Raw genomic sequence first — 62045 nt, 5'->3', positions numbered from 1 at the left:
CCAAAAACAAAAGTGATCCATCAAATCCAGGATTTAGAGTTTTGGTGGCACCCCTAGCTGTAAGGCAACCACTAACGTCTACTAAACATGTGAACATGCAAGGCATTTATGCAGTCTTGCCTACCGGGTATTACTATATACTACCAGTTAAATCTCATTAAAACTATGGCCCTGTTCCCTTTTTGCCTAACTTAAAATGTTACTTCACCTTTAGATTAACTTTTAGGATGATGGAGACTGAAATTCTGAGACCATTTGTAATTGGTCTTCATTTTTGTGATTATTTTTTATTGTTTAGCCTTTTGTTCAGCAGCTTTCCTTTTTGTAATGTTGCCAGCTATCTGGTTGCTAGGGCCCAATTTACCCTAGTAACCAGGTAGTGGTTTGAATGAGAGACTGGAAGATGAACAGGAGAGGAGTTGGATAAAATATAAGTAATAAAAAGTAACAATGAAGTCATAGCTGGGGGCAAGCAGGACACTGGGAAAAACACCATATAGAGAAATTGGTTTTTCGCTACTAGGGAATTGAAAGATGGAAAAAGGCAAAAGAAGAAGGCAAATCATTCAAAAACTAAAAAAAATAAAACGGAAGATCAATTGAAAAGTTAATAAACATAATACCTTTTTTTTCTATTGTAACTCCTTTGGGTCAGGGGAGCAGGCAGGGGTGTCACATGGGGGTGGAGAAATGGGTGTAGGGGTGGGGAAGTAGCCAAGAGTTTAGGCGGGGCTGTCCTTATAAGGCAGGGGTCCCCAACCTTTTTTACCCGTGAGCCACATTCAAATGTAAAACGAGTTGCAGAGCAACACAAGTATAAAACATGTTCCTGGGGTGCCAAATAAGGACTGTTATTGGCTATTTGGTAGATCCTATATGGACTGGAAGCCTACAGGATGTTCTGTGAGGCAGTATATCTGGTTTTTATACAACCAAAAATTGCCTACAAGTCAAGAATGAAAAAATATGCACCTACTTTGAGGCCACTGGGAGCAACATCCAAGGGGTTGGAGAGCAACATGTTGCCCCTGAGCCACTGGTTGGGGATCACTGTTATAAGGGGTAATCCGTCAGTGAGGAGGGGGAGGGAAGGGAGGGATTTGTAGGGTATTATTATTGTATTACAAATTGACTGCCAATTACATTGCCTGCAAATGTGTAATTCCGCCCAGCCATAGCTAGTGATTTACTGACTGCGCCAGTCAAATACCCGGGTCAGACTGGGAGAGCAGGGCCCACTAGGGCTTCTGCCTCAGGGGCCCCTGCACCCCGAAAGGCCCCTGCAGCCTTCACCCCCCCCGCAGGGGCCCCCAACACCCTCTGACCCCCGAGTACACCTAAATGAAACTTACCTGTGGCGCATCGGGGGAGGAAGAACAAGAGATTGCGGGAGCACCCCGGGGGGTTCGGGTCTGGGCCACCGGGGGTTTTCCCGGAACCCCAGTCCGACGCTGCAAAAACCGACTGGGTGGTAACCCTAGCTTGGGCACACAGGGCAATGATTTTACACCCCTGCCCCAGGGTATGCACATTACCTTGCTCTAGAAAAGCTAACAGGGGCCATTTACTTACTGCACCACAGTTTCAGACCCACATATTTCCCCGCAGTCAGTTATGTGGTTCTTTTTAAATGTTCCGATACACAGAAAGCATTCAGTCAACATTCCCTATACTTTCTTGTTCGTACTGCTTGCTCTCAGTGATTTATTGTTAATAGCTGAACCACAGTAGTGAATTGTAATAGTCATGTATATTTGCCTTGTCACAGATATGGGTGTGAGGCAAGTGATTACCCAGTCTCTCGTTAGGCTGTGGCCCAGCAGTAAAGCTGACGTTGTGCCGCTGATGGTGCCTGCGTAGGTGTGGAAGTTGCCATGCAGGGCTCCTGGGCTGGCTGTGCATAGGAAATAACTGATAAGCCATTCAGAAAAACAATCGCTTTTGCAACTGAATGGTGAGGTGTGGGGGTCAAATGTCAGTCCATGGCTGTCTACACGCCCATAGGATGAAAAATATTATTGTACAAAACAGGAAACCAGACTCTTCAGCTACAAAGAAAGGGTTCTTGTTTTAAACAAATATTGGATTGAAAGGGGATGCTGACCATTTTGTAGTAGTAGTACTTTACATATGTATATGTGTATATATATATATTATAATTTCAAATTATTCTAAAATACAGGTATGGGATCCCTTATCCGGAAACCCGATATCCAGAAAATTCCGAATTACGGAAAGACCATCTCCCATAGACTCCATTATAAGCAAATAACTCTAAAAATTATTCCCTTTTTCCCTGTAATAATAAAACAGTACCTGTACTTGATCCCAACTAAGATATAATTACCCCTTATTGGGGGCAGAACAGCCCTATTGGGTTTATTTAATGGTTAAATGATTCCCTTTTCCCTGTAATAATAAAACAGTACCTGTACTTGATCCCAACTAAGATATAATTACCCCTTATTGGGGGCAGAACAGCCCTATTGGGTTTATTTAATGGTTAAATGATTCCCTTTTCCCTGTAATAATAAAACAGTACCTGTACTTGATCCCAACTAAGATATAATTACCCCTTATTGGGGGCAGAACAGCCCTATTGGGTTTATTTAATGGTTAAATGATTCCCTTTTCCCTGTAATAATAAAACAGTACCTGTACTTGATCCCAACTAAGATATAATTACCCCTTATTGGGGGCAGAACAGCCCTATTGGGTTTATTTCATGGTTAAATGATTCCCTTTTCTCTGTAATAATAAAACAGTACCTGTACTTGATCCCAACTAAGATATAATTACCCCTTATTGGGGGCAGAACAGTCCTATTGGGTTTATTCCCACACCTTGTGTCTCAAACCTTTCTCCTTGTAGATTGTAAGCTCTTTTGGGCAGGGCCCTCTTCACCTCTTGTATCGGTTATTGATTGCTTTATATGTTACTCTGTATGTCCAATGTATGAAACCCACCTATTGTACAGCGCTGCAGAATATGTTGGCGCTTTATAAATAAATGTTAATAATAATAATAATAATATTTACTGGTTAAATGATTCCCTTTTCTCTGTAATAATAAAACAGTACCTGTACTTGATCCCAACTAAGATATAATTACCCCTTATTGGGGGCAGAACAGCCCTATTGGGTTTATAGATATACTGAGATATAATAAATCCTTATTGAAGGCAAAATAAGCATATTGGCTTAAATTACAGTTTAAATAATGTTTTTAACAGCCTTTAGTTTTGGAGATCCAAAGTACAGAAAGATCCCCCAGGTCCCGAGCATTCTGGATAACAGATCACATAGCTGTACTCCACTTTAATACGTAATTCTAGTTTATTGCGTTAGTGACTGCAAAATTCAGACAGTTGTTTAAATGCCTAGAAAATAAAGCTAAGCAATAAAAATGTGGATTGTTTACAGATCATTATAATTATATGTATTTATGAGGCACGAACATTCTCGGCAGTGCTGTACATACACATGGATCCCTATACATTGTAAGCCTAATATAATCTCTTCAAATGAGCTTTCTCATTTCTCTGATGATTTTATACTTTTCTAAAAAAAAAAGTCTGGGCATTCCCTTACCCTGCAAAGTTTCACATGTTCTTTTAAAGTACCCCTCTACCGCCCAGCTTCAAAAAAGCTTAAGTTGTGTTTGGGTGGAGTTACCCTTTAATGTAAATATGATACCATCAACCCCACTCAAATGGTTTATACTTTGGTAAGAAAAGCAAATTCCCTACCCAAAATATCTGAGCAATAAATGAAATTCTGAGGGAATCATGTTAAAGCTTTAGACTGCAGAAGAGTGACCGTAAAGGAAATCAGCAATTAGATTTGAAAGGCCACCTAAAAGTTAGGAAACAAAAGCAAAGATCTGATTGGTTGCCATGGGCAACATCACTGGTGATCTTTGTCTCCAATGTTAATAAATACACCCCTTTTTTGTATAGGGCTGCAACAAACAAACATATAGCCCAAGCTCAAGGGCCCTCAAGGAGAGTGTTATTGGTGCTATGTTGCTTTCACTCTCCACTATCTCCACCCATACTTTGACCCAAATGAGAAGGGTAATAGATTAGAAGTGGAAAACTAAATACTAAAGCCTGGGTGGCACAATCCTTGTCAGTAGCGTAACTTGAGCATCACATGTCTTGGGGCAAAATTTGCACCCTGTCCCCCACTTGTACTGCACCACCCCTCCTCCTTACTGACTGAGCCGCTACAGCCGAACTGATGGTGTCCCAGGGGGGTGGGCCCAGGTGGAGTCACACCCCATGGAGCTACATTTATCTTGAAAGCACTTCTAGAAGGTATTTTACATAAAATTACAACTTCCATGGAATATTATATGTGCCATTGGCCCTAGGATACAAGGAATTACCCTCCCTAAACACAAAATTCACCCTTCGTCACTAGAACATTTTGGGGTCACACACAGATAGGCATTCTAAAATAGTTTTTCTGTTCTATAAGAACGGGAACAAGGTAGACTAAATGACAGCAATGGTGACTGGGCTGGAAGTGAGAGAAGGTCAGGGTGACAAGTCCCCCTGCAATGACTGCCAGTAGGCGCAGCAGGAAACAGAGGCAGTCAATGAGAGCTGATAAAGGGCTATAATATCATTAACTGCTGCCTGATCTCCTGACTCGTGTACTCACAGAACATATTAGCAGCCAGCGCTGGTCATTATTTATCTGTAAATGGCCACTAAAATGTTCACGTATATATTCCGTACAAAATAGCATAGTATATATCGTAGCCAAGTATTCAATATTTTCAGCAGAGAGACCAACCATCAGTGCCCAAATCAAACTCTGCTGCCTGTTACTGGCTATAATATTAACTGCCTAGTACTGCTTGTGATTGGCCCAAACACTCCATTTCTGGATGTGGGTTTATATGCAGGTTGTGGGCGGTGGGTCTGGTTGCAGGCCTTATCTATATTTTATATTATCTATATTTTACTTCTTTAAAGGAGAAGGAAAGGTAAAAACTAAGTAAGCTTTATCAGAAAGGACTATGTAAATACAGCCATAAGCACTCACAGAGTCCTCTGTCAAAAGAAACAGGATTTTTTGTCTCTTTGTTTTCCTGTGCCAGAGACACACAGCTCTCTGCTCTCTCCTGCTCCCCCCTCCCTCAAGAATGCTAAGAACTCCCTCCTCCCCTTAGGAATGTGGATCTGAGCCAATCAGCAGGAAGCTTCTTCATAGTCTTACTAACTCAGCATGTACACCGGTCTTGGTGCAGAAGTGAGGCATTATGGGAACTTTCTTTACAGAGCTAAGCGTTTTATTTTCTCTGAACAGGAGAAATATGGGGAGACTTATTGAGATAACTGAAGCTATGCCTGCAGCTTGAGATTAACTCTTTATTAGCCTTTCCTTCTCCTTTAAACTTTTTCTACCTCGCCCTTCTGATGTCACTTCTGGTTTGCAGCAACAGCACTTCCTGTTAATGGTGGCTAGCAGGTTGCGGATAAGGCAGTTGCATGTTGGGAAGTGGGTCCAAGCAAGCAAAAATGCAGGTTGTGGGCTGGGGTCTGGGTCGGGTTATAAAAACTGGTTCCGTGCAGGACTCTAGCTTTCTCTGCCACTTTGCTGCTGGTTGAGAATACACCATATGCCACTGCCCTAAGCAGCCCATACACAATCTGATACAAATTGCCAACTTGACCATTGAATTGGCAGCTTATTGGCTCATTTATAGAGCAAAAATGACTGCTTGCCCAACCAATATCACTGTATCAGGCCAATGATGAGCTCTTCTGATGGATCTGCATAAACCCCTATTATGATCTGATCTCTGACCCTGGTCAAATTAACCAAAATTCTTTCATGGTTTGGCAAGCTTATAAAGCAAATAAAGCACACAAGCAATTTTTAAATTTTAAATATTGGCTTTTATTTGCCCTCAAGTCCTTCCCAAGTTTAAATTGCATTGATAATGGCTTGAACAACGACAACAAAACAAATACAATTCCTTAACAAAAGAAATGCAAATGACACCAAAAGCAAATGGAATATTGTATAGTAACAAAAGTGATTGTACTTGGAAAGAAGAAAGAAACAACAGTATATAGTAACATTGTGCCACTGTTGGCACCAGCGTGCCTGTCAGTATTCTGCTGGCAATTCCATAACCTTTACCATTCTGCCTGCCCCACTATGGAGGAGCAGGTACCACTACAGAAATGAATTGGTCTGAATTACACAAGAGGCTTTGGTCAGATTCAGTCAATGTGAGAACACCCAGCCCTAAGTGGCCCAATTTTGCTTTTTAAAGGTCTATCTATAAATGCCTGCTGCTTGGTAACATTCCGCTCTTAGAGACCCTGACACCCACAAACCCTATGGGCTATCATACAGCTCTTTGCAAGGTGCCTAAATGTTTTATATATTTCTTATATAACCCTTTTTGGTGGCACATTTCTCCTTGGTTTCAACCATGGCCCAGTCAAGGAAATTCTAGGGAATGTAGGCTTTCAATGGTAAATGGTGAAAACTTTGAAGAAATAAATATCAATCTAAGTATGTGCTGGTAGGTCCTACAGGCCCTCTCCCACCCTTAGTGAATTTATATGCATAGCACATATAAATGCACTAAAGATTGATTGATATTTATTTCTTCAAAGCTTTCATCCCTCTCTTTTCTACCAGTCCAAACGAACTGCCATAAAAAGCACAGATTAGATTGACTACTTGTTATTCAAACTACATACGGGTGGCACCCCCCTCCAATATTCACTTTTAAACAGTACAGCATGAAGGGATATAGAACACAATGGGTAACCAACTCATATCTTACATTTCTTAGGCTTGGAGTCTGCCTGTGCAGCCCTGTATTAAGTATATTTCGTAACTATCTGTTATTTAAGGGGGTGAGTGTTCTTTCAAGTTGATACAAACTGCATTGGCACCATTGAAATCTATATCTCACATGTTAAAAAGAAAAGAAAATGTTGAAATCACCGGGGTGTTACCAGAATTTTGACCCCCCCAAGTGATTGTATTTACTTACCTGATACTCTAGGCTGGTGCTAGTGTTAGCAGAAAACTGCCCCAGACTGGGGCAGGAGCACCGGCCCAGGGTATCAGGTAAGTAAATACAATCACTGGGGGAGGGGGGGTGCCTAACTTTTGTTCCATACAGAAACCAGCAAGCACCTTGCAGCTGAAAAACCAATGTACTAAGAGCTGTATGTGCTAAATTTTCCCATGTGTCCCAGGGTCTCTAACATCAAGTCAAGTCATGTTCTTTTCTTCCGTCACAGATACTCCTCCTGCATATATTACCAGTAAATATAAAATGGAAATATACTACAGATGGTTTAAAGCATATACTGTTACAGAAAATGCCAAGGTTAAGGCTTCCCTAACGACCTATATACAGACTGCATGGAAATATAAAAACTAGAATGATTTGTTTTGTGTTTGTTTCAGACATAGTAAAAATAATGGACTCTAAGAAACTATACACATAAGGGTATATATACCTACCTTCAAAGTGTGGCTTGTTAGACAGGGTGCATGTACAGCAGGTATTGTGGAGAACAGATTGTTGCTGGATTGTAGCCATGTTTAAAAAATTAGCTTTGATCATCTCCCATTCAATGAGCATGGTTTGGGCTGTAGCCACACACACCCAGCCTCTCCAGTGGATACAGCTCAGAGCTTGGACCAGAGGTTCGGCCACCAACCAAATAAACTGTCACAAGATAACAAAAGACCAGCAGAGCAATTTCATGACAGGGTGCGAACCCCTTGCGTGGTTTATGTAATGAAAAGCAATGTTTTTGGGGGGCATTCCCCATCGTTAGGCATTTAGGCCAGTGAGTGAAACACTATTTTAAACAATTAATGTAGTGCAATACACAATAAAACCAGTGAACAGAGCATTTCTCTGAAATTCCACCGTGATGAAAATGGGGTTAAACCACATTTTAAACAAAAGTCCCAGAAATCCAAAATCTATTTGAATACACACGAATCTTTATTTAAGCACAAAAGCTGTAAAGCAAAGGCAAAACCTCTGGGGATATAAAGCGACAATGAAATGAAACATTTTGCAGCCATTAATGGACCATTAGTATTGGAATACTCTGTTTACTGGTTTCGTGGTATATTGCACTCTATTATTTATGCAACATGAAAACCTGACAAAAGGTGTGTCTCTGACACGTTTCATTTTTACTAGATAAACCACACAAGGGTATAGGCTAATGTCCGAAGGAGCAATTTAGTTGCCTGTGATAGATCTCTGCTACCAAGGGCGACTAACCACTCCAAATTGCCTTTCCATCAGCAACAATAGGAATCGCCAGTGGAAAGGCCTACTCATCACTTTGGTTTTCTGAAGTCGCGCTAAATAGCAGAGATCGGACATTAGCCTTATGCTGGCCATAAACAAGAAGATCTGCTCATTTGGCAAGATCGCCAAATGAGTGAAGCTTGCTCTGAAATGTCTATCTTGAGGTGCAATATGGGGCCAATTTGATCATTTGGTCCTCAGGCCAAATGATCAGATCACAGCACTGTAACTACATGCTGTTGGGGCGAGAACTGCAACAACGAGCTGATGCAGTCCTCACCCTGATTGGTTTTTTAAACCTGCTTGAATGATATATGGCTGATTTTGGTCCATGTAGGCCACCTTTACCCTGCATGCAATTGCTCTGCTGTGACAGCCTTTTGCTTAATTTGTGACTGAGCATAGTCTGGAAACATGCACCCTCATCCACACAGACACTGCACTTTGAATGTAGGTGCAAACCCCATTTAAGGGGTAGTTCACCTCACGGCTACTGCCAAACGGAGCTTATTTTCGGCCTGCGTATCAACCCCATCTCACAGTAGCCTTAGGCTAATGTCAGAAGAGATAGCACCTTGGCTTCTCCTCACTTGCATATTTGTTGCAGGCGGAGACAAGCCAATGTGCTCCCCTCTGCACTGCCATGTCTCTGCACTGAAAGTACAATGTGGAACGGATATGGGTGCGCAAAAGCAAAAGTATGCATATTCTCACAGATATCCGTCTATGCATCTACACACAGTCCTCTGCTGTGGATTTGGCATAGCTATGTGTACAATTAATGCACAAATAATATGTAGCAAAGTCTAATTAGCGTGCTAGCAGATATGCCATGAGCAGAAATGGTAAGCCACAGAGGAAGAAAAAATTGCTGTATACTGGAATAGGTATATTTGTGTGAACCCAAAACCATTGCTGAAAGAGGAAAATAATAATAGGAAAATAAAACGCTATCTTAGGATACAAATTAAAACCAGAGCAGAAATACAATAAAAGTAGCTTACACTGTACTGGATACTGCCAATGGGGGGAAAAAACAGCAGTGCAACACTAGCAAAAACCTGGCACTTTCCAACTAATATCACCCAACTAAATGAAAACAATATTAAACAAGTTTAGCTATCAGCTAGGCTCTGGTAACTATGCAATACAGAAGCCAACAAAAGAAACTGCAGCAGAAAAATAAAACAGTTTTACAAATAAATTCTCAATGGCAAAAACATGAATGTGCGTAAGGGATCATTCACATTTGGCAAGTATCAAATGCTTGGAAAAATTGCATTGCTTTACTAAACACGTCAATATATTAAGCTCTTAAAAAACTGCACAGAACTATGTAAGGCACCAACACACAAGAGGAACACATTCGTTCTCTCACCACTAAAAGGACCACCAAATATGCAGCCCCACCCTGTTAGGATCTGTACATGACACAGGACAGGACTGAAAATTTGTCATCCAATCTGTGACCCGTCAGCAGCTGAACTGCAACTCCCAGAATCCAGCCGGCATTTAGCTGTTAAGGACGTTGGGAGGTGTAGGGATATAGGGTCGCAGGTTGGACATCAAGGTGTTCAGATGTATTAGAGCAGTTGCCTTAGAGGCAATGGTTCCTTTTAGACTTTTTGTAAAACACTTTTCCCCGCACGAGACTAGGTATTTGACTGCTCTCTTATGATTGTACGTCTACATTCATGAAAGTAGTGTATGTGCGTGTTTACTCGTGTGAGGCAGTGCTGTTCATGCAGTATATACATATTTTTTGTGTGTGTGTGTGTGCCTTTCAGGCTAAAGAAAACAACAAGATGGTCCCTGTATTTGCTTTGGGTTTACGTGTTGTATTGCTTCCAGTTCCAGGAGTACTTCACGGATGCTTTACTCTAGGTGAACTGGAGAGGTGACAGCATATTCGAGAATCAGTGCAGCTTAAACAAGGCTAAAATGTCACGCAGTGCTCCTTGAATGTGCTTTCCAAACCGGTGAGAATCCTGCAAAAAGTTTATTTAAGATAAAATAAAAGTTAGTGTTAAAGAAAAAAAGGACTGCATATTTGTTAATCGTCAGTTGTCCCCAAAATTCCCACCTCCTACAAAAAAAAGGTAGGGAGACTCACTGTTTCATGGCTGGAGAATTTGCTGGATATATGGAAATTAATAAGATTTTCACCAACGATAATGTAGGAGACTCCATAACCATCATCAGCCACCTAAATAAGGGGAAGCAGTATAATCAAAAAATTTACAAAAAAAAAATAGCAAATACAAAGCGGCACACTGGTTATTATTCATACAGCACATGGGGCAGAAATCCAATGGTATAAATACTGAGATTAACTGGCCCCCTGCATGGTTCGCACCTCAGATTCAGGCTGTATTGTTTAAACATGTAATCCCCAGTACTGTTCACACCATTTAGTCCCTGTATTGTTCACAGCTCAAGCTCAGACTGTAAGCACCTACATTGTTCACCTGTTCACACCTCCAACAGACTTTAGGAGCAGTGCCAGCATTGTGTCACTGTATGTATTGCCTGCCCTATGTGTGCCATACTCTGCCTACCCTATGCTGCCTGTGTGCCATACGCTGCCTGCCCTATGCTACCTGTGTGTACCATACTCTGCCTGCCCTATGATGCCTGTGTGTGCCATACTCTGCCTGCCCTATGCTGCCTGTTTGAGCCTTACTCTGCCTGCCCTATGCTGCCTGTGTGTGCCATACTCTGCCTGCCCTATGCTGCCTGTTTATGCTATACTCTGCCTGCCCTATGCTGCCTGTGTGCGACATACTCTGCCTGCCCTATGCTGCCTGTGTGTGCCATACTCTGCCTGCACTATGCTGCCTGTCTGTTTCATACTCTGCCTGCCCTATGCTGCCTGTGGGAGGTAATCCTGGCAGGGGTTTGTTCTGCGAATTTGTTAGCATTTGGAAATAGTTATTATGTGGTCCCTAAGGTGTGTAATTATGTGCTGGAGGTTGTGGTGTTATCCACAGGGGAGGCATATGGATTTAAGGGTGTGTCTTAATAAGACATAAAAACTTCTTTCACATATAAATGAAGGGTGATATCCATGGATTGAGCACCAACCATTTGGGGTTTTGCTGCGCTACCACCATTAGTATGGGTATGGTCTTAAAAGCTCTTGTGATAACATGGGTGCGGGTTAAAGTGGGTGTGGTTTAAAAAAAGGGGAGGGGTCAGAACTGGCTTCCATTATCAGCCCTCCACCATGTAGGCGAATTTGTTAGCATTTGGAAATAGTTATTATGTGGTCCCTAAGGTGTGTAATTATGTGCTGGAGGTTGTGGTGTTATCCACAGGGGAGGCATATGGATTTAAGGGTGTGTCTTAATAAGACATAAAAACTTCTTTCACATATAAATGAAGGGTGATATCCATGGATTGAGCACCAACCATTTGGGGTTTTGCTGCGCTACCACCATTAGTATGGGTATGGTCTTAAAAGCTCTTGTGATAACATGGGTGCGGGTTAAAGTGGGTGTGGTTTAAAAAAAGGGGAGGGGTCAGAACTGGCTTCCATTATCAGCCCTCCACCATGTAGGCCAGAAAAATTCCAGCCCTCTGTACCACTGAAGTTGGACAGCACTTATCTACAATATAACAGCACAGGCTATATTTTGAGTTGGAGATAAAAGGATTGTTTGAAATGGGAACAAATCATTATAGGCAAATGGCAGACTTAACTAGCTCTATCTTTCATTAGCTGCCTACTCTAGACCAGTCCAAATCCCCAATGAAAAGGTGTAATATCACATGCATATTATACAGAACTATAGTAGAAAGCACTTTAAATAACACTTACAGGTCCAAAGCCGCCGCCACATGACACATACTCTGGGTGGTTTACCAAGTCAAACAGTTCCACTTGCTGAATAGGGGTCTGACTAGTAGAGAGGCGCCAGGGTTCAGAAAGCACCTATATTCAAGAGAGGCCATTTTTATTTAAAATTGTTTTATAATTATCAAAACGATTTAACGCTGAAAGGGTATAAACATAAAATATGGGAGATAAGTCACTTTACTTATAGTAAGATATAGCCACTATAGCTCATTACAAACATATCTACCTCTTTCAGGAAAGGTGAATCCACCCCAAGGTACTTGGATACAACATACAGACAGAAAAGATGCCGATCAATTCCACCTCCAGTCATGGCATGACGGTAAAGCATCTGGTGTTTCTCAGCTGCGAGTCGAAAAAGCTTCAATCTTTCCTCATTCTGCAGACAAAAACACTAGAGTTTGTTTTTTTAATCTCCTTGATGGTGTAAAATCAACTAGTTGTGTTACACTGAGTGGCCAATAGCACACGTAGGATTTAAAGGAAAAAAGATGGTGAGCTAACAGTGTCAATGGACAGTGCATTGTGTAGCTCATGTTAAGTTACTACTACTACTCAGTGATCCAACAGCTCTGGGTTCCGTTAATCCTTTTTAGGCTAATGTCCCGCAGTAGCAGAGATTTATCGTGGGCAACTAAAGGCTGCCATACAAGCTAAGATCCACTTGGCGATCTTCTCCCGATATCCCCACCTACGGGTGGGGGATATCAGGCTAATTCGGTTGTTTGGCCCTTTGGCCAAACGACAGAATTATAAAACAACAAGAATAGGCGCAGTCGGTTCGGGGACCGCACCAATGTGCCAATGCGGTCCTCGATCCAACTCATTTTGAAACTTGCCTGATCGAGATCTGCCCAATTTCAGGCCAGATGTCGGTCAGACAGGCCCTTAGTGCCCATACACGGGCAGATAAGCTGCTGAATCAGTCTAAGGGATCAATATCGGCAGCTAGAATCGGCCCGTGTATGGCCGTGTACTGGACCTTTAAAAATCAAAATCAATTGCATGTGCATTTGTAAGCATATTCACTTTAAGTTGATGCATAAAATATCCGCTGCTTTGCTTCAGGAACATTAAAACAAACCATGTGAAGCACTTCATGCAGCAAGTACAGGGTCAATAAGATATTTAAAATCCACAATTAAAAAGTACACAGATGAACTTGGAGGTGGGGCAAAGCAATATGATCCTGGTTACACAGATTGTTGAATAAGGGCTGAAATGATAATAAATATGGCCACTCACGGTCTGAGATGGATTCATCATTGCCTTTACAAACTGAGAGGATTCCACTGTACACGAGCGCACAGTTTCTGTCCTTCCCTCTCGGAAAAGTCGGGTCATGGATGCTTCGTAGGTTAGACAGAACTTTCCCTTGTCCTTAAAAGGAAGGAAACCATAAAAAACTAGTCCAAAACACTATATTGCTATAGTTTGCCCCTTTTTTTCAGCTGCAAGCCTGAGTCACATATTAGATGATACAGGTATGGGATCCATTTTCCGGAAACCGTTATCTAGAAAGCTCTGAATTTCAGGAAGGCCATCTCCCTTTTACACCACTTTAAGGACAAAATTCAGTTTCATAAAAATTATTCTTTTTCTCTGTAATAATAAAACAGTACAGGTATCAAACCCCTTATTCGGAAACCCATTATCCAGAAAGTTCTGAACTAAGGAAAGGCCATCTCCCATAGACTCCATTTTAAGAAAATAATTCACATTTTTAAAAAAAGGGTTTCCTGGTTCTCTGTAATAATAAAACAGTACCTTGTACTTGATCCCAACTAAGATATAATTACCCCTTATTGGGGCAGAACAGCCCTATTGGGTTTATTTCATGGTTAAATGATTCCCTTTTCTCTGTAATAATAAAACAGTACCTTGTACTTGATCCCAACTAAGATATAATGAATCCTTATTGGGGGCAGAACAGTCCTATTGGGTTTATTTAATGGTTAAATTATTCCCTTTTCTCTGTAATAATAAAACAGTACCTGTACTTGATCCCAACTAAGATATAATGAATCCTTATTGGGGCAGAACAGCCCTATTGGGTTTATTTCATGGTTAAATTATTCCCTTTTCTCTGTAATAATAAAACAGTACCTGTACTTGATCCCAACTAAGATATAATTACCCCTTATTGGGGGCAGAACAGCCCTATTGGGTTTATTTAATGGTTAAATGATTCCCTTTTCTCTGTAATAATAAAACAGTACCTGTACTTGATCCCAACTAAGATATAATTACCCCTTATTGGGGGCAGAACAGCCCTATTGGGTTTATTTCATGGTTAAATGATTCCCTTTTCTCTGTAATAATAAAACAGTACCTTGTACTTCACCCCAACTAAGACAATATTACCCCTTTATTGGAGCCAAAACAACTCTAGTAGGTTTAATTACTGTTTAAATTAATTTTTTTTTAGCAAACTTAAGGTAGGAGAATTACGGAAAGACCCCTTATCCGGAAAACCCCAGGTCCCAAGCATTCTGGATAACAGGTCACATACCTGTACCATGTATTTAATCCCTACTAAGATAAACTTAAACCTTTTCGGAGGCAAAACAATACTACCAGGTTTATTAAATGTTTAATTTGATTTTTCCAAATAATGGAAAGACCCCTTATCCGGAAAACCCCAGATCCCATACCTGTAATACAAAGCATAAGAATTGTCAACTCAAAATAAAAGCCCTCAGTATGTAGTCTTTGTCCCTGTTTGATACCATGCAATGGGCCAGTAATGCTACAGCCTCAGATTTTCCCAGCTATATAATGCAATTTTTAACTGGTGGCTAGTTCTTAATATTTCATTGAAAAACTATGAAAATTAACTAATAAAGGGGCAGAGTGGTGTAGTGGAAACACATGTTACTCACCCTGTAGTGTGCAAGTTGTAGCGCTATTTGGATGAAGGCATCAGGGCTGGTCCTGCACTTTTTTATTAAGCCTTTGCCAAACTCTTTAAAGGGAAATGTGTGGAAATCAACATCATCTGCTAAGGCCTGGGCAACAGCCAGGGAGCTCTGAATGACTTCTTGGCACTAAAAAAAACAAGAAACAGAAATCCCTGTTAATATTTTTGACACATTTTATGAATAATTTAACATCCCCAAACATTCACCTAATTTTCTAAATTCAATATTGTAAACAAGAAGGCATTTGCTCCAACACAGCACCTCATAGTGATTCATTGTAGTGCTGTACTATCTTTGGCTCTCTGGCTTTTGTTAAACTAAAATTCCAACCTTCCTCTGATCCAGCAAAGCAGAGACATGTGGTTCATTAGCAAAAGGTAAGCAAATGTTTATTTCTTTAGCTGTAATGCTGGTAAGTGGGCAACCAGTTTCTTTGAGATGGAGCCAGCAATACACAATGGAACTACTTTCAGATAAACTATTGTTTCTCCTATTCAATTTTATTGATGTTGCAAAAAACAAAACAGAATTGGGTTTCTCCTGCTTGGGTGCTATTCTCATGCCTGTCACTAGGTGGGGGACGTTTAGCAATGAAAACTATTTCTCAATTAGTTTTGATCTATACCATGCTGAAATTTACTCTGGCCCTCAGGAAATCTGCTTTCTGGAAGGGAAAGGAAGGGGTCAGTGGTGTCAGAAATAATTGCCTCTTATTGTATTTAATATAGTTTTAACTTCCTCTTACTGTATTTAATGTATTAGAGGCTAAAGTTCCCACTGCCTCTCACTGTATTTAATGTATTTTGGCTGCCTCTACATCTGCCCCTCACCGTATAATGTATTTACTATCTGGAGTTTATAGGTCAATCTACCATTATTTACAGGTGCATATTATGTGTATATATCTATATATTCTTTACTGAACAAGCGTATTTAGGCTAATAGCATATAAGGCAGTTTTTCCACAGTGTATTTTAGCTTGTAGAGAAATGCCCAAAGCCACCATAAAGTAATGCGAGACAGTATAGGTAGATTTGCCCATTAACCCATTTGCTAAAATTCAGGATGGTACAAGCAGTGCTATCAGCCCAAAACAGAAAACATGGAGGTGCTATCAGTTCCCAGAATCCTTCAGCAGGTGTCAGGGAGCTGTTATCTTGTTACCTGCCCATTGTTCTGCTGAGGGGAAAGGGAGGGGGTTGATATCACTCCAGTTTGCAGTGCAGTAGTAAAAAGAGACTCAAGTTTATCAGAGCACAAGTCACATGACTGAAGGCACCTGGGAAACAAAGAATCACTCTAGCCCCATTAAAATAGCTAAATATAATACACAAGCCAACCAGGTACAATGTCTCACGGATAGGGCTACAAGCCAAACGGGTGGATACTACACAAGGAGCCATACACAGCATGACCACCCTTTAATTGATCTGCTCATTTGGGCTCAGGACAGCAGGAAGTGAAGAGAGGAGCTGCAGTTCCTCTTCCCTTCTTAAATTGCTAATGCAGTAGATGTGGTGCATCAGTTAATACAATTTTTTAAACAGGCTAGTTGGCAAACTGACCCCCATCCATAATCCATGGATACTGTGGGGCCAACATACACACACCAAAAATGTTATTGTTATGTTTATGGCCACAGACATGTGCTCCCCATTGCGTGGAATTACAGATCAGATTTACTTCTAGAGGAGCAGATAAGAGCCAAGGGGTGTTAAACTTCCTTTTTCAGGTTGCTGTGATTACAACTTGCACCATCCTGATGGGCACAGCGGCAAGCTAAGGATCATTAGAATTGTAATCTGTAGTACCCTGCAGGATACCAGTCTGACAACCCTGCAATACAACTGGAAAGCAGAATAAAATGCTAAATACCCACCTCCTCAGAGATTTCCCATTGTAGCCTTTGGGGAACTGGCAAATTGGAATCCACTTGACCCTTACAGTTCCCTTCCTCATTGTAGCCAAGCTGAAAGCAATCTGTAGCTAATACAAACTAAATACAATAAAACAGGGATATTTATGGTTAGTACAAACAAAAATACATATTAGGAAATGAGGTTAAGGATAGCAAGCCTCCAATTGTCAGTAATAATGATATAATACCTCCCACATATGTCCAACAATGGGTGCATCTGCCCAGGAATGTTCAGCATTCAGTCCTATTTTTCCATTCTTGAAAACAATAAAAGTAAAGGACTTATCAAACCACCTGAAAGAATAAGAACATGGATTACTTTACTGCCCAGTAAATCCTAAAAAGGTCCTCTCTCTGCCTGACAGTAAGGGCGAAGACAGACAGGGCGATTAGTTTCCATGATTTTTAAAAACCCCAGTTGCCGAGACTAATTTCCATTCACAAGTATACAAGTCGCTGTGTTTAAATTGTACCGTGTGGGACTAGTCGCCGGGAATTTTGCATTGGGTGATTAGTCACCGCAACCACTGTCCCCCCAACAAATGCTTCTACCTACTGGTGCAGTATATGTTGAGGGGAGGGGCAAAGTCTGCTCTCCTAATTAAAAAATGATACTGACACTGTTACTAATCTATCTACCTTGCAAAGACCAAACATAGAGTAGCTTCAGTTTCCCTGTTTATAATATATTCTATCTATTTATTTGGTTTTTACTAACAGGATTAGAGGAAAATGTGACATGTTGCAGCTTACATATATTTCACATATATTTAGACATGAGGTGCAAAACACAGCGTCACAGTCCAGTCCTTACCAGGACCCCACTGCAGCCTGTATCCCCTGTCGCTTTCTATCATTGCTTTCAAGGGGGTATAGCTGCAGGCAGGTCCAGACTCGGACTCAAAATAGGCCCTAGCATTTCAGATACACAGAGGCCCAAACAGCCCAAAAAATATTGACTATGGCATCTTACAGAAGCCCCTCTGGCATTAGCCAGAACCAACAGATTGCCAGCACAGGCCTGGCTACAGGTCCAAAATGGAGCACAGAGACCTACACCAATTCTCCAAGTGTGGAAGGCAGGAAGCACTTTGCACACTGCATCAGAGGCCATAAATAACGATTCTAGTCTTTTAATTTAACCACATTATATATTTTAATGCACTGATGGGAAAATAGTAGCAATGCATTTAGTGCCAACCCACAGGTTATTAACCATTGGTTTATTGTTTTGTTGATGACATCTAATTAGGCTATTTATGTAAGGATCAAAGGAAGCGACAGTTACAAGGAATGTTTATTTATGGGAGGAACAGGAGTGACAATGACAAACCAACTCAGCCTGAGGGAAAATACAACCTGAAATAAACAATATGCACAGGTGGTAGTAAAATGACCTAACAAAGTTATGTCCTGCTTGTCCTGTACCTAAGGCAATATACACTCAAGATAGGACAACCACCTGTTTTGACCAGTGCTTCCCAGAATATTCCAGAATATTCTGCTAAAGCAATGTCAAACTGTTTTTGGAACTTTCCAATTACATTCTAACTTATGTACAGGCCCTCAAAGGGTGGTTTACCTTTAAAGCAAAACTATACCCCCAACCAATATAGGTCTCTATAAATATATATTGCATAAACCCATAAAACCCTGCTTCATCTAAATAAACCATTTTCATAAATATGTACTTTTTTAGTAGTATATGCTATTGGGTACTGCTAAATAGAAAACTGCCATTTTAAGAATTAAGGGCGCCTCCTGAGGGGTATAGATTTCCTTAAATGTAACTTTTAGTATGTTATAGAATGACCAATTCTTAGCAACTTTTCAACTGGTTTTGAAGCTTTCCAATGGGGGACACTGACCCCCAGCAACCAAAAAACTACTGCTCTGTGAGACTACAATTTTATTGTTATCATGGCTTTTTATTACTTATCTTTATATTCAGTCCTTCTCTTGTTTATATTCCAGTTTCTCATTCAAACCACTGCCTGGGTGCTAGGGTAACAGGGACCCTAGCAACCAGATAGCTGCTAAAATTCCAAACTGGAGGACTGATGAAAAAAAAGGTAAATAACTAAAAAAACATTTGGTGAAAACATTTTTTTTGTACATTCAAAGTTTATTTCTGTTTATCCAGCACCTACAAATAAACTATTTTCAATAACAAATGTTTTCTTTCTATATTCCGAATGATTTGACTATTTGACCACTTCCTATGTTACATTTAACTATAGATAACACACAGTAATTGTGCTCCCTACAGCCTAAATTCACCCTGGATGGCTCTGCCCAGGCTACACAGCAGCTTATTAATATAGACTGTAGTAGTGTTTCTAGAGCAACATATTTATATATTGCATACAGTATTTGATGTCACTGGTCATTTACTAGATAGTGAAGGTGCCTTAGTATATTAAAATGTTTAAAACTGTATGTACAACAAATGCATGAGAGAGAGGAGGAGAGAAAGGAAGAGAAAAAAATTACAGAAGAAAAAAAAATGAAGAAAAATGAAATATGAATTTGAGGCTATTCCAACCTGTCGTAGCATTTCCCATGCAGAAGGGATTTCCCGTAAGCATCTAAAGAATTCACTGGATCTTCTGTCCTTAATCCTTCCTCATCGTCTTGTAAAGTGACAAAGAAAGCTGCTCGTTCTACAAGATCCAAAGCCTGTAAGTTCTTTCCACTCCTGAAATAGGTTTTGCGAGCCTTGGCCCAAGCAGTCCTATAAAAGACAATACAATAAGAATTAATGATTTTAAGGGCTCTAAATAAAAGAATCTACAGTGACAGCATAAACATATAATCAGTCAGTCACATAACTAAGGCCTGTGCCCCTCAGACCAGACAACCTCAAGTTGTGTATTACATGTTGTCACTGGTAGATGCATAATATTATTTTGGCTCACTAGAAGCTTATTATTTGTTCTTGTATTTACACAGAGGAAAGTGTATTAGAAAACACAATATGCTTCATTTTCAGCCCCAACCTATATGTCTTTTGTGGATTAAAGGAGAAGAAATGTAAAAACTAAGTAAGCTTTACCAGAAAGGTCTATGTAAATACAGCCATTAACACTTATAGAACTGCTGCTCCCCAATGAAAAGAAACACCTCATTTCTTTCCTTCTATTCTGTATACTGTGCCAGACTTCCTGCTATTACAAAAATCCTTCAGGGCACGACATGAGCCAGCTCAATTTGTTCCTCTCTCCCCCTCCCTTCTCTGCTGTAATCTGAGCTGAAAGCTGTTCCCTGCCTGCTGCCTGGAAGTGAAGTTAGACCAAGCTTAAATGGCAGCTGCTATCTTAAACAGAGGGCACTTGTAGAGCGGTTTACTCAGGTACGGTAAAGCATTCTGCAGAATAAGTGTAGTCACAATAGTGCCAGCTAGAATGCTAATCTATTGGCAACAAAATGTCTCAGTAGTTTCCCTTCTCCTTTAAAACAACATCCAAAACAAATTTTGAGGACAACTCCTATTTAATGGCCACATAGTCCAGTTATCCTTGTTTGCACAGGAAATGTTAATGGAAATGGCACACTTGCCAATGTCTAAGCATCTAAGCATTTTATCCCTGAAACAAATCCATGGGCAGGGATCAAAGCTCTCAAGTTCACTCCTCAATCTTTTGCATGCAATTATTTGCAAGCACATTTTATCACTTCCAAAGTGTGTGTGTGTGTGTATACACACACACACACACATTTTTTTGCTGTGCACCCCCCTAGGCAACTTTGCCTAATGAGTGGATTTTTGCCCAAGCTGGCCACTTACATTCTGGGCCAAATTCAGGCTGATTTTATTGCCGAGCCTCAGGCCATCGATCTGATCATAATGGGCACCTGTGCAGGCCCAACAGGATGGACCACATCAACACGTTGATGTGACTCTCACCTGACAGGATTTTTAGAATTTTTAGATATCTATCGGGGAGGCAGATAGGAGGGCCCATACAAGGGCTGATAAGCTGCTAATAAGCTGTCTGGAAGGGACAAATCAGCATCTTAAACCTGCCCGTATATGGTCAAGCTTTACTCACTTGCCATAAATTACAATAAACACACTACCTTTCGGTAAGGGGAGCTTTTTAACCCCCCTCCTTTCAGCATCCCAACATTTATGAGAGAAGCAAAAAATGTTTTACATTTACTGCTTGAAATTGCATAAATATTGCTCTTACCTTTCTCCGGCAGTTAATGCAGCCAGCTTTTCCTCTCCAGGTTGAGGTGGGCTTGGATCATTGAGAATATTCTGGAACTGGAGCTCTAGTTCTTTAGGATTCAGAAGGCGCCCACCTTGGTACACCCAGACTCTAAAGAAGCGACCCTTATGATACACCACTATGTGCTTGCTGTCTGCATAGTGCTGGATAGTGTCTGTGCATAGATATGGGGAAATGTGCATGGAAACAGCAGAAGTGAGACAGAAAGAACATTTCTACTGGCCAATAATGATTTAGTGATAACTACTGTTTTTTACATCTGATTTGATTCCTTTTAAATGTATTGGGGAAAAAATGATTAGAGTAATCTGGGCTGCTTATAGCTTTGTTATTACAATTTGTATTTTAATTTCAATGCTAATTCTAAAGGCCAATTGAATTGTAATATTTTCCGTGTTTAAATGGTTTCTTAATATTCATATTGGCTAAACATCACCGTACCAATGGCTGTTACAAGACTTATTTCTTTTGGCCTCTTAACTTGCATCAGAGGGCTCATGTCAATATTTGATAATGATATTCACTGAATGGTTTATATAATTATTACCTCATTTAAACATGCCCTACCAGGGAAATCAGATGCACCAGAACAGAAATTAGGATGTTAGTAGAGAGTGCTAGCGCACTTCTTTCAAGCAGTTAATTCTTTATTGGAAGTGGATGTAAAAAATTGAAATAAATATGACAAAATGCGTAACTTCCTCAGCAGTGCAATGCTTTTTGAGGAAAATAGTTACCGAATGATTAAACTGGCACTAGAGAGAAGAGTTCCAATGCAAGAAACGCTTGAAAGTAGCAAGCCACAAAACAGAATAGGACTATACTTATCCTACACATGTACACAATTGTTCCTACCTGTATCCACTCCAGGGATGCGAGTTGTGTTAAACATGTGCTCGTATTGAGCTGAGCACATTGGCAAACAATCTTGGATCATCAGCTGTGTGAAATGGAAGCAATAGAAGGAGAGAGACAGACCAAAAAGAAAGAAAAAACAGAAAGGAGGAAGAGAACACGTATATGGGGACAGATGAAGTGCAGACAATGATAGAACGCCAGAAAGAGGATACAGATAAACAGAAGAAAGCAACAGTGGGATACAGTTGGGATGTGTGTATATGTTGTGGGATTAGAAGAAAGCCATAGAAAGGAGGCGCCACACAAAAAGCAGTTTAAAAAGAGAAAAGAAAAGCAAAGAGAATACACTAATCAATAAAGAGACTCCACCACTTCAAAGGGATAATGTTACATATTAATATAGTAATTCTCTCCATATTAAATACCACATGCAAAGACATAGACAAACTTTCACCCTTACAAGAGTTCAGTTTGCTACGTTTTTATATGTGCTGGGGGTTTGCAAAAAATATTGGGAGCTGTTATTGTAAGCATTAAGCACATGGGGCATTATTCAAGCAGCTGAAATGCAATGATGCTCATGCTGAAATCAAGGGAAAAGCTAAAACTACATTAACAATGCAGACGGCAGATACTGTGACTCTAATATAGTGCAGAACAGAAACTTTTATTAAAAAAAATACAACAGCTCCAAATACAAAAGGCAAATCCCCAGTCATTTTGTACAGAAGTCCAAATTAGAAAGTAAGAACAGACAGGAAACGCTGGTCATTGTTAGGTACCATTCACCATTAAGGGAAAACTGATGAGGCTGAGATCTTGATCACCCGCTCACTCACCTGTCTCCTCTCCGGGGATGCGGGTGGTGTTAAAGGTGCGCTCCCACTGGGACGAGCACAGCGGGATTATGGAGCCAGGGACTCTGCTCTGTACCCAGTTTTAAGAAGGGGAGGCAGAATACAAGCACAGCCAAGAAACAGAGCCATCGCAGAGGGATACCATGGGGGGGGAGATAACAATGCAAGTAAATTGATATGAAGGTTTGGCCGGAACTCCAATCCCTAGCAATATGAAGGAGATCTAACTCACACAAGATTCCCCTAATACAGATACTGTATTTTAACTGTGACCCAAGAAGGGATTGCAAATGATTGCACCTTGTTTTAATTTTCTACAGTAGGAAGAAATGACACATTGTTAAAGGATAACAAGACCCACCGTAACCAGCATGAGGAGCCATTTTTGCATTCCAACCTATAAGTTAAGAATCGGCTCGGTTGTCAGTGCTATTTATAGGCCCACAACAAACACTGAAACCCCTCACTTAACAGGCAGTTCTAAATAGTGATCCCCCACATATATGCTGCAAAACGTAAACTACTGCAAACTTTAGCAATGAAAGCATTCAATAATAAAAAGTCAATGTGTGCATTAATAAGCTGCCCTGCAGTATATCTTATATATAAATTCCATACACACACTAATATACATTATGTTCTTATTTTCTACAATATCCATATATTTTTCTCACCGGCTTCAGCTCTTCACGAGTGACTTTGCGTCGGTACAGTAGGATAGCATGTACAGTGTTAGCTGCACGTGCAGCTTGAACTGGAGTAGGAGTAACATACAGAAAGTCCTAATGCCAAACGAGAAACACATTTTGATTTTAATAAAGAATCTGACATAGTATTAACATTTTTATATGTATGGGATCCCTTATCTGGAAACCCATTATCCAGAAAGTTCCAAATTACGGAAAGGCCATCTCCCATAGACTCCATTATAAGCAAATCATAATTTTATAAAAATGATTTCCTTTTTCTCTGTAATTATAAAACAGTACCTTGTACTTGATCCCAACTAAGATATAATTACCCCTTATTGGGGGCAGAACAGCCCTATTGGGTTTATTTAATGGTTAAATGATTCCCTTTTCTCTGTAATAATAAAACAGTACCTGTACTTGATCCCAACTAAGATATAATTACCCCTTATTGGGGCAGAACAGCCCTATTGGGTTTATTTCATGGTTAAATGATTCCCTTTTCTCTGTAATAATAAAACAGTACCTGTACTTGATCCCAACTAAGATATAATTAATCCTTATTGGAGGCAAAACAAGCCTATTGGGTTTATTCAATATTTAAATGATTTTTAGCAGACTTAAGTTATGGAGACCCAAATTACAGAAAGATAACAGGTCCCATGTATTTGGTTCTCAAGTCCCACCCCAGTAAATGGAATCTGAAACTTATACATAACCAGATAATTTTAATACATCACACAAAACAGCAAGCTGTGTTAAAGGGGATGTAAAGTCAAAAATCAATCTGTGTGTGTGTGTGTTATATAGACCAAATGAAATACTTTTGCAATATAAACCCATTAAAATGCTCTACCATTTTTAATTTTGCCTTTGTATTTTGCATCTTATACTATTCCCATGAAATAAGCTCTGATTACAGCTCCTGGAAACCTACAGGGCCAGTGGCTATCTTGATGTGAAAAAAAGTAGGGGATTGCTCTGTACCAGACTTGAAGAAAAAAAAAAAAAAGCAGGGACTGTCCTATACCTGACTTGAAAAAAAAGCAAAGGAGTTTTTTTACAGGGTTGTCATAGGTCCATTGCACGCCGCAGGCACTGAGGAATTCAGAGCTCCAGTTAGCTGTGTATTAACCCTGTTATAACTGCTTTGCCATCTGATTTTTTTTTTTTTTTAAAACAACATCTGTTATAGTGCTTTTCTATTTTAGGGCTATATATAAAAAACACTGAGTTAAGATTCTGACTTTACATCCCCTTTAAATAGTAACATACACTCACCATTGCATAATAATTGCTGTTCACCATTATGGGCCCTCTTCCACGAAGGTAAATATATTCTTCCCACCAATCACTCACCTAAAAAAATATAAAGTATTTTATATGGACAAAATTAAGTTAGACATTGCTGAACTTTACAAAACATGTTTAGGATAAACAAATGTTTAAAAAAAAATGTTAAATATGGCTAGAGAAATTAATCAGTATAGCACAAGTCTGACCAACTGGAAGCTCAGGGCCAGATACAGTGCTCTAAGGGACGCCTTCTGCCCTAACCTGCCTGAAAGGTGTGACACTATTATATTTATTTATGTTTGAGCACAGATGTCCACTAACCCCAGGACTTGAGTGTGGTAAGGATGTGCCCAAGGTAATTTCGAGACCTTAATTTACATTACCATTTAGAAAAAAGATGGATTGGGTTAGCTGCCATCTCTGTTCTAGCCTTGTAAAATAATCGACCCACTACTTTGTATAAGGCAATGACACATGGGGAGATCTCACGAAAATGCCCTCCCCTTACCATTTCCCCAAAACATTTGAATAATGTTCGATAATATTGAGTAACTTTAACTTGTGGCCATTGTATAACTGGAGAGATAATAGTTGATATAAGGGTGAGAGGTATAAAAGGGTAATGTTCTTACATAGTTAGCGGCCCACCAGGATTTTAGCTTCAGATACCACTGCAGTCTTGGAGCCAAATTCACTTCAAAATCCTTTGCAAGTCCGGTCATTCGTTTGTACTCTTCATCATTCATCAGTGGTCTAACAGAGTCCAAGTACTATAAAGACAAATAATATATAAGCTTGTGTATATAGAAAAACCTTGTACATAAAACCATATAACAAACTTAGCTACAGAGACACAATAGCAGAACTAAATTCTTCATCTGTGAATACTTCCTCACAGAGCTCAGTAAAAATGGTTCTATGTATTGTTAATACCAAGACTTGTTGTTTTCTTTAGGAAACCCACCCTTTGCACTGTCTCTTTAACTCCTGGAACAGGGAGGCGGGGCAGTACTGCTTGGTAGCTGTATAGCATAGGGTTACGGCCCGAAAAAATCTTTACCAAAGCCTATGAAGATAAAGAAAAGAGAGGATACCAGTGGATAAATTAATTTATGCATGATAGATTAGATAAATACAATTATCAGTGCTAATGTTCAGCATCAGACACATGGTGTGGTTTACTTTACAGCACTGCAGACCTCCTATACCTTTAAGCTGCCCTACAATACATTAGTCCAGCAGTTACTTATACAGATCTTACTAGAACTCTTTTTACATGTCTGTCAATGTGGTTTACATGAGGACTTTATTCCCAACAGACAGTTACAACAATGGTGCAAAATTAAGTGCAGCCCTTAAGTGTCTTTCAGTCCTAAAAGCAATTTATTTCCCAACCTGACTAACAAGAGCACTAATAATACAGAATTCTTAGCACTCATACTGCAATTTCAGTTCCACTCTGTTTTTGTCAGTAAAGCAATCACTGTGCTGTAAGACTGGTAGAACTAGAATCCTGACCACATTAAATTGTTTTGATTGGTTATTTTGGTGTTTTTATTGCATTCTGCATTGATTTTTATTATTTGCTTTTTCTCATAACATGTGTGTGTAAACTGTGCAGGAGACCTCAGCATTCATATTTACAAAGTTAAACACAAGACAAACCAGATGCAGTAAATTAAAAGCTCTAAGGCAATTTGCAGAAATGTTGTATTATATACTCTAACAATGACTTATATTGCAAATGCCCCTAAAATAAAAGGGCACAAAATGTTACAAAATCTGCTTGTCATTAAACAAATACAGTTCATTCGCAAAAAAAAAAAATTATATTCAGTACTTACCAACCACAACTTGGTAGTGGCTGACATTTTTCCGTGTTGCTCATACATCCATCCATGATAGGATAAGAGTTGTTTAAGAATAAACCTCATGGTCATAATAAGTGCAAACCAAAGTCCTGTAGAAAATAGGAGGGCACTTACGATGCTCTGGCCCTGATGAGACAGATAACTACTGCAAAATTGAAGAGAAAAAGACAAGAGCAATTATAAGAAAGGTACAACACAGCCTAACATTATATTGATATATTATTATAATTGTATTTTAGACATTGTACACATTAGTAGATGGCAAAGTACTCCTTTACACAGACCAATTGGAATTCAGTGTGCTTAGTGTTGCTCTGTTGAGTGTTTTACTACAATTAAGGTTTTAAGGTGGCCATACACGCACCGATATTATCGTACGAAACCTCGTTTCGTACGATAATCGGTGCGTGTATGGCATGTAAGCGAGCCGACCGATATCGCAGGAAGCTGCTGATATCGGACGACTCGCCGATCGGCCAGGTTAGAAAATTTTGATCGGGCGCCATAGAAGGCGCCTGACCAAAATTCTCCCTTCAGAGCTGAATCGGCAGAAGGAGGTAGAAATCCTATTGTTTCTACCTCCTTACCTGCCGATTCAGCCCTGAATGGTGTGTGGCGGATCTGACGATGTTTCGTGCGACCGATGGTCGTACGAAACATCGTCAGATCGCCACGTGTATGGCCAGCTTTAGCCTAATAAATATTTAATCTGCACAATCTGTTGTAAGGAAATGACTACAACACCGGGAATGTATTTGTGCAACTATTTTACTGTTTAGAAGTAGGTGATACCAACTACAGGGGATCACTTCTACTGTGAAAGTAAGATCAACTCTGTTCATTTGGTACAGGCACACCTATCTCCCCCTGTTTCCATGTTGCACCAGTGTCTTCTATAAGTGGAACTTTTTATTAATAAGTAACACATGAAGAAATCCATACCTTGCAGGCAGATGTTCTTTAATCTTTTCTATCATTCCCATGGATGGGTCAACACGGGCATACAAGGTCCCCATGATAGCAATAACAACAAAAAGCCAGCTTGATGGGCTGGCAGGGTAAACACCAGTAATAAAGCTATTCTGAAAAAAGGAGAAAAAGAAAAAAACAAATGAATGTATCAAATCTTTGGTAAACCCCTTCAGATGATAACTGGACTGTATCTGCAACTGCATAAGATTATTTGCCAAATAGAGCTTCCATATACGATCTGATCTTCTTGGAATCTGACAATAAGGTGTTGACCTGCTCTGGCCTTTCATGCATGTAGCCAAACGGGTTAAAGATCTGCCCATGTCCGCCAGTTTATACCAGCCTCTATTGGACCTCTGATGCTGTCTAAAACCTCTAAGTGTTAGTGGGAAAGACTGAAAAAATGACCATTTCTGCATCTTCAGACGATTTTAATATAGATTATAGAAAATAATAGACACATAGCAGGCCATACAAGGACGTTTTTAACATTTACCTTTACGCGGGCAAATTTCTTCTTCCATGAACGTAACCCTGAGAGGTAGACCTGTTTTAGTGCTTCATGACTCAGACGGAGGTCAATTCCTTCAGGAGTAACTGTAAACTGAAATGCCACAGCCTGGTGGGCTTCTGCCATCTTGGCACTTAAAGTCTGTCAACCTGTAGGAAAAAAAGAGCGAGGGTGGGTGTAAGTCAATGGAATCTGCGCCATCAAATATGTGTGAACACAAAATGTTAACAGAGAAAGTTTAACATAAAAAATAACCTTTCAGCATAATCATAATTTGCCACTTATGAAATAGATTTGTTCTTCACTTCTCTTCACTTCTTTAGCATCCCTGACCCCAAGCTACTAGGCAGTGGTTTAAATGATAAAAAGGAGAGGTCCCTGACCTGCAGACTTCTCGCAATACTGCATTTCCAGCACATCATTAGATAGTCTTTCAAAGTAAAATGACATTTTTAGTGCTTTTCTTTGCAGGTATGTAATTATGCTATTAAGCTGACCATGCAAAGAACAATTTTGGGCTATATAACCAATAGCATTCAACCACAAACATAAACAACCAAACTACACCGATCCAACCAATTGCATTACTCACAGTTGATCTGTCCAAACTGAGAATGTAATATGTCAATGCCCATTTTTTGGGCACGTCAATGATATATCAGCATCTACTTCCTGCTCTGTATCAATCTATGCTCTCTAGCCTTACATTTGATAAAACTGGACAACTACATGTATTATCTCCAGTTTGTAGAATTTTTTTTCCTATGGTTTAAGGGCATAGGGCTGACAAACTGCCCCTATGCTTATAAAAATCTTCTAGTTGTGCCTGCACCCTGAAGCACTGAATCTGCTGGGTACACGCACACACAGCCGATATCCATAGACGAGCGAGAGACTTGGCATTTGTTGGTATATATCAGCATTGTTTGCCTGTACCCTCAGGCCGACAATCTTTTTTATTACATTTGGTTCATTATATTCCAGCCAAAAGAAGCAGCAACAGACTGTTATGTAAACATTAGGATAATCAGGCCCCAGATATCCATTATCAGCAATAATACACTCCTTTTTCCTTAGGGATCTAATAAAGTTAGTCACCGCTTGCTTACAAACTGCATACTCCCAAGGCGTAATCATTAAAGACTGTAGTTACACAAGAAGATTTATAGCTGGCTAAATGTTTATTGTTCATTGTTTCAATCTACAAAGGAAAATTATGGCCCCCGGACTTGTCATACATGCCCAGAGGGTTGGGCAGTGTGGTTGAAATCAGCCCAAACGATTCTGAGCTTGTATGGCAAGATTAAATGGGTAGTTATCCTTCAAGCTGACTTTCAGTTTATTATAGAACAGCTTACTTTTTGACTGGTCTTCAGTTTTATTTAATAGTTTTAAAATGATTTGCCTTCCCTATTCTGCCTCTAACTTTTTTAAATTGAGTGAATGACTCCAGCAGCAAAATAACAAATAAATACAACAAAAATAAAGTATTGTACCATGTGGCTACAATTTTTAGTTCCTGTGCCTGTTACTTTCAAACCCCTAAGCTTTAATAACACTTATGTAAAACACAGAAAGTAATGATAAGGCTATCCACTGACTTTGTCTCACTAAGATAAGAAAGCTATTACACGGAGTTCAACATACATATATTTTACATAACCAAATTCTACATATAAAAATGGCACATTGGGTCACTTTGGCAACCACCGTTTTCAGCAGATTGGGGGAAGTCATCAGTTCACCCCAACTGCCTGTAGTGGAATTTGCCTTGTGTGAGCATTTTCAGGTGAATTGTATGTATGTATGTGTGTATAACTTTATTTATAAAGTGCCACAAGAGTATGCAGCGCTGTACAATCTTACAAAATACAAAATTACACACAGGGAGGACAAGTGATATAATAAATAAATACAATAAATATATATAAATGCACAGGGAATAAGTGCCATGAGGTATGAGACATAGTAGGAAGGAGGTCCCTGCCCCGTAGAGCTTACAATCTAAGTGGTTGGGTAACATACAGGCACAAATTGGAAGGTATTTATGCCATTTCTAAAAATTGCCTATAAAATTTTACTTTATTTGCTGCATTTAACTCATGATGGGGTGACATGATGCCCAATATGCACAGATGTACCAAAGCAGGTGGCATCCATGGACCCCGAATGATAATAGCGCACAATTGTACTGACAGCACACTTCCACTGTCACAGGCACAAGCAACCATAATGGGCAATTTGATAGCTTAGTTGCCCTTTAAAATTGCAAAAAGAGGATTGGTGGGAAAATGTGAATGCAGCCACTGAAAAAGTCAAAACAGCACCCGAGCTTGTCTGACAGACCCGCTTCCATGTACTGGGACTGGGGGTCAAGGGAGAGTCCAAAAACTAAGGAAGGGGCAAGAATCCCCCCCCCCCTCTGGGAAAACGAATGAATGTAAGTCTTACAACTCCGAATGCTTGTTTACAATCTATAATTTTCTTTACTGTATGTACCTTGCAAAATGTTCAATAAAAACAACACATTGAGCAAAAAAAAAAAAAAAAATGAGGAAGGAAGCATCTAAGGGAATCGAACCCTGGTTATCCAACCCAGCCCGCCAGCCCCAGGGCCGACTCCCTAACCAGTAGGCTATCCTTCCTCCTAACTGTAATAGGTGCTTTTTAGTCTGTTGTCCTAGTGTGTTGTCCGTTACAGAAGAGCAGTTGGCATCTTTTGTGTAAATGAAACATGCAGGCTTAAAATCTGTTTGAAAAACATTTGACCTGAAAGCAGTGGCTTGTGTGCCCATCTCAGCTGGACCCAATAAAGAAAATCTTCTTGCGTGAGGGCAGGGGCAAACTCCACTGACACCCAATGCACTGACTTTTAATTAACACATTAAATCAATGAGCTGCTTATTATAGATGAACGTCAGCTGGTTATATTACACACAAAAAGGGGCATGCCAACATTTTTTGCGCAAGTGTGTTAATGGGGGGCCCTATATAAATAGTTTATTTCTTTAACCAGCACTTTATTTAAGAACAGACAGAATCTTCATTACGGTTATCAAGAGTGGATTCATTTGACCATTAATTATATCAGAGCTAGTAACTATCAATTTTCCTCATATTGTTACATTGCATGTAGATTTATTTATTAAACTTATTTCTAAGGGTTTCAATAATATTTATGGTACCTAGTACATTTACCATTTACACAACACACAGCAGGTTCAGTTTCATCAAAAGCACAGAAATGCCAACTAACCCCATGTGACTAGGGTCACAGTGATCCAATTCTGCATTATTTAAAAACTAATTCTTCTTCACTCAAAAAGGAAACATAAAAGAAAGGTCTTAAAATTGCCTGGAATGGACCATCATCATCTCCTAATGACACAGGGTTGGTCAGTGTCTCTGAGAGCTTGTGTTTTGTGATTATCCAGTAAAGTTAATCAGTTATGTGGCCAGGTTTGTACAACTTTTTTTGCATCTTTGTGGGCTAAAAGGTGCGTTTTGGGATTTGGGTACCATTAACTATAACAATATAAAATGGATTTTAGCCTCTGTATGTTTATGTTAAAAAGGTATTTACCAGATTCCTTTTATTTGGGGAGTTCTGTTGCTTATCTATTGATAAAATTGTATGTCATACTATTTCTTAATTGGATAATAAGCAATGTTACAAACAACCACAAAAATGGTACTGCAGGTATAGGACCCGTTATCCAGAATGCTCGGGACCAAGGGTATTCTGGATAAGGAGTCTTTCCGTAATTTGGATCTCCATACCTTAAGTCTAATAAAAAAAATTAATAAAACATGAATTAAACCCAATAGGATGGTTTTGCATCCAATAAGGATTATTTACATCTTAGTTGGGATCAATTGCAAGGTACTGTTTTATTATTACAGAGAAAAGGGAATCATTTAACCATTAAATAAACCCAATAGGGCTGTTCTGCCCCCAATAAGGGGTAATTATATCTTAGTTGGGATCAAGTACAGGTACTGTTTTATTATTACAGAGAAAAGGGAATCATTTAACCATTAAATAAACCCAATAGGACTGTTCTGCCCCAATAAGGGGTAATTATATCTTAGTTGGGATCAAGTACAAGTACTGTTTTATTATTACAGAGAAAAGGGAATCATTTAACCATGAAATAAACCCAATAGGGCTGTTCTGCCCCCAATAAGGGGTAATTATATCTTAGTTGGGATCAAGTACAGGTACTGTTTTATTACTACAGAGAAAAAGGAAATCAGTTTTAAAATTCTGAATTACTTGATTAAAATGGAGTCTATGGGAGACGGGTTTTCCGTAATTCGGAGCTTTCTGGATAACGGGTTTCCGGATAATGCATCTGATACCTGTACTAGTACCCATTGTAAATCAACTCACCAAATTCAGTAGGTAATCCAGGTGCACAAGGCCCAGACCCTTATCTTAGGGGAGCAAAAAAACAGGAGAATGGGGGCCTCCAGGGACACAGAAAATCCACAGGGCCGCAAAATGAAAGTAAAAATATTCTTTATTAAGGTTGAATTAAAAAACAAACATCTCCATGTCTCTACACATATCGTGCCCCAGGGCACTTAACGTTCCCATTTGGGTTGATGCAGAATATCTTAGCATAACTTAAATAATACAAAGGGAATAATGCACTTTTGCATTTAAACTAAAATCACATTCTACTCCCTGACTTGTACAAGCACAATCAAAGCAAAACCAGCAGTCCACTAAGAAGAACCCCACCCCCCCCTTCCCCAAGCTGCAGCCTGCAAGGCTGTGAGATAAAGAGCAGATCATACAGATGGTTTCTCCGTTGACTGCAGATTTGTTCTGACTTGAGGACCAGGAAGTAGAATGTGACTGTTTAGTGCAAGAAATAAAAACCATTGAAATTTACTAATTAAAATTCTAAGCACCGTTTTTAGCAGATTGGGGGAAGTCATCAGTTCACCCCAACTGCCTGTAGTGGAATTTGCCTTGTGTGAACATTTTCAGGTGAATTGTATGTATGTATGTGTGTATAACTTTATTTATAAAGTGCCACAAGAGTATGCAGCGCTGTACAATCTTACAAAATACAAAATTACACACAGGGAGGACAAGTGATATAATAAATAAATACAATAAATATATATAAATGCACAGGGAATAAGTGCCATGAGGTATGAGACATAGTAGGAAGGAGGTCCCTGCCCTGTAGAGCTTACAATCTAAGTGGTTGGGTAACATACAGGCACAAATTGGAAGGTATTTATGCCATTTCTAAAAATTGCCTATAAAATTTTACTTTATTTGCTGCATTTAACTCATGATGGGGTGACATGATGCCCAATATGCACAGATGTACCAAAGCAGGTGGCATCCATGGACCCCGAATGATAATAGCGCACAATTGTACTGACAGCACACTTCCACTGTCACAGGCACAAGCAAGCATAATGGGCAATTTGATAGCTTAGTTGCCCTTTTAAATTGCAAAGAGAGGATTGGTGGGAAAATGTGAATGCAGCCACTGAAAAAGTCAAAACAGCACCCGAGCGTGTCTGACAGACCCGCTTCCATGTACTGGGACTGGGGGTCAAGGGAGAGTCCAAAAACTAAGGAAGGGGCAAGAATCCCCCCCCTCTGGGAAAACGAATGAATGTAAATCTTACAACTCCGAATGCTTGTTTACAATCTATAATTTTCTTTACTGTATGTACCTTGCAAAATGTTCAATAAAAACAACACATTGAGCAAAAAAAAAAAAAAAAAAAATGAGGAAGGAAGCATCTAAGGGAATCGAACCCTGGTTATCCAACCCAGCCCGCCAGCCCCAGGGCCGACTCCCTAACCAGTAGGCTATCCTTCCTCCTAACTGTAATAGGTGCTTTTTAGTCTGTTGTCCTAGTGTGTTGTCCGTTACAGAAGAGCAGTTGGCATCTTTTGTGTAAATGAAACATGCAGGCTTAAAATCTGTTTGAAAAACATTTGACCTGAAAGCAGTGGCTTGTGTGCCCATCTCAGCTGGACCCAATAAAGAAAATCTTCTTGCGTGAGGGCAGGGGCAAACTCCACTGACACCCAATGCACTGACTTTTAATTAACACATTAAATCAATGAGCTGCTTATTATAGATGAACGTCAGCTGGTTATATTACACACAAAAAGGGGCATGCCAACATTTTTTGTACTGCGCACGTGTGTTAATGGGGGGCCCTATATAAATAGTTTATTTCTTTAACCAGCACTTTATTTAAGAACAGACAGAATCTTCATTACGGTTATCAAGAGTGGATTCATTTGACCATTAATTATATCAGAGCTAGTAACTATCAATTTTCCTCATATTGTTACATTGCATGTAGATTTATTTATTAAACTTATTTCTAAGGGTTTCAATAATATTTATGGTACCTAGTACATTTACCATTTACACAACACACAGCAGGTTCAGTTTCATCAAAAGCACAGAAATGCCAACTAACCCCATGTGACTAGGGTCACAGTGATCCAATTCTGCATTATTTAAAAACTAATTCTTCTTCACTCAAAAAGGAAACATAAAAGAAAGGTCTTAAAATTGCCTGGAATGGACCATCATCATCTCCTAATGACACAGGGTTGGTCAGTGTCTCTGAGAGCTTGTGTTTTGTGATTATCCAGTAAAGTTAATCAGTTATGTGGCCAGGTTTGTACAACTTTTTTTGCATCTTTGTGGGCTAAAAGGTGCGTTTTGGGATTTGGGTACCATTAACTATAACAATATAAAATGGATTTTAGCCTCTGTATGTTTATGTTAAAAGGTATTTACCAGATTCCTTTTATTTGGGGAGTTCTGTTGCTTATCTATTGATAAAATTGTATGTCATACTATTTCTTAATTGGATAATAAGCAATGTTACAAACAACCACAAAAATGGTACTGCAGGTATAGGACCCGTTATCCAGAATGCTCGGGACCAAGGGTATTCTGGATAAGGAGTCTTTCCGTAATTTGGATCTCCATACCTTAAGTCTAATAAAAAAAATTAATAAAACATGAATTAAACCCAATAGGATGGTTTTGCATCCAATAAGGATTATTTACATCTTAGTTGGGATCAATTGCAAGGTACTGTTTTATTATTACAGAGAAAAGGGAATCATTTAACCATTAAATAAACCCAATAGGGCTGTTCTGCCCCCAATAAGGGGTAATTATATCTTAGTTGGGATCAAGTACAGGTACTGTTTTATTATTACAGAGAAAAGGGAATCATTTAACCATTAAATAAACCCAATAGGACTGTTCTGCCCCAATAAGGGGTAATTATATCTTAGTTGGGATCAAGTACAAGTACTGTTTTATTATTACAGAGAAAAGGGAATCATTTAACCATTAAATAAACCCAATAGGGCTGTTCTGCCCCCAATAAGGGGTAATTATATCTTAGTTGGGATCAAGTACAGGTATTGTTTTATTACTACAGAGAAAAAGGAAATCAGTTTTAAAATTCTGAATTACTTGATTAAAATGGAGTCTATGGGAGACGGGTTTTCCGTAATTCGGAGCTTTCTGGATAACGGGTTTCCGGATAATGCATCTGATACCTGTACTAGTACCCATTGTAAATCAACTCACCAAATTCAGTAGGTAATCCAGGTGCACAAGGCCCAGACCCTTATCTTAGGGGAGCAAAAAAACAGGAGAATGGGGGCCTCCAGGGACACAGAAAATCCACAGGGCCGCAAAATGAAAGTAAAAATATTCTTTATTAAGGTTGAATTAAAAAACAAACATCTCCATGTCTCTACACATATCGTGCCCCAGGGCACTTAACGTTCCCATTTGGGTTGATGCAGAATATCTTAGCATAACTTAAATAATACAAAGGGAATAATGCACTTTTGCATTTAAACTAAAATCACATTCTACTCCCTGACTTGTACAAGCACAATCAAAGCAAAACCAGCAGTCCACTAAGAAGAACCCCACCCCCCCTTCCCCAAGCTGCAGCCTGCAAGGCTGTGAGATAAAGAGCAGATCATACAGATGGTTTCTCCGTTGACTGCAGATTTGTTCTGACTTGAGGACCAGGAAGTAGAATGTGACTGTTTAGTGCAAGAAATAAAAACCATTGAAATTTACTAATTAAAATTCTAAGCAAAAAGTGTGTTGAGCCCTGTTCATTGCACTAATGTTCCTTTAAATGACAAGAAATTATATAATGTCATAATGAAAAGTGATTAAAATATAATGTACTGTTGCCCTGCTATGTAAAAGTTGCATACCTCCCAACATTTGAAAAATGAAGAGCGACAAAAAATTTGTTGCGTGCAGCGCAGCAACGTTTTTGACCACACTCACTTTTTTGGTCACGCCCCAATTAACACACCCCATTTTTTCTAAAAATACTCCTTTTATATAGTTGAAATGGTGGGATCAGATGCAAATGTGCTATACCCTCATACTGTACTATAGTGAACAATATAGCAACTCCTACATATTATTATTATTATTATTAACATTTATTTATAAAGCGCCAACATATTCCGCAGTGCTGTACAATAAGTGGGTTTCATACATTGGACATACAGAGTAACATATAAAGCAATCAATAACCGATACAAGAGGTGCAGAGGGCCCTGCCCAAAAGAGCTTACAATCTACAAGAAGAAAGGCCCATTTACTTACTCACGAACGGGCCGAATGCGTCCGATTGCGTTTTTTTCGTAATGATCGGTATTTGGCGATTTTTTCGGAAAATTGTCGCGACTTTTTCGTTACCAATACGATTTGTGTGAAAAAACGCGAGTTTTTCGTAGACGTTACGATGCGCTCGTATTTTGTCGCGACTTTTTCGTAGCCTTCGTGCCGAGTACCAAAGATTCGGATTCATTCAAGCTTCAGTATGGTGACTTTCCTTGGGCCGGGTTGGAGCTGCAGAGTGCCATTGAGTCCTATGGGAGACTTTCCTTGGGCCGGGTTGGAGCTACAGAGTGCCATTGAGCCCTATGGGAGACTTTCCTTGGGCCGGGTTGGAGCTGCAGAGTGCCATTGAGCCCTATGGGAGACTTTCCTTGGGCCGGGTTGGAGCTGCAGAGTGCCATTGAGCCCTAAGGGAGACTTTCCTTGGGTCAGGTTGGAGCTACAGAGTGCCATTGAGCCCTATGGGAGACTTTCCTTGGGCCGGGTTGGAGCTGCAGAGTGCCATTGAGCCCTATGGGAGACTTTCCTTGGGCCGGGTTGGAGCTGCAGAGTGCCATTGAGCCCTATGGGAGACTTTCCTTGGGCCGGGTTGGAGCTGCAGAGTGCCATTCAGCCCTATGGGAGGCTTTCCCTGGGCCGGGTTGGAGCTGCAGAGTGCCATTGAGCCCTATGGGAGACTTTCCTTGGGCCAGGTTGGAGCTGCAGAGTGCCATTGAGCCCTATGGGAGGCTTTCCTTGGGCCAGGTTGGAGCTGCAGGGTGCCATTGAGTCCTATGGGAGGCTTCCAAAATCATGCTAAGTCTGAAAGTTTCGCCCGCCGCTTACGAGCGCTCAATACGAAAAAGTCGCAACAAGATACGAGCGCATCGTAATGGCTACGAAAAACTCGCGTTTTTTCGCGCAAATCGTATTGGTAACGAAAAAGTCGCGACAATTTCCGAAAAAGTCGTAAAAGGCGCCGAAAAAATCGCAAAAAAATACGAAAAAGTCGCAAAATGTTCGTTTTCCAATTGGATTTTTCCAATTCGGATTCGTGTCTTAGTAAATGTGTCCCAAGGTGTGGGAATGGGCATGACCAGAGTTGTGGGAGGTGTGGCACAGTGTATTGCTAAATTAGATTAGGGTAAGCTTCTCTAAATAAATGTGTTTTTAGAGATCTCTTGAAGGCAGAGAAATTGGGAGAAAGTCTGACAGTTTGTGGGAGCGAATTCCAGAGAAGGGGGGCAGCCCTTGCAAAGTCTTGAACGCGAGCGTGTGAGGAGGGAATGAGAGAGGAGTTGAGGAGCAGGTCAGTAGAGGAGCGTAACAAGCAGGTACCTAGAGATGAGTTCAGAGATGTAGGGTGGGGCAGAGTTATGAACTGCTTTAAATGTGAGGGTCAATAGCTTGAATTTTATCCTGGATGGTAGGGGAAGCCAGTGCAGGAATTGGCAGAGCGGCACGGCAGGGGAGGAGCGGTTGGAGAGGTGTATGAGCCTGGCAGCAGTATTCATTATGGACTGGAGAGGGGACAGTCTTTGGAGGGGAAGGCCAATTAATAGGGAGTTACAGTAGTCCAGGCGAGATATTATAAGAGAGTGAATAAGAATTTTGGCAGCATCTTGGGTGATAAATGATCGTATTTTTGAGATATTTCTTAGGTGAAAGTGACATGATTTGATAAGTGATTGGATATGAGGAGTGAAGGACAGGGCAGAATCAAGGATAACCCCAAGGCATCGGGCCTGGGAAGATGGGGTGATGGTAGAATTGTTAACCGTTATAGATACCTCGGGAACAATGTGGGTGTTGGATGAGGGAAAGAGAACCAGTTCAGTCTTAGAGAGGTTTAGTTTAAGGTAACGTCGGGACATCCAAGCGGAGATAGCGGACAGGCAGGAAGAGACGCGAGTTAGAAGCTCTGGGTTGAGATCAGGAGAGGAAAGATAGATCTGAGTATCGTCAGCATAGAGGTGGTACTGACAGCCAAAAGAATTGATTAGTTTGCCAAGTGAGGAGGTATAGAGAGAAAATAGTAAGGGGCCCAGGACAGAGCCTTGAGGAACCCCGACAGAAAGAGGCAAGGGAGAAGATGATTCCCCATAGTAAGTGACACTGAAGGATCGATCTGAGAGATAAGATGAAAACCAGGATAAGGCAGTGTCACGAAGGCCAAGAGAGCGGAGAATCTGGAGGAGAAGAGGGTGATCCACAGTGTCAAAAGCAGCAGAGAGATCGAGAAGTATTAGTAGCGAGTAGTGTTTTTTGGCTTTAGCCGAAAGGAGGTCATTTGTTAGTCGGGTTAGAGCAGTTTCGGTGGAGTGTTGTTGTCTAAAACCAGATTGTAGGGGATCCAGGAGGTTATTGTCAGAGAGGAATAGCGTCAGTCGGTTGTAAACTAGGCGCTCAAGCAGTTTGGAGATGAATGGGAGCAGAGCGATAGGTCGGAGGTTAGTAGGATTGGAGGGATCAAGGGAGGGTTTTTTCAGAATAGGGGTTACAAGTGCATGTTTCAGTTGGGAGGGAAAGATTCCAGTAGAGAGCGAGAGATTGAATAGATGAGTTAAAGGCTTTGATAAGACAGGGGTTGGCATTACGAGAGATTGAATAGATGAGTTAAAGGCTTTGATAAGACAGGGGTTGGCATTACGTAGAAGTTTGGTAGGAATGGGATCAAGAGGGCAGGTAGTAGGGTGAGAGGAAGACAAGAGTTTTGAGACTTCCTCTTCAGTCATTGGGGAGAAGGAGCCTAGAAGAGACTGGGTAGCGTGTAGGAGGGGAGGGGAATGTTTATGGGGATTTAGTTGTGCAATGTCACTTCGGATGGTGTCAGTTTTATTTTTAAAGCGCTCAGCAATAGCTTGAGCAGTGACTGAAGCACATGGCGGGGGCGGAGGAGGGGACAGCAGAGAGTTAAAGGTAGAGAAGAGTTGTGCAGGTTTTTTAGAGAGGGAGTTAATAAGTGTAGTGAAGTAGGTTTGTTTAGCTTGGCAGAGGGTGGTGTTGTAGGAGAGCAGAGCAGATTTGTAGCTGCAGAAATCTGACTCTGACCTTGATTTGCGCCAGCGGCGCTCAAGTGCACGTGACTGTTTTTGGAGGGATTTGGTATGAGCAGTGTGCCAGGGTTGGAGTGGTTTGGGCCTCATGCGTTCTGTATTGGCAGGAGCAAGCTCATTGGCGAGGGCAGTGGCGAGTGCGCTGTAGTAGACAGAGGTAGCCTGGTTAGGACAAGAGACAGTTAGGATGTTAGAATGAAGAGAGTCAAAGGAAGAAGAGAGGTGTGACGTGTTTAGGGATTGCAGGTCTCGATATGTGTATGTTTGGGGGGACAGCAAAGGGTGTAGAGGGAGTTAGCGAGAGTTGAAATGTGAGCAGATTGTGATCAGAGAGGGGGAAAGGGGAGTTAGTGAAGTTTGAGATAGAACAACCTTTTGTAAATATAAGATCCAGGGAGTTTCCATTGGAGTGAGAGGGGGAGTCAGAGTACAGAGATAACCCAAAGGAGGATGTTAGTGAAACATATAAAATACAAATAGAGAGAGAAGGCAGTCAGTTATAAGTGAGTTAAAACTATGTACCAGCTTTGCCCCCCCATACACAGTGCCCCCAATGGCCCAATAGACAGTACCCCCCATACAGAGTGCCCCCAAAGGCCCAATAGATAGTACCCCCCATACACAGTACCCCCAATGGCCCAATAGACAGTTCCCCCATACTCAGTGCCCCCCATTGCCCCCATAAAAAGTGCCACCATAGACAGTGCCTCCAAGTGACCCCATAGACAGTAGCCTCCATAGAAAGTACCCCCCATAGAAAGTGCCCCCAATTGCCCCAATACACAGTACCCCCCATACACAGTGCCCCCAATTGCCCCCATAGACAGTATGCTCCATAAAGTGCCCCCAATTGCCCCAATACACAGTACCCCCAATTGCCTTCATACACAATACCCCAATATACAGTGCCACCATAGACAGTACCCCCAATTGCCTTCATACACAATACTCCAATATACAGTGCCACCATAGACAGTACCCCCCATACACAGTACCCCCAATTGCCCCCAGACAGTACCCCTATACACAGTGCCCCAATAGGCAGTACCAACAATTGCCCCCATACACGCTCCTTTTTCAGCGGCTCCTGCTCCTTATGCGATTAAATCTAGAAAAATGGACCACCACATTTTAACGGACAACCGCCCCCCACCCCCGATCTTTCAGATTCTAAAATTCAAAGATGCCAAACCATCCGAATGCTAATGTGTCCATGGCTAAGTTTGATGACATCAGTGGTGCGGAGCTAAAAACATTAGAAAACTTATCATTGAGGGTGCAGAGAATTATAATGAGGGGTATAGGAAAAGTCGGTCCGGGGACCACATCAACGAGCCGATGCAGTCCCCGATCCAACTAGATTTTTAAACCTGCCGATCGAGATCTAGCCGATTTCAGGCCAGGTATCGGTAGGGCAGTCCCTTCGGTAGTGCCCATACATGGGTTGATTACCTGCTGAATCGGTCTATGGGACCGATATTGGCAGCTAGAATCAGCCCGTGTATGGGGGACCTTTACTAGCAAGAAGTAGATCTGTCACTCACTGGAAATCTGAGCTACCTGTGGGCCACAAATCTCCAAATAACACCTTGATATCCAGATACATTATAATCCTCATTGCTAGTCCCACAAAACACAAATCGCCAGAAAAAGCTTGCCGTTCAGATTCATTAGAATCCACAATTTGGGATCTTTTGTATCATTACATTCTTGAAGATGAAATTAGTTATCAGGACTTCCTTATTAAAAGCTCCCTATTGTTACAACATGCCCTCCTTTCGCACGAAAGCCATTTTTATCAGTTGTTATTATCATCACTAAACAATGAATATTATTAAATCAATGGCATCGATGCTGGCACAGAAATAGGAGGTGTTTAGCATAAACTGATTCATTCTACACACACTCATACAAAAAGGGAGAGACAGAGAGAGTCAGGGAAAGAGAGAGAAGAAGAGAGGGCACCTGGAGCTTACTATAGTGAGAGAGTTCCCAGCAGCAGCAGCAGCCATGCTTCCTTCAGCAGCTAACTGACTTGAGGCTGGGGGTGGAGCCAAACTTCCTGCTGCTGTTGAAAGCACACAGAGCAAGGGCAGCCAGGGGATTTGCTGTATTGCTGATGTCGTCAGGGGAGGGAATTTGGGGGCTGGGAGAGTGCTGGCTGACAGAGGGACTGTGGAAACAAAGTTTTACTGGGACACATAGCCAGAGCCAGCAGATCTGTATGAGAACTAGGCTAATGATGTGGCGCCTCTTTATGCAGTGACAGGGATGGATGGGATCTGCCTATCACTGTGCACATGGGACAAAACCTACACTTCTCAGCTGCAGCTTAAAGAGAGACTGACACTAAAAATTCATGTACATTAAAAGTTCCCTATAAGTCATGTCGATCATTTTTCAGCAACAGGTTTGCTTTTGTATGTACAGGTATCGGACCCCTTAGCCGGAAACCCATTATCCAGACAGTTCAGAATTACGGAAAGGCCATCTCCCATAGACTCCATTTTAATCAACTAATTCACATTTTTAAAAATTTCCTTTATCTCTGTAATAATAAAACAGTGCCTGTACTTGATCCCAACTAAGATATAATTACCCCTTATTGGGGGCAGAACAGCCCTATTGGGTTTATTTCATGGTTAAATGATTCCCTTTTCTCTGTAATAATAAAACAGTACCTGTACTTGATCCCAACTAAGATATAATTACCCCTTATTGGGGACAGAACAGCCCTACTGGGTTTATTTAATGGTTAAATGATTCCCTTTTCTCTGTAATAATAAAACAATACCTGTGCTTCATCCCAACTAAGATATAATTACCCCTTATTGGGGGCAGAACAGCCCTATTGGGTTTATTTAATGGTTAAAGGATTCCCTTTTCTCTGTAATAATAAAACAGTACCTGTACTTGATCCCAACTAAGATATAATTACCCCTTATTGGGGGCAGAACAGCCCTATTGGGTTTATTTAATGGTTAAATGATTCCCTTTTCTCTGTAATAATAAAACAGTACCTGTACTTGATCCCAACTAAGATATAATTACCCCTTATTGGGGGCAGAACAGCCCTATTGGGTTTATTTAATGGTTAAATGACTCCCTTTTCTCTGTAATAATAAAACAGTACCTGTACTTGATCCCAACTAAGATATAATTACCCCTTATTGGGGGCAGAGCAGCCCTATTGGGTTTATTTCATGGTTAAATGATTCCCTTTTCTCTGTAATAATAAAACAGTACCTGTACTTGATTCTAAATTAGATATAATTAATCCTTATTCAAGCCAAAACAATCCTATTGGGTTTAATTTCAGTTTAAATAATTTATTAGCAGACTTAAGGTATGAGATCTGAATTATGGAAAGACCCCTTATCCGGAAAACCCCAGGTCCTGAGCATTCTGGATAATGGGTCCCATACCTGTAATTGTTACTTGAAGTCCCTAAACCAGACTGTTTTTCCAACCTGACTGTCCCTTCTCAGCCTGTCAGTTACAGCTTCTAATGCTAACGGCCTACTGCTACACAAATATAGCAGCCCCCTCATAGGGGGACATGGGGGCTCAGATAAGTAATGTAAAACCATCATACTTTTAAGGCAAAATTATAAATACCATTCAAAGAAAAGCGAATTTTTATTATGTAGTAGAATGGCCAATTCTAAGCAATTTTTTAATTGGTCTTCCATTTTAATAGTTTTTGAATCATTTGCCTTCTTCTGAGGCTTCTTTTCGGCTTTCAAATGAGGGTCACTGACCCCAGCAGCCGAAACTTTTACTCTGTGAGGCCACAATGTTATTACTCTTAATAACTTATCTGCTGCCGACATTCCAAACTAAAGAGCTGTTGAACAAAAAACTAAATAATATCAAAAATTAATCAATAATGAAAAACCACAAAGGAAGACCAATTGCAAATGGTCTTAGAATAACACTCTCTACATTATTCAAAAACAATCCCTTTAAAAGTACACAAATGTGTGAATATAAGTATATTAGAAAGAAATCTGTAGTAAGGGGGTTTCTTCATAAGACGACTATTTATTATTATTGGGAACACAACTAATTCAGAGGCCCGGGATTTCAGTAGCACTGCCTTAAACATGAGATCATGCATAAATATATGGGGCAAAGGTTCCAGCCCACACATATGTAAGCAACACATTTTAGCACACCCATTGGCAACAGGGTGTGGAGGCTTCTAACATGCCCTTGCTTACCTTGATGAAGTAGGAAATGATTGGTGGCACAGTGAAACAATCAAATAACAATTGTGCTCCGGCTTTAGTGAATGATGTAGGAATGTATAAACAAGGCTTGACATGGATAGCAGAATAATGAATGGTGACACAGCACTATGCAAATCCCACTATAGAAGCACTGGCAGGGGCAGATTGGTAAATCATTTAGGGTGCAGACACACTGGGCTGCTAGTAGCAGCTACTTTTTCCAAGGCTACTAAATGCCAGAAAATACCCTTGCCATAGACAATAGTGAGAATTGCCTCTGCTAAAACACGTAGAGACAGACACACGTAGAGACAGTTATCAGTAAATGGTCAGCATTGTCATTTTTAGTAGCTGTGACAAGTAGCTGCTACTAGTAGCTCTGTGTGTCTTCACCCGAACCCTTAGATTTTTATGTTCAGCAACTTTCCAGATTAGGGTGAAGACATGATAACTGTCTCTACGTGTGTTTTAGCAGAGGAAATTCTCAGTACTGTCTATGGCAGGGTATTTCCTAGCATTTAGTAGCTGTGACACGTAGCTGCTACTAAGTAGCTCCGTGCCCTTAGACTGTAAGCTCTATTGAGCAGGGCCCTCTTTACCTCATGTATCAGTCAGTATTTGTTTGTAATCTGTACTTCTGACATATATGCCCATCTATTGTACAGCAATGTGGAAAATTTGAGCAAGTAAAAAAAAAAAAAAATAATAATAATAGCAGCAGCTTAGTGGTTGCTAGGGACCAATTTACCCTAGGAACCAGGCAGTGGTTTAAATGAGAGACTGGAATATGAATTGGAGAGGCCCTGAATGAACAGATAAGCAATAGAAAATAACGATAAAAGTTGCTAGGAATAGGGGTTCTATAACAAACTAAAACATACTTTACGTGAACTATTACCTTTTTCATAAGAGATCCAAATTAAGTCAATGAATCAGCTTTTACGAGCCAGTCATGCCTCTTATTTTAATAACTTTATTACTACAGAAAGAAAGGTCACATTATTACAAGGATCACGAGGACTCATGTTTGGGTCCCACCCCATAGATTAAAAATCTCTCTGCTAAAAAAAACAGTTGATTTTTGTTGCATTAGAATCGAATGAATTTTGTAACCCTGTTTTAGTCTCGGCTTTGTATTTTTTCTATCACGTGAATATATCAGGCAAGGACCTTCTCATTTTGCTATACATTTCCTAAAAAAAAAAGGGGGCAAAAGCATTGCAATGCTGCAGTTCTGCAATAACCAGAATGACCGCTTGCTCCAACAAGACATGGCCTTATTGCTAAGCAACTGTAGCAGATCTGCAAGCAGATTTAACATTCAGCAGTTTGGTGGAATAAAAAGATTTCAAAGCTGCCTGCAATAAGGTATGGGAATAGAAAAAAAAAGGAACCAGGGTTACAGCAAAACCGGAAACTGCAAAGAGATCACACAACTGTGTGGAAACAAAAATGTTAATTATAATCATACAGTTAACTGTAATAAAAGCCACAGCTAGGGTACACAAGCCAGCAAGGCACATGACATGTGGATGTGAAAGCACACAAAATGATCTAAGCAACCATACTCGCTACCTTTACTTAAAGTGTGTAGTGCAATCTTTCATGTCCCTATCATACAGTACTATACATTCTAAACTGATAAGGATAAGGACTTAAAACAATAAAAAGCCCTGTTGCCCTTTTCCAACCTATTGAGCAGCTTTAAACCTTCTGAATTCCAGGCAAACCCCTTATTCACTGAGCCGCAGTTGTGCCCACTATGCTACAAGTCATAGCAATAGAAAAACCTCCTGCAGAATAGTGAAACGACTGGCATTATTATACCTATGGAAAGCTTATCTGTTATAGCACAGTACCTTATCTTAAATCATAAAAAGCTTTTTCACTCGTCTGCTCTTACCTGTCAGAGTCCCGGTCTGCAGGGAAGACGTAAAGTAGCCACGCTGTTATGAAAGAAGCAAAAGCATGCAAAACTCTTTTTCCCTTGGATCAAGGTGAGCCCCGCACAACAGGTTTGCCGTGTTTGCCTTAATCAGGTGAACGCCTCAGATCTTAACTGCACCGACTATAGAGGAAAGAAAAAAGGAGGTATGAGCCAAGGGAAGGCAAGGAGGTGCTAAGCAGGAGGGGCCACAGCAAGCAAGTCTAACCTGCACATTCTCTCATAGGATCATGGAAGAGGATGGAATTTGAAGGTGGGATCTATATTAAAAGGGACATTTAAGAAGAAGGGAGTTTACGTTTAAATATTCGGAAAGGATTTTTTTTTTACTGTGAGAGCTGTGAAGTTGTGGAATTCCCTCCCTGAACCAGTCGTACGGGCTGATGCATTATATAGCTTTAAGAAGGGGCTGGATGGCTTTTTAGCAAGTGAGGGAATACAGGGGTATGGGAGATAGCTCTCAGTACAAGTGAGGGAATACAGGGGTATGGGAGATCGCTCTCAGTACAAGTGAGGGAATACAGGGGTAGGGGGGATAGCTCTCAGTACAAGTGAGGGAATACAGGGGTAGGGGGGATAGCTCTCAGTACAAGTGAGGGAATACAGGGGTAGGGGGGATAGCTCTCAGTACAAGTGAGGGAATACAGGGGTAGGGGGGATAGCTCTCAGTACAAGTGAGGGAATACAGGGGTAGGGGAGATAGCTCTCAGTACAAGTGAGGGAATACAGGGGTAGGGGAGATAGCTCTCAGTACAAGTGAGGGAATACAGGGGTAGGGGAGATAGCTCTCAGTACAAGTGAGGGAATACAGGGGTAGGGGAGATAGCTCTCAGTACAAGTGAGGGAATACAGGGGTAGGGGAGATAGCTCTCAGTACAAGTGAGGGAATACAGGGGTAGGGGAGATAGCTCTCAGTACAAGTGAGGGAATACAGGGGTAGGGGAGATAGCTCTCAGTACAAGTGAGGGAATACAGGGGTAGGGGAGATAGCTCTCAGTACAAGTGAGGGAATACAGGGGTAGGGGAGATAGCTCTCAGTACAAGTGAGGGAATACAGGGGTAGGGGAGATAGCTCTTAGTACAAGTTGATCCAGGGACTGGTCCGATTGCCATCTTGGAGTCAGGAAGGAATTTTTCCCCTCTGCGGCAAATTAGAGAGGCTTCAGATGGGGTTTTTGCCTTCCTCTGGATCAACTAGTAGTTAGGCAGGTTATATATAGGCATTATGTTTGAACGTGATGGACTTATGTCTTTTTTCAACCTAACTTACTATGTAAGTGCTCTTAAATGGGTAGTACACCTGGCTTGGCACCCCCAGTATCTTTAATTGTACCTTCTAACCTGGGCTGGCGCTCTTTTTGTGAAAAATACACCAGCCCACTGTCATTTTCAGCAGGGTTGGCCGGCTGCCATGTTTCCCCAAGCCAAAGTCAGGCTTCGCATTACAGTACAGAACTTTCTATCTGTCTATTTCAATACTGCACGTGCCTGGGTAGGTAAATAGGGGTAAGCGATTAAAAGTCACCGGGGGTGACACCCAGCTGTGTTCTTTAACAAAGCAATTATTTCAGAAATAAATGTTGCAGGTAACTGAAAGGAAAAGTGTAATAAACACACAGAATACACCTATAAGCACAAGCCATATAATGCTGCAGCAGCAGAGACACAAAGAGTTAAAAAAGTCCTTTTGCTTTGGAATGTGTATCTGACCTTACACCCCTGTTACTCCCTCACAGCCCAAGCTACACGAACACCCTTCAGAGATGCAGTGGAGCAAATCATCCTCCCCACCCTGCTTATTAGGCAGAAACCTGGTCAGCGCGAATTCTCTCACAGGATAGAAACAAGGAAGTCACCCAGCAGCTCTGTGGTTTCCCCTAGAGCAGGGCATCATGGGAGATACGGCTGCCAGGGCCATGCCAGGAGTTAGCTACTGATGGCATCAAAGTTCCACACCCATAATGCACCTAGTCACAGACAGTTATCCTATCAGCGCTGCTCATGCAAAGCACTGGGGGCAGCACTGGTAGCAAGGTGTGAGGTATTTATTATGTTGTGTCCGTCCCCATCTCCCAGTATTATATGCCCCAGAAAAAATGAAATTGCATTTTACCTCATGATTTCAGTTGCTGCACACAGACACTCTTTGCTCAGTGTTTAAGCTGAAACCAGGGCTTGTCGAATTCCTCTCACTCTTCCACAGGAAGTGGTCATAACTGTGAGTGACAAGCACAACACACCAATAGCAGCCCAAGTCCCGCCTTTTTCTCTCTGCTCCCACCAAACTGTGTCACAGTCTGGCAGTGGCGAGTGGAGCTGTCGACTTTCTATAAGTTGTTAACTCCCATTCCCATTAAAGAGTAACCTGTGGCGTGTCCCCTTCGTTGAAGCTGTAGTTTGTGTATTATGCAGGGACATGCTTCCCTGCCATTATATAAGAGGTGGCCCTCCAGCTGTCACAGGATCTGCCTGAAAGCAGTTCTAGTTTGTGTCACTCACAGACCCTGCTCACATGGGTGAACTTTCCATTTTGTTATTATCTAAAAACTTTGGGGGCTGGCATTATCTACTAGGGGTCTGGTAAAAGTGAATTAATTTTCTCAATAGAGGTTTTTGCGTTGTGCGCAACGTTTCCACAGTTTATTTTTCTGTTCCTAATTGCATATTTTTCTTCAAAAAATCAGAAAAAAGGACTAAAACCTGACGAATGTTTGTCAGAAAAAAATGTGATTGACAAAAACAAAACTTTGTGAAAAAAAGATTATGGCTCAAAAAAGGAGTCAGATAAAGAATCCCTATGTGAAAAAACAATGTATGTATGTATGTATGAATGTATATCTCTATTTATAAAGCGCTACGTATGTACGCAGCGCTGTACAGTAGAATAGGTTAATACAACAGGGAGTTATTAAAATAATATAAAGTATAACCATAAATACAAGGTACAGTTGCAATAAGTTAAGAATCAAAAAGACAAGAGGATAGAGGTTCCTTCCCCATAGAGCTTACAATCTATATGGGGGGGTTAAAAGACACAAATAGGCAAAAATAAGTGCTGTAGGTCACAGTGGGTGACACTACAATATAAGTGCCAGTTCCCAAATCACATGCTATGCAAGTGCTCCAAGAGGTAGTCTTAAGTTTAGTTTTAAAAAGACTGAGGGAGGATACTTTCTGGAGGAAAGCAGGGAGGGCACTCCCAATATAAGGGGCAGCAAGGCAGAAAGGTTGGCGGGGAACGGCAGTAGCAGTGGGGGCGCAACCAAAAGATTGCTCTGTGAGGAACGAAGGAGTCGGCCAGGAACGTACGGAGACACAAGGGAAGAGATGTAGTGAGGGGTAGAGGAATAGAGGGCTTTGAAGGATAAGAGAATGCGTTTGTAAGATATTCTTTGTTTAATGGAAAGCCACAATAAGGACTTTAGTGTACAAATCCCATTTAACATAAAAGGGATTTAAAGGAGAACAAAAGGTAAAATCACTGGGGGGGTGCTAGTCATTCTAGTCACTTATAGTGTTGCCACCTGGTTGGTAAAAATTATGCTTTATTAATATGGAAAAAACCAGAGAAGGTGACAACCCTAGTCTCTGAGCTTTTACCTTGTGTTGGTATTCCAACCTTGGTACTATTTGCTGAGCGCTGTGCCTCTTTTTATTCTACAGGAGTCCCTTGTGCCAGTTATAGAAGGATGCTAGGACGGAAACTTTGAGGGTAAAGTTCTTTACTGCTTATGTTCTTGCCAAACCCACAAGGGTCTCCTAGAAGCCTGGAAGGAGATGGCGGCAGAGCTGGTGGGTATTTTTTATATCAGGTATCAGGCAAGCAAAAAAAGTCTTGGGTAGCCTAATAACAGCAAAAAATAAAAATAAATCATACTTGTGATGCACCTTAACTCCCTGCACTCAAGGGAACATACTACAAATGCTCTATGCTTTGGGTTTCAGTGAGATAAAGGCCCATGCCATAGGATCCTGAAAGATAAGAGGATGCAACCTAAAATGCATAGAGATGTTGGCCTTTTACAGCAGGATAGCAATCCTAAACAATATTAATAATAAAATAAATTGCATCCCAGTCACACAAATAAGCCTCTGCAGAGACAACTGTCATGAATTCTGCAGGAACCATAACCCCAGTTACCAGCTATGCGCTCCCAGCCATGGCTAGGCCCAGACAGGATGAACAGTATGCTGCATACCAAGCTATCACTCAGCACCCCCTTACGTTAAACTATAGGGGAGCAGACCCCATGACTGTGGGTAGGGCTCTGGTAGTGATAGATGAGGGAGGGGTTGAAGGTCACCTGTGAGCATGTGTCACGAGTCTGACTAAATCGTGGTTGAGGAAGCCCAAAATAAATGACAAAATTGGATGTGCAAAGTACGTTCTAACGTACTCAGCACGTTCTAACAGCTGTTGTGAGTGCTTGTAAGCAGTTCATTGTTCACCTGGACAGTTAGATTTACAAGGTTGCCACACCTTTGGCAGATGCTTTTATCCCAGCTGGCAGCAATGTCCCAACAAACACAGGCACAGAATGCCATTTTATTATATGCAATGCTCAATAAAAGAACAGTCGGTCACATATTTGGCGCAAGAAAGAGAATATTTCATGGACTGTATAATAGATTGCATATATTTACGCCAGCACAGTGCTGGTATTCTGTTTTACTAGGCAAAGTTCTGCCAAACATTTGAGAATATAGTGACCCCTTAAAGGAAAAGTAACACTACATTTTTTTAAGTGAAAACGCTATTCTACCCTGCACCAATAACTGCCCTATCCTGCAAACCCCTTAGTATCTCCTTAGTTCAATTAACAGGAAGCCAAGTTTTAACAGGTATTTTCTTTTAAAGCATTCAAAATACTAAGGGGTTTGCAGGATAGGGCAGTTATTGGATCAGGGTAGAATAGATTTTTCACTTAAAAAATTTTAGTGTTACTTTTCCTTTAAGTAATGTCAACTTATGAAACATATAGGCACTTTGAACTATTTACTTAAATGAACATTTCTGTGACACTATTTAACAGAATGAGAAAAGGCAGGATTCAGGCAATACAGGTATAGAGGCCCAAAGACTCCAGACAAGCCCAATAAATAATGGCATCTTACAGCAGCCCCTCTGGCTTTTTCCAGAATCTATGGTTTGCCAAATGTCGAGGCCTGACATCCCAACAGTCCTGCTAGTTTCCAGGGAAGTTTTGGACAGTGGATGAAAAAAAAAAACATGGAGTCATGACTGTCTGATACAGGGTGTGGCTAAAGATGGCCATGAACTGACATGGCTGCTAATAGGCATCAGCATATTGGGACCCTACCAATGATATCTGCAAAAATCCTGTTGGACGAGGACCAAGGAATTGTCTGTATGTGTGGAAATACATCATTATTAAGCATACCAAAGAAGCCTTTTCTAGTACAACACAACAATAAGGATTCAGATGATCTATCTATTTATCATTCGTTCAATAGCATTTTAAAAATACAGTTCAATTTTTGTAAAGAAAATATGTGATGTATACAGTACAGCTCCTTTGATTTTTTTTTAAAATCACTAATACAATTACATTTGCTTATTCTCTAATAGCAATAAAAACATGAAAAGACAATCTAGCCTTATATATATATATATTCATATTTAAAAAAAGCCAACCTAAATAATATCCAAGCAATAACATACAAAAGTTATAAAAAGTAAAGTCTTAAATATTTAATTTTTATTTGAACTGTACTTCATTAATTGTACCTCAAATATTTTATTTTTGATTTAACTGTACTTCATTAATGATTTATTACAGGATTTTAGAGAGAGTATAAGCATGGTGTAACTATGCCCAAATGACTGGCAGTATATTTTCCAATGGTAGGTTCATTCATTAGGTAAAAATAAATGACAAATACATATTAGGCATAATTACGTAAGCAAAATCAGGTACAAAATCCCATTTAGTGAAAACAGGAATCATTTTCTTTATGAATACTTACTGCCAACGTCTATATGGAAACCTTGGATATGAGGTTAACCTCCAAATGTTCTTGACAGGTTTACATTAGGGGCATGCTGGAGCTATCTTTAGAACAAATGCTAGTAATACATTACGTAAGGAGAACTCATTATAGCTACTAACAGTGGAAGGAAAGAAATGGACCCTTCCTGGGCTATTTAAATGTTCATGAGCAGACAAGAAAGGTTAGGCAGAATAATAAACATCAACCGTATTACAAAAAAAGCCTTGCACATTGTTATGTAGCCTGCCATTATTAAAAAAAAAGCACACACACAACTCTAGTTTGATGTGATTTATAAAAAAAAATTGGTCAAATTTTGTTTGCATAAACAAAGAGAGTACAAAACAAAAGAGTACACCAATAGCAGTAATTTGACTGAAATTTGGCCAGTAACATTATTATTGTTGCTAAAAAATGATTTCCCAGGCCAGAACATGCAAAAGTATTTTTTTTTCTATTATTCTCATGAGTAGCCATTTTAACAAAATTTCTCCTAGCATAAAAATTTAATGAAAAGGAAATTGACTTACCATAATGACTTACCGGTGAAGTGGTAAAAAAAATAGTAAGTTAATAACACAAAACCTAAGGCTGATGCCACATGTGGCGTTTTTACGCAGTGTATTTTCTCAGCCTAAAAACGCCGCACAAGCCACACAGCCCCTGACTATGGCGTTTTTCAGCCTAGTACTGGTGACGTAGCAAATCCCGTTTCCCATGGTGCTAATAGTGTGAAATAGTAAAAAACGCTGAGTATTTCCGCTAGGTCTGGCATCTGCCTTTGTGCATACATAGGAATAGCTTGCTGTGCAAATACTGGCCTATTTCGGCAAACGCTTGAAAAATCCGTGGTAAGGCGTTTTCTAGCGTATTTACACATTGTGTGGTTTCCTTCGAGTCTTTTCAAGTTATTTCTATGGATGATGATATTGTGCGTTTTTCAGCCGCCGAGAGAATTAGAAAATACGCAGCGTAAAAACACCACGTGTGGCATCAGCCTAAAGACACATTAACATTTTTTTGTCCCAATCTTAACTCATGGATGTTAGTAAATCCACCATACTATGATAAAGATATTGCAGGCAACAAGATCAGATAAAAGATCAGGTAAAGACATTAATTATATCGATTACTGTTTGCATGCAGTACCATTGAGATATATGAGGAAGCTGGCCTGATTGGATCACCTGCATCTCATTTTAAATTCAGTTGGACCAGTACTATGAGTTGCATGGGGTGTGATAGCATTTTAACTGTGCACAGAGTAACAATGCCCCGGGCTGCTTTAGGGTACAAGTATGCCCAGCTCAAAATATTATTGGTGTGCTCCCACTGCCCCAAGAAATATGTGATAGAATAACCCTCGAACACGTGAAGTTCAATATAATAAGGCAGCAGTGAAGAAATGGTCTGCGTATACTGAAGTAGGCATGATCTCCAGGTGCGCCCCCCCCCCGGCCCAACTGCCCTGGTAGCAGATAAATGACTAAATGGTGATGCCACAAGAAAATAGGCAAATAAATTAAAATAACCATACTATAGAGCTCTCCCAGATGATTATAATACAGGGTCTGCATTCTCTGCAGGAGGCTTCTGCAAAAAGTTACCCTGGATGAAAGGTGTGCTAGTGGGCCCCCCTCTGCACTGGGCAAATGCCTCTTTAGCCCATTTATTGAAACAGCCTTGACACTGCCTTATGATCTGCTTGGCAAAAGTCTTTGGAAAGATACAATAACTGGGTACCTAACATTTTGTACCTTTCCTTCCCCTTTTAGTCAGTAGCAGTTTGCTGTGAAGTTTAATATTATTCCATTAGTATTCTAAATAGTATTATATGAGGAATTATTGCCCTTTTACATTGCTTACCTTGAGCCACCATTTTTTGATGTTTTGGCCGCTCACTGGTCTCCTGGTACAGTAAGAAGTGAGGGAGATGAATACACAGCTCTGCTCTTTCATTGGCTGATGTAAGCTAGCATGTATAGGTGCCCTTGGTTTGTGAGCGCAGTGCCTCCAGGGTGATCGGGATAATGCAATAGAACACACTACTAAAAAAATTATATGTTCATTAAAAGGCCTGATATATATTTAGATATAGTTTCCCTTTAAAATGCAAAGCTTGGGAGGCCAATAACCCTTACAATAAATTAGTAGTACTTTTCACAAAGTAAACAAAGTTTAAGTACACTGTAATATGAGTGAGAAGTACCTAATTGGGCTGTCATTCATATCCTTTTACAGGTTTTTAGAAGAGTATTAGAAACAATACAGCAGGGATGCCTACAAGCCAAAGCAAGAATAGATGAGAAACAGGTTTAATGAACTTGCGTTTAATTTCCTAAAGCTAATAAATAATTAGAATGACACAGTGTAGGTTAGCATTATACAGTGAGCACTTTCACGTGACTTAATATTCTCTTAAGGGCTATATTTTATTATTTTGTAAAACTAATTTTTGGAGAGCCTACGAGCCAATGTCTAGCTAGCATTTTATTGTTACAGACAAACAGACAAATCCATCAGACTATGCGGCATTTTCTCACCACTGTACAGTGCGGTATTAACAAATGGTTTCTATATATGCAACTGAAAGCAGATCTTACATTGTTATGTACTTTTTGGATTAAAAAGAACGAGTACATGATAAGCCTGTACATGTTACCTAACAGGATTAAGGTCATTTTAGGCAACTAGAGAAAGTTACTCTTCCTACTTGCATACTTGTGTAAACACATAAACATTATGGAAACTTATACAAACAAAAGTAGATATTTGCTAACTTTTAATAGCATTTTTCATTTTACTATGCCTATCTTTTACAAATATTTATAAACACAAGTGCAGCATGAAAAGTAAAATTTCCATCATAGTTTGCCATGTTTTTATGGGCTTTGCTGGGCCGGCAGGACACCTGGAAAAAACCCAGTGGGCCGACCCAACCCGCTCCTCCAACTCCCTCTGCTGGGAACTGCATGCACTGGCACTCCCTCCATCCTGTATGTGCCAGCGCTCCCACCCTGATAATGTAGGGGGGGAATGTAGAGGGAAAAAAAGTTTACAACTGAGGTGGTGTCCCCCCAGGCGGCAACCCGGTGGGCCCCTGACACTCCAGTCCCACGTTGATGTTTTTACCCACATTGCAGTGTGGAGGGATTTGAGGGTGTTCATGTCATGGGTGGTATTGTGGGACTTTGAGCTTGAGGAAGTCGTGAGATGCCACGAAATGCGTAAAGCATAAGGTTCAACATGATCTGTGTTCATACTTTTTTTTTTTAAATAAAATCTATGTTTTCAGTTAGATTGCTATCTTCCGGTTACAGTGTGATATCTCTGCCCCATCATACAATAAAATGATATCTTCCAGACTTTGATTGGACAATTCACTCCAGTGGTTGTTAGACTCTCGGTTCAATCCTACGTGGAGGTCAAGTGGTTCACTGAAACAGATTTGCCTTTCCAGGTCTCTGCTACAGCAATGAGGCTAAAGTCTAGTGGGGATGTGTAACCTGCATGTGATTCTTGATTGTAATAAGCATGATCATTTATTATGTAATGTACAGTTGAACATGCACTCACTGCCCTCTCTTATTCAACTGCTCGTATGGGGCAAAGGCCCCTAGAGGAGTATTTGCTTCTGTAAATTATTTTCAAATATTGGCAAGTATATAAATCCTGGGGGCAGTGTTAGCACATGATATATAAAATACACATGAGCCATGAATAATCTTTTAAATTTATATCCTTATGTATCCCTATCTTGGCCCAGATGCAATATATAACTTAGTGGCAGGGAATACCAAAGTGCCTCCTGGATTAGAGTTGTGGAATACCCCTCCTAGTGATGTGGTAATGGCAGATTCTGTTAATGCCTATAAGAGGGGCCTGGATAAGTTTTTGAACAAGCAGAATATCCAAGGCTATTGTGATACTAATATCTACAGTTAGTATTAGTGGTTGTATATATAGTTTATGTATGTGAGTGTATAGATTGGTAAGTATAGGTTGTTTGTGCTGGGTTTACTTGGAAGGGTTGAACTTGATGGACTCTAGTCTTTTTTCAACCCTATGTAACTATGTAACTTGTCCGGTTTTGACCCAGACAGCCCAGTTTTCGGTAGGGCTGTCCGGGTCAGAAGTGCCTGCCTGCAGGGGCGCTTCTGCCATGAGGCGAGTTGAGAAACTCGCCTCAGGCGGCAGAAGCGCCCCAGTTACAAGGGGCGGCAAAAAGCCGCTCCTGGTAACTTTAAGAGCCGAATTTCCGGAAATTCGGCTCTTCTAGTGCAGAGAGCGCAATTGCCCCTGCCTGCCTGGTTTTCCCAATTTGAGCAGGATTGAGCACCAGCGTGGATACGAATTGGCAAGTTGTAAGATGCACATTTAGGTCTACCAGCTAGTGCTAGAAATGTTCAGAAAACTAGCCGGAATCCCTTTTCTCTCTGTGGTCCCTTCATTTTAAGGTTAGTGAAGGGAGAGCTACCTCCAGATAAACATTCCTTGGAGTATAAAGCAGCTCTAATCTGCCTAACTGATGTCCCTAGGCATAATTACTCTCCTACTGTTGTCTAACCCCCATTCACTGGGTCGCTGTTTCCCAGCTGTCCACTGAGGGCAGGACTCTTTACTGGGGCCTTGTTGTCTAAGGCTTCTCAGCAGACATTTAACCTGTAAAGCAGGTGGAGGCCAAAGAGTAAGAGACTTAAGGTGACCATACACGTTGCAATTTCGATCTTTCGTGTGACCATTGGTCATACAAAAGATCGTTCTCACCCTCCACTGACGTTCAGGGCTGAATCGTCAGATATGGAGGTAGAAACAATAGAAATTCTACCTGCCAATTCAGCCCTGAACCTACATCAAAATCTTGTAACCTGGCCGATCGTCAAGTTGACCGATATCCGCAGCCTCTTGCGATATCGGTTGCATAGTCGAGCCGCCATACACGCACTGAATAACGCATGAAACGAGGTTATCGGTGCGTGCATGGCCGGCTTTACTCCTACTCTTCCAATCACTATATTAAAGTTAATAAAGGAAGAAGTCACACACTCTAGGGACCATTGGGGAATACTAACCCACCCAGATACCAGGATTTAGAAATAGAGGCAAAAATAAAGTAGGGGATTTCCAAACCATTGGTAAAATTAACCCAATGGGTCCCTACACTTAAAAACAGTGCTTAGGGATGTTATATGTTATAATCGGTGCTTAGTAATGTAATTTGTGTCACATGACATGACTAAAACTTGTGTATTATAACAAACAATGTACCCTTATTGTAAAATATAAGGATATCAGAGTCACCAATTCTTCCCCAATAGTTTCCATTCCACAAATTGTTAACCCAACCTGCACTCCTCATTTACATATTAGCATTTTTGCAAAATCCAAAAAATATTGCAAACATTTTTTTAAGAACTTGCTTTTTAGATTATTTCCATAAACACAATGGATCCATAAACACTATGGATTTGGTTAAACACTATGGATTTGGCTAAATCCTGAAAAAGTACTGGAAACAGAGAGAGCTTTAAAGTGGATCCTGTATCTCTGATTATTTCATACAAAACCCAGATTAGTTTTAAACAGCCCTAATTCAAAGGGGTGCTTCACCTTAAGATGAACTTTTAGTATTATTATATAGGAGATCATGAATTTTTTTATTGTGGAGTAAAAACACGCCAGGGGTAATTATATTACAGAATGCTGTGTGAAAAGTGCAAAAAGGGCCTTTTTTGCACTTTTGCACACTGTGTTTTGCAGTTGCAGAATGGGCACAGGCCTCTGCACTCCATTTCAGGGCGCACGTGGTTGCACTAAAGGGCACACTGGGGAAATGTAAATTATTCCACCCGTAACAGCCAAAATAGGAAAGCTAATCATTTAAATGCCATAAAGTGACGATTAAGTGAACAGTTCCCCTATATAGATCAAGAAACTATGCAGCAAATAATGTATTGTGTATTAAAGGGCAAGGAAAACTTTAGTCTCTCTGCGTCACTGAGTTGTTGAAGAATCTCCTGCATCAAAGTTTGCATTAAAGAAAAGGAATAATATTCAAAATAAAGTAAAAGAAACAGCCAGCACTTTTCTACACCTGATCTCTAGTGGGCTCTCATGCCCATCTTCTTTGAGGTTATTCCAACATACCGCAGAGCTGCCATTCTGGAAAAACGACATTTTCTTTAAAGTGTAGCTGCTTAATTTTCTTTTGAATATCGTTCCTTTTCATCGGTGCACACTATTGATGGGTGTTACCAATGCTGGGCCAAGCAGGGGATGCACAAATATTCAGGTATAGGGTCTATAAAGGAAGCTGACCCTGTGGTCCGGACCCCCCATGACCATGTAGTCTGCTTCCTCTATAGTTACACCACTCAGGGTCAGACTGGGGGGTTCAGGGGCCCTGCAGGTGCCCCCATAACCCCCCACAGGGTCCCCCACCCGACGTCCTCCCCTGAGTTCACGTAAATTTAACATGCCAGGGGAGGAACGGGCAAGGGGAGTGCCGGCAAGGGTCGGGTCTGGGCCACCGGGGCCCACTATTTTTCCCCGTGTCTCAATGGCCCAGTCTGACCCTGACACCACTGATTTGTGAATAAAAATGTACTGCTGTCTCCTGCCCATAATTTCATAGTCACACAATTTTAAAGGACAAGTCAACCCAAAATATAAATTTTTGCCCAAGAAAAGAAAACATAATTTTAAGCAACTTTGCAATATACGCTCATTACAAAATTTCAATGGATTTTTCTTACTTATTTTTATATATAACTGCTATTAAAACAAGTGTTTTCCTATTCCCTGCCCTGTTGGCTCAGACTGTTGAAAGAATGTAACAGAAGGCAGCAGCCTGACAGACCTGACTCGCTGGAGGAGACCGACCTTTGCAACATTGTTTAAAAAGTAACAACCAGGAGTTCAGCAAATGCTGCTTTCAATAGCAATTACATTTACAAATAACTTTTAAAGCACTGGGCCACAGCCTCAGTGGGGAGTAACATGAGTGAATCCCAGTTAAACACTGCCCACCAATACTGCACACCAATTCCCCCTAGTATTGCAGGGGCACATAATAAGCACCCGTTGTCTAACCATTAACCCTGAAGTACATATTAATAATTGAGAACATGAAACCTTTATATCTTGTATTTATTTTTTTTAGCCTACCCTCTTAAGAATAACAAAACACTTTACATAGTGGTTGCACTGTTCCTTCTCTCTTTCACAGGGATAAAAGCAAAGTGTTTGTACTATGAGAAATGCCTTAAAAGCAAAGGCACCCTAATTTGTTTGCAATTTTATATTTTTGTAATACAATTTCATGATGCACCATTATCCGAGGGGCCTTCCAGTCCAGCACTGGGCTATGGACCTGTATTCTCCAACATTTCCTGTAGGGGTCCCTGTAATACCATGGAGCAGCTACATAGCGCATTCTTTGTATGTGTCAGTAAGAGTTGGAAGATTTATGCAAAATACTTATTGTTATTTTCACTGAGTATTCCATGATTTTGTCCATTGTACCCACAATTTCAGCTTTATGCATATTTACTTTTTAAAAGTTACAGAAATTACACTATTTGTCAGTTATTAATTGCCAGGTTCCTTATTTCATTCTGTAACCAGGGCTAAATTAAAGATCAAGTACAAGAGCTGATGGCCTGACTAAATAGTGAAGTATAGTTTCATTGTTTTATTTTTTTTTGCAAAGTGCCATGACTGTACTGTCCTTGATTCTTTATAGAGTTTTCCAGAATAGGCTGCTCATTTTTATTACAGGAGTGTTGTTTTTTGGTTTTATTTAAATTTTTATTCATCCAGTCAAAAGAAAAATCTTAACAATATCACATCTAGCCAGTTTAACAGGAGAATGCTGCTGTTTACTTTGGTCTTTATACCAAGGAATCTGGATTTGGTAAGGGAAACCATATTATGATCTGTGGAAACATTAGAACGTGTGGAATTGAACAACTTTTTATTCACACCAACATGGTAATGTCTGTTAGGAAATGAGGCCCAGTGCTCTCTTATACAAACACTGCGCACATTGGCAAATAGGCAGTAATAAATGGAAACAGTAGCAAAGTTAAGCACTGGTTAGTAGCTGTGAATTACTGCCCAGGTGCAAATTTAGGTGCAAATGAGCCCCCAGCAGTACTTGTGAGTGAGGTTGGCTAAAGGAGAAGATAAAGAAGGTAAAATTGTTGGGGGGAGCCAAGTTGTTAGGCACCCCCCAACAGGCCCTGGTATATTAAGCACACAGAGGCCAAAACAGCCAGGGTTGGACTGGGCCTCCGGGACACCGTCTATAATCCTGGTGGGCCCCGGCGGGCCAGACCCGACCCTTGGCGGTGCTCCCCCTGCCCGACCGTTCCTCCCCTGGCGTGTTAAACTTTCGTGCGCTCAGGGGAGGACATAGGTGGGGGATCCTGTGGGGGGTTAGGGGGGGTTAGGGGACACACCCGGCGGGGGCACCTGCACCCCCAGTCCGACCCTGCAAACAGCCCCACACAGGCCCACTAAATAGTAACTGTCTCAATCTTTTAGTTTCCCTTCTTGCATTTGCCTGCCCCACAGTAATTCGAGGTGCATACCCGCTTACCCAGACTGGCACTTCTCTTTTTCAAAAACACCACAGCCATCATTTTCTTCCAGGGGACCAGTGTAGCAGGTTGCATGAGTAGTAGAGATATCTAGAGAAAAGGTGTGTACTATGCATGCATTCACCTTTGAGGAAGACTGGAAAAAGATGGCAGACAGACCCTAGGCTTCCCAAACTGCTGCATGTTTTAAAGGAAAAGAGCACTAGCCCAAGGTAGCAGTTATGCGACTAGAATAACCGGGGAGGGTTACTAAACAGTTTGGCACCACAATATAAGGCTGATTCACATTGACATTAAATGGCAACTTTGAAACCAGTGCAATTACATGACCCGTAGGTGGGCATATTGGGAGAAGATCTGCTGGCTTGGCAACCTCGCCAAAGGATCAGATTTTATAGGGTATAGCCACCTTAAGCATACTCACTACAGATATCAGTATGGTGACCCCCCCCCCCGAGACAAAAATTTTGAAGACCTGGATCATTGCTGCTATAAAGATGCTGAACCATTATTCTGGTCCAATAAATTCATTTGCACTGATCTGATTCTGTAACAGGCATTTTTGATCCTCACAGTGCAGTATTTTGCTAGTGTGGCCATACACGCACCGATAATATCGTACGAAACCTCGTTTCGTACAATATTCGGTGCGTGTATGGTATGTCGGCGAGTCGACCGATATCGCAGGAAGCTGTTTGAAAATTTTGATCGGGTGCCATAGAAGGCGTGGTTCACAGTTACGTTAACTTTTAGCATGTTATAGAATGTCCTATTCCTAGCAACTTTTCAATTGGTTGTCATAATTTATTTTTTTATAGATTTTTAATTATTTGCATTTGTCTTCAACAATTTTATTGTTATTGTTCATTTTTATGTATGTATATCTTTATTTATAAAATGCTACTTATGTACGCAGCGCTGTACAGTAGGATACATTAATACAAACAGGGGGTTATTAAGATAATAATAGATAAATACAAAGTATAACAATAAATACAAATAAATACAGTTACAGTTGCAATAAGTTAAGAGTCAAAGACACAAGAGGATGGAGGTCCCTGCCCCCGTAGAGCTTACAATCTATATGGGAGGGTAACTTACAGACACAAATAGGCAAATATAATTGCTGTAGGTCATAATATAAGTGTCACAATATAAGTATTACTTGTCGCCCTATTCAAACCCTCTCCTATTCATATTCCAGTCTCTTAGTCAAACAACTGCCTGTTTACTAGGG

At 40.6% G+C, this 62045-nt stretch overlaps 1 protein-coding gene across 1 annotated transcript; it reads right to left on the bottom strand.

Moving 5' to 3' along the window:
- Window positions 1–7081: 7081 nt before the first annotated feature.
- Window positions 7082–42005, bottom strand: cpt1al (carnitine palmitoyltransferase 1A (liver) like; the record flags this gene model as incomplete). Its single annotated transcript, NM_001113828.1, is given in 19 exon segments — window positions 7082–10307; window positions 10433–10525; window positions 12140–12253; window positions 12405–12557; window positions 13424–13558; window positions 15061–15225; window positions 16979–17095; window positions 17206–17311; window positions 19563–19751; window positions 21211–21406; window positions 22108–22192; window positions 23642–23749; window positions 24938–25015; window positions 25585–25722; window positions 25917–26018; window positions 26797–26968; window positions 27766–27905; window positions 28292–28455; window positions 41993–42005. Coding segments are annotated over 18 exon segments (2304 nt in total). The 5' UTR covers window positions 28433–28455; window positions 41993–42005.
- Window positions 42006–62045: the final 20040 nt, after the last annotated feature.

The sequence above is a fragment of the Xenopus tropicalis genome, chromosome 7 (assembly GCF_000004195.4).
Source record: "Xenopus tropicalis strain Nigerian chromosome 7, UCB_Xtro_10.0, whole genome shotgun sequence".
NCBI classification, from domain to species: domain Eukaryota; kingdom Metazoa; phylum Chordata; class Amphibia; order Anura; family Pipidae; genus Xenopus; species Xenopus tropicalis.
The sequence above is the reverse complement of the archived record's forward strand: the minus strand, read 5'-3'. Positions and strand labels throughout refer to the sequence as shown.